The sequence below is a fragment of the Nipponia nippon genome, unplaced genomic scaffold, assembly GCF_047370975.1.
Source record: "Nipponia nippon isolate SJK-2023a ecotype South Korea unplaced genomic scaffold, ASM4737097v1 scaffold_69, whole genome shotgun sequence".
NCBI lineage: Eukaryota > Metazoa > Chordata > Aves > Pelecaniformes > Threskiornithidae > Nipponia > Nipponia nippon.
The window spans coordinates 97,267-167,831 of NW_028262390.1; the positions used below are offsets into that span (position 1 = coordinate 97,267).

At 51.0% G+C, this 70,565-nt stretch overlaps 3 protein-coding genes across 3 annotated transcripts; 1 reads left to right on the forward strand and 2 right to left on the reverse strand.

Annotated features, from left to right (window-relative positions):
* Positions 1-13,219: 13,219 nt before the first annotated feature.
* Positions 13,220-51,183, reverse strand: LOC148051097 (olfactory receptor 14A16-like). The gene is made up of 2 exons (XM_087738382.1): positions 50,354-51,183; positions 13,220-13,322 (listed from the first exon to the last, which is right to left on the reverse strand). Exons 1-2 carry the CDS (start codon positions 51,181-51,183, stop codon positions 13,220-13,222), a joined length of 933 nt encoding a protein of 310 aa, XP_087594508.1.
* LOC148051098 (olfactory receptor 14A16-like) lies at positions 29,909-30,868 on the forward strand. Its single transcript, XM_087738386.1, has one exon. The coding sequence runs from the start codon at positions 29,909-29,911 to the stop codon at positions 30,866-30,868; it is 960 nt and encodes a 319-aa protein (XP_087594512.1).
* A 9,985-nt stretch (positions 51,184-61,168) lies between the features above and the next one.
* Positions 61,169-62,104, reverse strand: LOC148051099 (olfactory receptor 14C36-like). The gene has a single exon (XM_087738393.1). It carries the CDS (start codon positions 62,102-62,104, stop codon positions 61,169-61,171), a length of 936 nt encoding a protein of 311 aa, XP_087594519.1.
* Positions 62,105-70,565: the final 8,461 nt, after the last annotated feature.

Here is a 70,565-nt window from a genome sequence, read left to right on the forward strand (position 1 = left end):
CGGCACCAGGTGGGAGCTTCCTGCAGACTTCTCATTACAATCAAGTTTATCCTGCAACCCAGCAATATGCTCAGCACAACACGGCCTGAAGGCCAAGCTGTACGCGGAGCACAGCACAGGCCTGGGTCTCCTCAGATTTACCATTACATGGATGACTAACTCCTTGAGTACAGTGGTCTTCTGGTCAGGATTCCTGAACTGCCTGAGGAAGGTCAGGAAGAGGATGAGGTGTCCTCTAGGCAGCTGGAGGAAGGGACACTATTTTAGGCCCTGGTAGTCACTGGGGATTTTGAAGACCATGGACCTCTGCTAGAAGGCCTTGTTTAGAGGGAAAGTGGAATGTTATCCCTGACCCAACATGGGGGGATGCTCTCCTGGACTTGTTTTTCACAAGAAGACAAGGCAGGACTGGTGGAAGATGTGGAGGGCATCTTTGGCTGCAGTGCAAGTGAGGTGGTAATATAGAAAACCCTGAAAGAAGTCAGCAAGACACATTGTAGCAGTGCTGAGCAGAGAGGAAGGATCACCTCCACCAGCCCTTTGGCAGCGCTCTTCCCAACACAGCCCAGGATGCCTGTGTCCTACAAAGGTGTAAAGCCAGGAGAAGAGAAGAGAAAGCTTTGGGGAGACCTAATAACAGCCTTCCCACATCTTCTTGGGTATCAGCAAGAAAATGGAGCCAGGCTCTTCACTGTTGTGCATGATGGGAGGATGAGGGCCACTGGGCGTCAGCTGAAACAAGGGAGGAAAATCCTTCTCCCCATCAAGACACTCAAGCACTGAAGCAGATTGCCCAGAGAGCTTGTGCCATCTCCATCCTTGGAGCTTTTCAAGCCCAAAATGAATAAGCTCCTGAGCAACCTGCTCTGAGCCCATCGCTGACCCTGCTGAGAGCAGGAGGTTGGCCTAGAGATCTCTTGAGGTCCCTTCCAGCATGAATGATTCTGTGCTTCCATCCACAACAGGTCTTTCCTTTATGATGGGAGGGAAAGCACTCAGGTTCCCAGTGACCACTGAAGTCAGCCAGAAAGAGGCTTGGTCAGATGATCTGTGGCTTTCTTGTCCCACTCCAGGCATTGTTGCCCAGATGCAGGGCTGCTTGGCAGGTACCCCTCCAAGACCCTCATTATTTCCTTTGCTTCAACTTTCCTTTTTCCCTCTTTTCCCACTCACAATTTCTTCCCCTTCACCATCCCAGTACCCTCCCATGTAAACAGCACATCTCTGTTTTCCCTTTCTGCCCTGGCCCTGCTTTGGCTTCCTGTGTACCCTCGTTTGGTGATTCTGAGCTTGTCATCATGGGAATTCCTGCCTTGGTCAGCAATTCCATTAAACCAGTACCTCCTTCTATTAGCTGCAGTGTCCTGCAGTTCCTCATGCTGTTTTCTTGTCAGAGGCACCACTAAGCTGGTGGGCCATCTGTACGTACACAGCAACAGCTGTGCCAACAGAGCTTCACTCCAGAGGCACCTTGAGAAACTCTGGGATCTGGCAACAGAAACCTCAGGAAGTTTTACAAGGAGAAGTTGCACGTGCTTTTTTGGGGGTAGAATAAGCCCAAACATGAGGGCAGGCTGGGACCTGAACAGCTCCGGAGTGACCCTGAGAAGAAGGGCGTGGGCACTAAGAGGAACGCCATAGGAGCCAGTGGTACCTGCTCACCATGAAGAAAGCCAGCTGCATAGAGGGCTGCCTTGGTTGGAGCATGGGCACCCAGAGAAGGGAGTTATCATCGCCCTTGTCTCAGCACTGGTGTGGCCACATCTGGACTAGTGTGTCTGGGTGTGGAGGAATGGGGAGGAACTGGAGGGGTTCTAGAGGAGATGTGGCAGGGTGGGGTTTGGGGCCTGTGTGGAGAGGCTGAGGGACCTGGGCTTCTTTAGCGTGGTGAAGTGGAGGCTCAGGGCACTATAGTAGTAGCGTGCAACTGCTTGAAGGGTGTTTTCAGAGATGATGGAGCTTTTGCTTGGTAGTGGGAAGAGAAGGAAACCTCCACAAAGAGCAGCTTGGAAGGTTCAGAGTGGATGTGAGAAAAAAGAAATGTCACTGAAAGTGTAGCCTTGTGGTACAAGAGGTCACCCAGAGGGAGTCTGGATCAGCCCATGGCTTTGTGTTTCAAGAAAAAGCCAGGGATAGGTGGAGAGGTATCAGCAAAGGTCTAGAAATGCTGGGGTGAGAGGTAGGTGGGAAAGCAAGAAGGATGTCAGCAGCCTGAAGGGAAAGAGGTGCAGGCATGGGACAGTGTAGGGCAGCCTGCAGTAGAGATGGCCAAGGGCTCTAGCAAGGCTGAAAGGCCTAACAGGACTGAGGTCTTTGTCCCCCTGGCTATAGCGGTTGCCTCTGCTACCAAGGCTGGTGAGATGGAACTTTATTTCGAGGGTCTCGGGATTTGTCTTCCCAGGGTCTGGGGGTCAGGGTTTGGCCTTTCTGCTTCATGAAACAAAGCAAAGGGTTTGCTCAGCGTTACAGGCACCTGCACAAAGCCTTTGCCTACCTGCAATCATGGCCTCCAATTATCTGCTCTAACAAGTCCCTGGGGAGGCTTTGTCAGTAATGGTCCTCAGTGGGACCCATTAATACTTCAGGGTAATTTGGGTTTTGCTTCTGACTTTGACTTTCTGAGCAGTTTGTTCAGTCTTCTCGCCGTATCTGAGGTTCATGGAATGAGCTCCAAATGCCCTAACCTAATGAGCTCTTTATCTTTCTGTAATTTTCTTCAAGTCTTCAAGACTTGTATCGCTAATTGGAGCTGTTTCGTAGTGTAGTTAAAGAGGAAGATTTCAAAGTGCACCTAAAAAAAATTATTTTCTATTTTAAAAGGAATGCTTTATTACCTTTTAGTTTAGAGAAGAGGTTGGAGCAGCATTCTCCAAGTGATAACGATCCAGAGTGTCTCCTCAGGAGGTCTGGACAGGTAGGAGAATCAGTTCCTTAAGTTCTGACACTGTATGGACAACCTTGCTCCTTCCCTCCCAAAGCTCACCATTTCTGACATTGGCCCCCTGGGACTTGCATCGCTGTTCCTTACATCAGACTTCTGCCCTGAAGTCAGCAGCTGGATGTTACAGGTCCTCTGCACCATCTCCCACCTGCTCTCCTTCGAGAACTGGCTGCACACAGGCACAGAAGAATTTTTCCTAATTGCAAGCAAAGAAATGTAAAGCAGGATAATGTTTCATAAACAGTAAAACACACTCCTCCACCATATGCTAAGTACAAAGTGCCTTTAATGAGGCTGCCTTTCTACAAGGGATAATCTTATGAGCAATATTTTCTCTAGGTAGATACAAAAAGATAGACATAAACACAGTTAACGTGTTGGCTGAGGAGACAATTAGACTGTTGAAAGAGAAGTAAGCTTTTACTCCCTGAAGCTCAAAGCAGCTGCAGAGGTGAGAGGTATCTGAATGAACAAAGAACAAGGGGAGGAGAAAACGGGAGAAAAATGGGAAGGGCCTTTGCCCAGGCAGTCTGCATCTGCAAAGGTGACTTTAGTCATTGTATCCTGGACAGGTGCAAATATATGAAAGATTAGAGAAATTAAGTATGTGATATAGCAGGCAGAAGAGTGGTAATGGAGTTACAGGGGAAGACTGGTATTTCTTTGGATTATCTCTTTTGAAAGGTCATGGGATTGGCAGAGGGCTCATGTAAGAAAAAGCAAGCCAATGTTGCACCCATCTTTGCAAAAGGCCAAAAGTGCAACCCAGGGAACCCCAGCCTGCACCAGCTCACATTGGTGAGGAGTGTGCCAGCAGTTGGAGTCCTCTTGGGTGACATTTCTGGGCACCCCGAAGAGAGTAACTGTCAACACAGACTTCCCAAGGGTAAATCATGCTTCGCCAAACTGATAGCCTGCAGTTGAGCATGAGGAGATAAAAAGTGGATATCATTTGCCTCAGCTTCAGCAGAACTCTTGGCATGGTCTCCCTCAATATTCTTCTACCCAAGTTAGGCCATAACAGTCTGGATGGACAGACAAAGAGATGGGCAAAACACCAGTTGGATGCGGAGGCTGAGAGCGCAGTGGTGAAGGGGTCACACCCTACCTGGAGGCCAGTGGGACGTACTGGGGCATTGTGGAGCAGCACAGGGGACTCTCCTGAGCCCTGTGCAATTTAACACTGGACCCATGACCCAGAGGAGGCACCTCCCACCACATTTGTCGATGACACTAAATTGGGAAGCCATTCCTGTGCCTTGGGATTCCATTCAGGGGAAACCTGTGTCGCCAATGACTGGAATGCACTTCCTTCAAAAGAGAGAAGCAGCAATATGTTTTATTGAGGCAAAATAATAATTTGGCAGAGTTCAGTGAATACAATGGAATTTAGCAAAGTTTAACAGGGGTTTGCCAAGGTTCAATAAGTTTGATGGCAAGGTTCACTCTATTCATTTCTACATGGAAGAATCATACAAAGGAAAAGTGAGTTGCAGGGAGAGCTCAAAGAAGGCTCACTTGGGCTGTCATATCTATGGGATAATGTAGTCAGATTACATGCCCTAGAGAAGGAATGCAGGAGACTCCTTGTACCCACAACTTTCTCTGTTCCTCGATAAATGAGTCTTGGAAAAGCCACCCATTGTTATCCATGTGTTAATTGCACGACTGGTGTTCCAAGCTCATGTGCATCAATGCTCGCTGTCACTCTGCTCCTTTGTGGGTTTTCAGAGAGCAGATTGAAGCTAGAGGAGTTCAAGGCCTGGCTACGGCTCAGGCCTTTTCCTCCTCCGGAGCCTGCACCAGACCACCGCCAGTCTGGTCAAGGGGTCAAGTGCATCCGTCGCACTCCACCCCGTGACTACACTCAATCCACTTTATCGACTCATAGAGTGGCAGTATAGTTACCTCCTGCCTCTATGTTATAAATACGTGGCGTGTTATAGATCAGCGCTAAGAGTCCAATTATCTGAATTTAAAGTGTTCTAATTAATGTTGGTTATATACAGGTTACAGACAGAATGAGTTGATCGTATATATTTTACCTGCTGGATTGATGTAATTTGTTTCATTTTTTGCCAAACTGTGATCTACAGAATGATTATAAGCAATAAACACAATAAGGTTAAACCCAACAAAACTACAATTGGATGCAGCATCCAATTCAAAATTCCCGTTGCTGTTGGGGATCGTCCAAAAAGAGTTTCCCACCAGTGATGTTTTCCATCTTTCTTCACTCTTTCCAGGACATGGTGTATCTCCTCTGCATCGTGATGGACCGTAATTAGGGGATTTTTGCCTGTTGCTCCGAATGTGTTTTAGCAATTGACTCAGGTCATCATGTTGCAAGAGTGTTCTCACCAATGTGAGTCATTCCAATGGGGGTAGGCAGTAAAACTTGATATGAGGTATAGTTAGATAGTCGCAATTGGTGGGTCGTGACAGGAGCTGAATAGTTAAAGTCACATCCTATGATTTTGGCAAAATTACAAACACAGATATTTGAGTGATTGCATATATCTACAGTGGTATTGTCTATAAATACAGAATCACAAAGGGTTCTCATACAAACACATCCATTTCTGATGTATGCAAGTACAGGTCCAGGGGTTTCATCAGGAGGTATTGCAAAATGACAAAGATTTTGTTGAGTGTCAAGGCAAATGTCTTGGGCCTTAATGGTATTACTTTCACAAATAAATCCCTGTTGTTCCCATACAACACAAGCATCAACATCGACAGATTGCCCTTGGTTCCCATTTTGGTGGGCCCATACTCTATGTTCTAACAGAGGACAGAGGAGGTTCAATTGTGATTTAATCCTAGCGCAATGATTGGGTATATGGTGTGGACCAAAGCACTGCGTATTGCTAGAATAAAAGCTGTGGCTTTACTGTTGGTAGGTTTCTAGGTAAAATTGACTGGATGCCACCAGGATTGGAATTCCCTTTCAAATTGAGTCACATGATCCCAAATTACCTTTGGAATTTCAGTGGGCATGGTGCCCTCTTCACCTTCTCTTGTAATTGCTGCTACAGTAGATTGCACCCACAACAGAGAAATGTGTATGGTGCAGAATGTACTATAGTTACCATATTGATTAGCATCAATAAAAGAAGTGAGGGTCTCCACCCCGTTCATTGGGCTTGTTGGCGTATCAGCCAAATTCGGTCCATGCTGACGATGATTGCTCCAGAGAGAGCAATAAGCAATCCTTTGATGGTTCCCCTATCTCCAAGGGGAGGTGTGCTGATGTCATGCCTGGTATCGTTTCTGGAGAGGGAAAACAGCATAAGTCTCGGCAGGGTTTTTCCGGATGGGTTACCCCTTAGTGGCTCAATTTGTTTAACTGCTCAGACTAAAGACAAAAGTCCCTTTTCCCACTCAGAATATCTCTGTTCTGGCTCTTTACATGTAGTTGAGTTAAACATTGAAGGTCTTTTTGGCCTGCTTGGCCTGGTATGTGATAGATTGCAATAAGGACCATATGCTGCAAAACCCCGTTGTGCTATAATAAGGTCGTGGGGGTGTACTGGTCCCAGTGCCTGATCTGTCTTTAATTCCTCTGTTAGAGTTTTGACTGCCTCTTCGTGTTCTGGGTTCCATTTCCACGGTTTTCCCTTTCGTAAAAGTGAGTACAGTGGGTGAGCAATGCTAGAAAATGCAGGTACAGGTTTCCTCCAGTCCTCTAAAGTACCCACAGGCTGTTGTAATTCTTTCCTGGAATGGGGCATCAGCAATTGTTCTAGTTTACTTAAGGCATCTGGTGGAATTGCACCCGTCACAAGCTGACAGGCAGAAGGCCGGTCCTGTCAGGAACTTCATGAAATAGAAGAAGGACAAAGGCCAAGCCTTGCATCTGGGATAGACTAACACCTTGCAGTGGCAGGGGAAGAGGATTGCCTGGCTGGAGAGCAGCTCTGTGGAAACAGCCCTGGTGGTGTTGGGGAACTGAAGGCAAAACATGATCTGGCAGTGATCTACATGAGCCAGTGTGACCTAGTAGCAAAGAAGGCCAGCAGTGTCCTGGAGTGTTTAAAGAGGAGCCTCGCCAAAAGAGCGAGGGAAGTGACTGTCTCCACCTGCTCGTCACTTGTCAGACGAGCTGTGCACTCCTGTGTCCCTTTCTGGGCCCCCAGTTCAAGTGTACTGGGTCTGGCTGGGATGGAGTTGACTTCACTCGTAGCAGCCCCTATGGCGCTGTTTTGCATTTGCGCCTAAAACAGTGTTGATGACACACCAGTGTTTTGGCTATTGCTAAGCAGTGCTTGCACAGCGTCAAGGCCTTCTCTCTTTCCCACTCTGCTCCCTGCAAGTGAGTAGGCTGGGGGTGGACAAGAGGTTGGCAGGGGGGGGACAACCGACACAGCTGACCCCAACTGACCAGAGGGATATTCCATACAATATGATGTCATGCTCAGAAATACAAGCTGGGGCAGAGGAAGAAGGAGGTGGAGGTTTCAGTCATTCAAAGTGATGGTTGCTGGGAGACTGGCTGAGCATCAGTCTGCTTGTGGGAGGTGGTAAGTGATTGCCTTTGCCTTGCCTGTTGGGTTTAGTTTATGTTTGTTCTCATCTTTTTTCTTTCACCTTTACCCTATTTGTAGCTCAGCCCACAAGCTGCACACTGCCACCACGCAGCAGCATGGGTAGTCACCATACCAGCTGAGGAGTGCCCTGAGGAGAAGGGCCTGGGAACCATGCCGAAGCCATACGAGCCAGCAGGCTTCACATTTCGAAAGGCAAGTGGAGAAACTGGAGAGGGTCCAGAGAAGGTCTGCTGTGTTGGAGTGAGGGGCCTAAGCACAAGCTGTGAGGAGAGTCTGAGGGAACTGGGCCTCTCTAGCCTGCTGAAGGAGGCATGGGGCAACCTAGTAAGAGCCTAAACCTACCTGGAGAGATGATGGAGCCAAGCTCTCTTCTGCGATGGCTGATGGTATGAGAGAGGCAACAGCCACAAACTGCCTCTTGGCAGCTTTAGGCTGAGCCTTAGGAAAGATAACATGGACTAGGAGGAGTGTTGCTGTGATCTCCACCTTTGGAGCTCTCCTTTGCTCCACAAAGTCACAGCCAGCCTGGAGACTGGACTAGACACCCCCAGCAGTCTTTTTCTCACCAGCCCTTCCAGGAGCCTGTGCCTATCCACACATCATACAAGAAGAGATAAAGCTGGAGGCGAGGGTCTCTACATCATGTGCTCCTAGGACAGGTCAGGGGGGAAGGGAGCTCAGGTGGTCTGTAGTCCAATGCCCAGCTCCAAGCAGGGCCAGCTCTGAGGTCAGCCCAGGTTGCTCAGTAAATGTCCGCATCCAGAGAGAGAGTTTACACATGAAGCTGGCATCTAGGCCACCATTACAGAAATGGAGACGAGATCTTTGGCCAGCTCCCTGAACAGCTCCCATCAGTATGCCATGCCTCCTGAGATTCCTGGGAACATCCACCTTCTTGTCCAGAGGAGTGGCTTCCTTAGGCAAGTGTCCTGGCATATCCCCAGACCTTGGGGTGCTTTAGGCTGGAAACAGAATTGAAAGCCTCTGACTTGGGTACTATCAACTTCATTGCTAAAGGAGAGGGAGATGGAGGGATCTCAGAGCTTCCAGGTTCCTGCTGAAGATTGAAAGCCTCCAAGAAAAGAGGTGAAGATAACACTTTGGAACTAGCATAGCCTTTAGATCATTTCCTATAGGAAGGCTCTGCTTCCCCATTTCAAACATTGGAACCCAGAAATCTCACCTGCTTTTCATTTCTCTTCTCCCAAAATCTGACCAAATGACAGGAGGAAAGGCAGCAGAAAGGCCCTTAGGCCTCTGTGAATCAGCTGGGGTCTGGCGCTTGGAGGGCTACGGTGCCATTCCATTGTACATGTCATAGAGAATCAAGCTGGGAAGTGAGTCTGCAAGTCTGAATCAGTAAGGTTCATGGCCAGGCAAGGCTCTGTCTATGGCTGTGTCTATGGCTGTGTCTGGAGACCCGTACACCTCCAGCATAGATCAAGCTGGGGCTGAAACTCAGGCCTGGATTCAACGGTGTCCTGGGTCCATGGACAAAGATGCAGGTGGAGGCTCCAGGTGAGGCTGGACATGGCCATGAAGGCCTATGGCTGCTCTCAGGGCCCTCACATGGGATCCCACCTGCCACTGCTCTGAACAGACCACATTATCACTCCCTGATGTATGGTGTTTGTGCTCTCTCCTTCCCCATTTCCCTGGGGATCCGGGAGACAACCATTTCTTGGTCACTACAGCCAAGGATGACACTGGTCTTCACATCCCTGATGAGCCCTTCCTCTTTTGGGAGTATCGGGTCCAGGAGAGCATCACACTGGGTGGTTCAGTTAGAAGCTGTCCAACACAAAAGCTGCCGTCTAACCTGTAACATGTCCCAGAGAGACCCTCCATATATCTGAGCTGCCCTCACATCACACAAGGCATCCCCCACTTCTCATCTCCCCTGTCAGTCTCTCCTCAAGATGCTGCATCTCCAGCAACCACAAAAGCCATGGGAGCTGTCCTTCCCCACCTCAGCTCTTATTCCACTGATGTCACAGCTCTGTGATGGCACACGAGGTTCCTGCTCTCTGTGCCCCAGGCTCTGGGCTTGGTGCCTATTTGGGCTGCAGCACCTCAGATGTGGCACCAGGGCCAAGGGCAGACTTGTCACATGGAAACCTGGTGCCCAGAGATGGGACCCCGTGTGTGGAAAGGCTTGGCTTCCCAGCAGAGGCACGCTGGAGTGGGTGGCAGGTGGTGCCATAATGATGGATGAGGTTCCCACACCGAGAGCAAAAGCTGCAGTCCCCAAGGGCAGAGAGAAAGAGGCCTGGGCTGTGCAGCCCTGGCAGGAGAGGGCTTTGCTGTCCCAGGTGACTCTGCAGCACCGTGGGGCCTGTGCCAGAGGTGGAGCTGATCTGCAAGAAGGACAAGGTGCTGCTGAGAAAGTCTGTGGGGGAGGGCAGCCTGTGATCCAGCCACACTGTGGATATCATGGTGGGGACCGACTGGACAGATAGCAGCTCTGCAGAGAAGGACCTTGGCATCCCAGAGGAGAAGCAGCTGAGCAGGATCTGAATTGCACCCTCGCAGCAAAGGCCAACAGCCTCCTGGGCTGCATTAGGAAAAGCATTGCTGGCAGATGGAGGGAGGTGACCCTTGCCCTCCACTCAGCACTGGGGACGCCCCATCTGGAGTGCTCTGTCCAGTGCTGGGCTGCCCAGTGTAGGAAACGTGTTGACTTGCTAAAGCAAAGCAAAGGGCCATAAAGCTGTTTTAAGGGACTGCAGCATCTTTCATAGGAGGAAATGCTGAAAGATGTGGGACTGTTCTGTCTGGAGAAGAAAAGGCTCGGAGGGTTCTTATTCATGCATATACATACCTGATGGGAGGGCATGAAGACCAGGGAGCCAAACTCTTCTCAGTAGTTCCCAGTGACAAGACAAGGGGTGATGGACACATGAAATGCCATCTGAACCCAAGGAAGCACTTTTTGGCTGTGAGGGTGGTCAAAACTGTAATAGGTTTCCCAGAGAGGTTGTGGAGTCTCCATCCATGGAGATATTCTCAACCCAGCTAGACAAGGTGCTCAGCAACCTGCTCTAGCTGACCCTGCCTCAGTTGGAGGGTTGAACTACAGGATCTCCAGAGGTCCTTTCCAATCTCAACATTTCCATGATTCTGTGAGTATGAAGGAGAAAAGTAAGAGAGAAAGAAAGGAACACCACCTAGCCTTGACAACAAATATGGTGGAATCCCATGGAGAGGACCGAAGCTGGAGCAGGGGAGAAGTGTGAGGAAGAAGGAGTGACAGAGGTGTTCTTTACTGACTCCTAACCCCCTCTTCACCATCCCCCCTACTCGTCGTGGTCTTGGGGTAGGTAGATGAACTGGGAACAATGGAGTAATTTGAGCCTGGGGGAAAGTGTGAGGGGAATGGTCTTTAATATTTTTGTCATTGTTTCTCACAATCCAAATCTTTTTTTAATTGGCAACAAATGAATTTGATCTTTCCTAAGTCAACGGGTCTTTGTCCATGATGGCAATTGGTAACTGATCTCCTTTACTTTATCTTGACCCATGAGTTATTCCATCTTATTTTCTCCCTTTGTCCTGCTGAGGCAGGGGATTGAGTGAGCAGCTGGGTGGGTGTCTGGATACTGGCCAAGGCTAACCCACTACAGAAGCACCACATCAGGACTGCTGCATGCAGCATGGGTCTTCCCAGCACAAGAAAGACCCTGACAGACTGGAGCAAGTCCTGCAGAGGCCAGAAGGGTGGCTGGGACCTGGAGCACGTTATGGACAAGGAGAGGCTGAGAGAGAGGGGTTCCTTAGAAATCATTCAGAACAAAGCACAGGAGCAAGAACCCACCCCAGTTGGTGGGATCTCAATCAATGGAGATTTTCAGTATTTGTTGAGACAAGGCCATGAGCACCTGTTCAAGCTGGATCTGTCTGAGAACTGGCTTGGCTGAGAGACCAGCTGTGCAAGAGCTCTGGGACTTGTGTGCAATAAGTGTCAGTAGGAAACTGCTTCCCTTTTTCTTAATACTGGTGGTGGAGTTAGGCATCACAGAGCCCCGGGGGGGGATGGGGCTGACCCTGCAGGAAACGTCCCTTCTCAGGGCTGGCGTGTACGAACAGAGATGGAAATGGCCAGTTTGTGGCACTGTTCTGGGACAGTTTTCCCAGGGCAGCTTCCGCAGGGTGTCCAGGGAACATAGCACAGACCTGGCCCCTCTCTTCTGCACCTTCGGTGCCTTGCTTCCTTCACCATGATGTCTGACTGCACTGTGAGCACCCTGCTGGCTGCCCCCACCCTGCACGCTCACACAGCTTAGCTCTCCACTGGTGCTTTCCTCTCCTGGGCACTTCCCAGCCCAGCCCAGCCCCTCCTGACCTCTCCTCCCCTCCCCTGCCCTCTCCCCAGCCCAGCCCAGCAAAGCAGCCCAGCCTGGGCTGGCCCCACGGCAGTGCCCACCACAGGGTGCTGCAGAGCTCTGGGCACTCACCCCACAGCCCCAGTCCCTCTGAAGCGGACAGCAGCTGCTGGGGGGCAGAGGGGGGCGTTCAGGCTCCCAGTCAACCCCAAGGCTGGTGCTGGCCCCAAGGCCATGAGGAAACAGGTTAGGCGCTCTCTGGCTCTCCTGAATTCATATTGTACGTGACGCCCAACGTTGACTGAATTTTCCCCCTCCTCTGCTCCCACCAGCCCCACTGCCCAGGACGGCATGAGAGTCCTGGCGCTTCTCAGGCAGCTCCTGCATCTCTCCACTCTCCCTGCCCTCTGCCTGATGGGCTCCTACTGACTCCCATGGCAGAGTCCTTGTTTTGCATACCTCAGTTTAATCATAGAATCATAGGATCATTAAGGTGGGAAAGGACCCCAGAGATCATCGAGTCCAACCTCTTAACCTCACTGCCTGGTCCACCTCTAAGCCATGTCCCTAAGCACCACATCCACATGTTTTTTGAATACTTCCAGGGACTGTGATTGTACCACTTCCCTGGGCAGTCTTTTCCAATGCCTACCCACTCTCTCTGGGAAGATATTTTCTCCTAATATCTAATCTAAATCTCCCCTGGCACAACTTGAGCCCATTTCCTCTTATCCTATGACTTGTTACTTGGGAGAAGAGACCGAGCCCCATCTCAGTACAACCTCCTTTCAGGCAGTTGTAGAGAGCAATAAGGTCTCCCCTCAGCCTCCTCTTCTCCAAACTAAACAACCCCTACTCCCTCAGCTGCTCCTCGTAAGACTTGTGCTCTAGACACTTCAACAGCTTCACCAGCTTCATGTTTTGCTTTTGGGGGGGGTGTCAAATCTGAGGGCCTTTCACCTTCTGAGCCTCCATTCATTTCAACTCCAGGGCACGTGGTGGGTCCCCATCCTCTCCTCTCCTCACCCCTCCAAATTCATTTCCAGGGAGTCTGGTATATGCCATCAGTCCTGTCATACATGAAGAAACCTGAGGAGAGAATGGGAGCTCATGGACCATCTCCCCTGCGACTGGACACCAAGAAGAGAGCTTTTATATCCAGAACATTTGGTGCAGTGGAACGCAATAGTACCATGAGCTTAACTCCCAAAACGCTGAAAAGACAAGGAGATCTGACTCTTCAAAAAACCACTTCCCTGGACATTTTCTTGGCAGCAGCTTTGGAGGAAGACTCCAGCCTTCAGACACTGGACCTGGGAGATTCCGTTTTATTGAAGAGCTGCTATTGGGCATGCCACATCTGACACAGAAAGACTCTGGGAAATGTGATGAGAAGGGAAGGCAGGTTATTGCGAGTGAAACAGCATCCATTGGGCCAGATTCCATAGGACATCCCTGAGCTCCTGGTTCCTCATGCTGTAGATGAGCGGGTTCACTGCTGGAGGCACCACAGTGTACAGAACTGCCACCACCACAGCCAGGAATGGGGAGGAGGTGGCAGGGGGCTTCAGGTAGGCAAAAAATGAGGTGCTGATAAACAGGGAGACCATGGCCAGGTGAGGGAGGCACGTGGAAAAGGCTTTGTGCTGACCCTGCTCAGAGGGGATCCTCAGCACGGCCCTGAAGATCTGCACAAGGAAAACAAAACACCCAAATGCTAAACAGACACTGACCACAAGGACCCCAACCTCCCTGAGGTCGGCATCTGAGCAGGAGAGCTTGAGGATCTGGGGGATTTCACAGAAGAACTGGTCCACAGAATTGCCTTGGCAGAGGGATTCCCCTTGCTTCAGTCATGGTGTCTGTTACAAATAGGCACCTGCACTCCTTTCCTACAGTCCCGTGGTCATCCCCCTGTCACTCCAGAAATCCAGATGGGTTCTGCCCCTTTATAGCTTGATTAGGGTACACTGTGTACCGATGTCCACTAGAACCTTATACTCCTGCGGGTCACTGTCTCCCGCAGCATTCTGGAGAAGCTGGGTGCACACGGCTTGGATGGGTGCACTCTACGCTGGGATAAACACTGGCTGGACGGCCGAGCCCAGAGTGGTGGTAAATGGAGTTAATCCACTTGGTGGCCAGTCACGAGTGGTGTTCCCCAGGGCTCAGTACTGGGGCCGGTCCTGTTCAATATCTTCATTGATGATCTGGATGAGGGGATCGAGTGCACCCTCAGTACGTTTGCAGATGACACCAAGTTGGGTGGAAGTGTCGATCTGCTGGAGGGTAGGAAGGCCCTACAGAGGGACCTGGACAGGCTGGACCGATGGGCCGGGGCCAACTGTATGAGGTTCAACATGGCTAAGTACCAAGTCCTGCACTTCGGTCACAACAACCCCATGCAACGCTACAGGCTGGGGGAGGAGTGGCTGGAGAGCTGTGTGGCAGAAAAGGACCTGGGGGTGTTGGTTGACAGCTGCCTGAACATGAGCCAGCAGTGTGTCCAGGTGGCCAAGAGGGCCAATGGCATCCTGGCTTGTATCAGGAATAGTGTGACCAGCAGGACCAGGGAGGTGATAGTGCCCCTGTACTCGGCATTGGTGAGGCCGCACCTCGAGTACGGTGTTCACTTTTGGGCCCCTCGCTACAAGAAGGACATTGAGGTGCTGGAGCGTGTCCAGAGGAGGGCAACGAAGTTGGTGAAGGGTCTAGAGCACAAGTCTTACGAGGAGCGGCTGAGGGAGCCGGGGCTGTTTAGTCTGGAGAAGAGGAGGCTGAGGGGAGACCTTATTGCTCTCTACAACTACCTGAAAGGAGGTTGTAGCGAGGTGGGGGTCGGCCTCTTCTCCCTAGTAACGAGTGATAGGACGAGAGGAAACGGCCTCAAGCTGCGCCAGGGGAGGTTTAGGTTAGATATTAGGAAAAACTTCTTCACCGAGAGGGTGGTCAAGCATTGGAACAGGCTACCCAGGGAAGTGGTTGAGTCTCCATCCCTAGAGGTATTTAAAGACTAGATAGATGTGATGCTCGAGGACATGGTATAGATGGACTTGGCAGTGTTAGGTTAACGGTTGGACTCAGTGATCTTAAGGGTCTTTTCCAACCTTGACGATTCTATGATTCTATGATTCTATGTTTCTGCTGTGCAAGGCCATCGAATCCACACAGTCAAGTAAATCCGGTTGTCCCTTTCCTCCACCTGGCTCGAGGCAGGGCCCCCTCTAGTCTTGGTCATAGTATTCATAGAATCACAGAATGGTTTGGGTGGTGAGGGACCTTTAGTGGTCATCTAGCCCAACCCCTCTGCAATGAGCAGGGACATCTTCAACTAGATCAAGTTGCTCACAGCCCCATCCTGCCTGTCCTTGAATGTTACCAAGGATGGAGTATCTACCAGCACTCTGGGCAACCCATTTCAGTGTTTCACCACCCTCATTGTGAATTTTTTTTTCCTTTGTTCAGTCTAAATCTACCCTCCTTTACTTTAAAACCATTACCCCTTATCCTGTCTCCCTTCCCTCTGCCTCCTGGGTTCCCACTGACTCCCATGGCAGAGTCCTTGTTTGTGCCTACCTCAATTTAGTGTTTTGCTTTTGGGGGACTTCACCACTGAGGGTGTTTCACCTTCTGAGCCTCCATTCATTCCAACCCCAGGGCATGTGGTGAGTCCGCATCCTCTCCTCTCCTCACCCCTCCAAATTCATTTCCAGAGAGTCTGGTATATGCCATCACTCCTGTCATACATGAAGAAACCTGAGGACAGAATGGGGAGCTCACAGACCATCTGCCCTGACAGTGGACACCAAGAAGAGAGTTTTTAAACCCAGAGCATTTGGTCCAGTGGAACCCAATAGTGCCATGAACCTAACCCCAAAACACTGAGAACACAAGAAGAACAGACTCTTTAAAAGACTAATTCCTTGGACATTTTCTTGGCAGCAGCTTTGGAGAAAGAGCCCAGCCTTCAGTCTCTGGAACTGCGAGATTCTGTTTTATTGAAGAGCTGCAATTGGACAGGTCACATTTGACACTATGTTGCACAAGGGTGAGACACAACAGGATCAAGCCTCAAGAGAACCACTATTAAAAAAAAAAAAAAAAAAACCAAACAGAAAAATATCTAGATGTATGATTATCATGAGGGAAAACAGTAGTCTCCTGCTGTAAGAGAAACTCTGGGAAATGGGCAGAGAAGGGGAGGCAGGTTATGTTGGTAAAACAACGTCTGCTGGGCCAGTTTCCAGAGGGCATCCTTGAGCTCCTGGTTCCTCATGCTGTAGATGAGGGGGTTCACTGCTGGAGGCACCACTGAATACCGAAATGATACCACCAGATTTAGAACAGGGGAGGAGATGGAGGGGGGCTTCAGGTAGGCAGACACACCGGTGCTGACGAACAGGGAGACCACGACCAGGTGAGGGAGGTACGCGGAAAAGGCTCTGTGCCGTCCCTGCTCACAGGGGATCCTCAGCATGGCCCTGAAGACCTGCACATAGGACAGTGTGCAGGCACACAAGTGGAGACCGCAGTGCTCTGTGCCTTGTGTTCCTGGACTGCCCTACATCTGCTGGATTGACAGGGGACAGACCTTGCCACACTGCAGTGGTGGCAATCAGTTGCTTCTGTTAGGAAAATTTCCAACTGCCACGTGCACACTGAGGAGAGAGGCTAGGATGCAAAGTACAGAATTACAAGGGTCAATATTTTTTCCTGCACATGAGGTGTCCCAGCTAAACTGGGGCACTGTCGCAAAAGCAAGTTGGAACATTCGTCAGCTCAGGAGGAAAGGGACACAAGAGTAGAATTGCAAAAGGTTTATTGCATGATCGTGAGACCAGTTCTCCATAGGGAAGGAAGGTACCATTTTGGATTTTTCAAGAGTTCATATACGGCTTGAAAGGTGTATATACAGCTAAGCTTAATCATCCAATAGCACACACACACACTCTTTAGTCCTCTCCAATCACGTTCAGTTCCTTGCAAGTATTCTCAGTCATCCAGTGTTGTTCTGCATGTGCAGTCTGGTTGTTCAAACATGACCTTCTGAGGTCCAGATGTTCCCCTGCGTTTGCCAAACACAGGTTCCTTTTTATTCTCCTTCTCCTGAGGGCATCCTGCTCATGGCTCTTCTCAGGATTTTTACCTGGCTATCTGCGCTCAGCAGTTTACCCTTGCCTCACAGCTAAGATCCTTAAACTGCGCTGTGCCCAAGCTCCGAGATGTGGTACCTAAGAGCAGAGCCATGCGCAGTCAGCTGACAGACCCCTGAGCAGAGATTGTTCTTGAGCTATTTGGTGTAAGGTATGGGCATGTTCTTGAATGATATTTACACCGTACTCAATTGGTTTAGATTTGTTTGCTTAAGAACAAGCAGTACTTATTAAGTACAGAAGCTCTCAAGGCTTTCCATCTCATCCTCAGGGGATGGCCATGTTTCACCATTCACTATCCATGGATCCAAAAAACACTGGTTGAGGAAGCACATCGAGATGTGTGAGGGGAGGACCTCCCTGAGGCACCGCTTTGCTCTTTGCCTGCTTGTGCAAGGCTCGGGAGGAGTTCATTTGGTGACCCCATTTGTATTGCAGGCGGTTGGTCTACGCTGGGCAGGGAGTGAGACGGAACTGCTACCAGGAATGCCATGGGAGGGGAGCTTCGGTGTACTGGCTGTGGCTGGGATAGGGTTAATTTTCTTCATAGCAGCCCGTATGGTGTGTGCTTTGGATGGGGTGTCCAGCGCACATGGGCACAGACCAGAGCCTGCTCTGCTGGTCCTTCACGTCTCTCCCAGGAGGCCTGGCTGTGCAAGGAGACATTCTTGGGTGCCAAGGACTGAAGTCTCCCATGAGCGTCCATGACACTGCTGTGTGCCCCAAAGCTGCACACTCACACACTTGAGCTGTTCACAAGGGTTTTCCTCTCCTGGGCACTTCTCTGGGCATGTTCTCTAGAGCCACTTTGAAAGAAGACCTAAGCCTTCAGGCACTGCCCTCAGAAGATCCTTTTTCATAGAATCATAGAAGCGTTCAGGTTGGAAAGGACCTCTGAGATCGTCGAGTCCAACCTCTTAACCTAACTGCCTGGTCCACCTCTAAACCATGTCCTTAAGCACCATATCCATATCCACAGGTTTTCTGAATACTTCCAAGGACTGTGATTGTACCACTTCCCTGGGCAGTCTGTTCCAATGCCTAACCATTCTCTCCATGAAGAAATTTTTCCTAATAGCTAATCTGAAATGCTATTTTGGAGGCCAGCTCTGTCACAGAGGTGCCCATTGCCTGTCCCTGCCTGCGGTCACAGGACTGCCGCACCACAGGACTGTGACCAAGCTGCCAGAGCACTCCGACCGTGCAGCAACACAAGGGCTGAGAAGGAGAGTGTGGAAGTGGAAAGAGAGCAGCTTGGGAAAGACCAAGAACTGGTGCTCCCTGGCAGTGCTGCTGTGCCAGGGCTGTTTTTCCTCTCCACCTCTGCACCAAGGTACTCCACCTGCAGCTTTACAAAGGTCTGAGGGGAAGGATCTCAGATAAACAAGCTGCTGAAGGGTCCTTTATTTTGTTTAAACACACAGAGAGCACGGCTCCTCATTTACACAGTCTGGATCACAAAAAACAGGTGGATATTGAAACAGATGAAGACAAGCACTTTGTTTGTGGACAGCATTATTACAAGTAAGAAAAGCCAAAAACAAACTACCCAACAAAGTCTCAGCCTAGAATGAGTTACATTACAAGCGCAATGAGATTTGCAAAAGAAGATGGGCAGTTTCTTGCCGATTAACAGCATCCAGTCAAAAGTTTCTTCACAGAACCCTTCAGCTCCTTGTTCCTCATGCTGTAGATGAGGGGGTTCACTGCTGGAGGCACCACAGAGTACAGAACTGCCACCACCAGATTTAGAACTGGAGAGGAGATGGAGGAGGGCTTGAGGTAGGCAGACATGGCAGTGCTGACATACAGGGAGACCACGGCCAGGTGAGGGAGGCATGTGGAAAAGGCTTTGTGCCGTCCCTGCTCAGAGGGGATCCTCATCACGGCCCTGAAGATCTGCACATAGGAAACCACAAGGAAAACAAAACACCCAAATGCGAAACAGACACTCACCAGAATAAGCCCAACTTCCCTGAGGTAGGCATCTGAGCAGGAGAGCTTGAGGATCTGGGGAATTTCACAGAAGAACTGGTCCAGGGCATTGCCTTGGCAGAGGGGTAGGGAAAATGTATTAGATGTCTGCAGCACAGCATGGAGAAAGCCACTGCCCCAGGCAGCTGCTGCCATGTGGACACAAGCTCTGCTGCCCAGCAGGGTCCCGTAGTGCAGGGGTTTGCAGATGGCCACGTAGCGGTCATAGGCCATGACAGTGAGAAGAAAATACTCCCCTACAACCAAGAAGAGAAAGAAAAAGAGCTGTGCAGCACATCCCAGGCAGGAGATGGCCCTGGTGTCCCACAGGGCATTGGCCATGGTCTTTGGGACAGTGGTGGAGATTAAGCCCTGGTCAAGGAGGGAGAGGTTGAGGAGGAAGAAGTACATGGGGGTGTGGAGGCGGTGGTCGCAGGCTATGGCGGTGATGATGAGGCCGTTGCCCAGGAGGGCAGCCAGGTAGATGGCCAGGAAGAGCCAGAAGTGCAAGAGCTGCAGCCCCTGTGTGTCTGCCAATGCCAGTAGGAGGAACTGGGTGATGGAGCTGCTGTTGGACGTTTGTTCTCTGTGGGCATGGGGACCTGTCGAAGAAGGAAAACACAATGACAAGTTAGGGGAGACTTCTTAGAGGTAAAGCCCACGCCATTTCTCATCGCAATCCCCCTCCATGTGCTGAATGAGGAATGTGTCAGGAAATTTTTCAACGCTACCAACTGAATGACATGGTGCCTCACAGCTTAGGCACCAAGTTCCCATGAAGACACCTCCAGGGCAGGACCCTGAGCGCTGGTGTCAGAACAGAAGCTGACCTGCAGCCTCACCTCAACAGAGAGAGCAAAAGCACAATAGAAATGTGGGGAAACAGGGAAAAAAACTGCAATGCTCCAAAAAAAACCAAAGCAAGAAGAGAAAGGCAGATGGGAATGCTGTGGAGCCTTCTCCTTACCCTGTTTTGCTCTCCACCTCACTGACAGTGACACTGGAGGGCAGTTACTTTTGTCTGTGTTGTTCTGTGTTAACTGTAGGACACATGCACTTCTCCTCGACTGGAGGTCCAGCTGCCAAGGATGTGACTCATGCCCTGGATCCCATGGCCTTGGGGGAACAGGCTTTGCTGGGTGGGAGAGGAGACCAGGGGGGTTGCTCCAGAGAGGGTGTCTGCACTGCAGGGGGTGGCAGGGAGGTGCCCAAATCCCCCCTCCCATGGCATTTCTGGGAGCAGCTCCTGCTCACTCCCTGCCCAAGCCTCTGTTTCTGGTGCCAGAAGCTGTCCCTGCCAGGAGCTGGTTCTCTATCCCCAGGTCTCTTTCATGTAATAGCTCACAGACCCCATCCCACCCGCTGTGTGCTCAACTCTGACCCGCAGAGCCCTCCTGGCATCTCTGTGTCTGCAGCAGCTAAGGAGCAGCTCAGACAAGTGCTAATGAGAACTGGAGTCTGTGTGCCTTTTCCACAAGGGAGACAAATTCCCATCTCCCACTGCCCACCCAGGCGACCATGAGGAGAAAACTCAAAGCACAGACTCCTTCCCTTTCAGGTTTTCTCAGTGTTCTTCTTCAAAAGGACCCTCTGCAAATGTCCTGGGGGTGATCTGGAGCTGTGAGCAGCCCTCAGCCACACAGCAACCCTGTTGACAGCAGGAAGATCCTGACCTACCTTGCCAATGGCTGCTCCTTCCACCCACAGCTTCTCCCCACAGCACCATGGGCAGCTCCTTGGGCAGGCTGAGTGCTGACCCTGCCAGGCAGCAGAGTCCCTGCCCCAGCACACAGACCCTGGGGTGCAGGGACCCTGCTCTGAAGGACGGCCCTGGGCACCCCTGGCTGCACACCCACCTTCACACTCTGCAGTTGTCCCTGGCAGAAGGCAGCCATCATGCCCTGTCCCTCTGATGGTGCAGCAAGGAAGCCCTGCTCTGGAGCACAACCTTCTCCTCCATTCCTGCCATGCTGATGTGCCACTTCTAGGAGATCCCTCCAGGCTGTGCCCTGCAGCCAAAGACTTACTGTGTCAAGGGCTGTGAAGATTTCTCCTCCATCACTCTATGCAATTTCCCACTCCTGGCTGTCTTTACCCTCTCTCTGCCTCGCTCCTCTCCCCATCGGTGCTTGCAGGCAGTGCCCTCAGCCCTGCTGTGCTTTGCAGAGGAGCTGGTCCTGGGCAGAGCTGTCTCTCTGCAGGGCTGCCCACTTGCCAGGAGCTCCCTCCACCCCAGGAGCCCAGCCCAGCTCAGCAGCAGAGGCCCAGCCCAAGGCAGCACTTTCTCTGCCCCTCTGGGCTCCCTCCAGGTGTCCCTGGGCCTCCAGGGCTGACAGCTCCTGAAAGGCAGCAGGGTCCTGCATGGGGAACACAATTCAAAGCAGATGGAAGTAATCACCTCTCCAAACATGGGCAGACCAATTCCTGCAGTGGGAATTGCTCTACCGGAGTGCACGGGTCTATGGGAGGTGTCAATGTTCCCCTCTGGACACTTATATCCCTGTCCCATTGTCAGGCAGGAGAGGCTGGCAGTGACAGGCAGGGGATCATTTCCACCTGTGTGGGGCAGGGATTCAGGTCAGTGTGCTGGTTTTGGCTGGGGCTGAGTTAATTTTCTTCACAGTAGCTGGGATGGGGCAATGTTTTGGGTTTGTGCTGGCAACAGTGTTGATAATACAGGGATGTTTTTGTTACTGCTGAGCAGTGCTTCCACAGAGTCAAGGCCTTTTGTGCTTCTCACACCACCCCACCAGTCAGCGGGCTGGGGTTGCACAAGAATCTGGGAGGGGACACAGCCGGGACAGCTGACCCCAACTGGCCAAAGGGCTATGCCACACCATATGACGTCATGCTCAGTGTACAAAGCTGGGGGAAGAAGAATAATTGGGGGGATGTTTTGAGTTACAGCATATGTCTTCCCAAATAATGGTTACATGTGATGGAGCCCTGCTTTCCTGGAGATGGCTGAACACCTGCCTGCCAATGGGAAGTAGTGAATGAATTCCTTGCTTTGCTTTGCTTGCGTGCACAGCTCTTGCTTTCCCTATTCAACTGTCTTTATCTCAACCCAAGAGTTTTCTCAGTTTTGCTCTTCCGATTCTCTCCCCCATCCTGCTGGGGGGCAGTGAGCGAGCGGCTGTGTGGTGCTTAGTTGCTGCCTGGGGCTAAAGCATGACACTGAGTCAGTGCAGGCATCTCAGCTCTCAGCAGTAGCCCTGAAGCTGGAGGGGCATTCAGCTTGTCCCATGCACCCCACAGACCCACATGAGCTGGGATTCCTCTTGGCTCAGCTCAGAATGCACAAAATAGGTGTGAGCTCTTTGTTTAAGCTGCCACGCTGGTTAATGGAGATGGAGGCCAGGAGTGGATCGCTCAGGTGGAAACACCTGGTGCCATTTGAGGTGCCACAGATGGTCCAAGGCCTGTGCAGGTGACTGCAAGCTGTAATGGAACAATTGTGAGGGACAGGGTGGTGTCTGGGGGCATCATCTTGGAGGCCGTTGGGGAATTCCTTTGGCCAACTGAAATGACAGCAGATGCTGTCAAAGAATCCTGTCCGTGGTCAGTATGTTCAGGGCAGCCCACAGAGATATTCCTCTGACCAAACTGAGGCATCTGCCATAGCAAAGGCTAAGCCTCTCTCTTTCTCTTCTCCCTCAGCTGTATTTCCTAGATCTACACTGACTGTAATGTCTTGTGGTCTCCTTTCAGAGCTGCACAGCCCTGCTCTGCTTATCTCTGGCACTGGTGAGAGCAGGCTTTGCTCACTCTGCAGGCACCTCCTGTCAGCTACCTCAGCATCTCCATCTGCATCTCATATCATTATTTCCCATATGATCCATCTACCATACACTCCAAGCACATCTCTGCTATGCAGAAAAGCCATCGCGTATATGGGCTGTTGGGACCTCAGAGGGGCAGACTGTGGCCTGTGCTGGGGACCTTCAGGAGGGATCTCATGAGCAGGAGGACCGATAGGCAGCAGAGCTCAGCACAGCTGGTCTTTAAGGACAGCCTCCTGCAAGCACAGCCGTGGTCCATGCGGATATTCAGTGGACTCTCATAAGGGAGTTCAGTGGCACCAAGATGAGCTGTTACTGCTGAAGTTACAGTTAAAGAGGGAAAAAAACAGACTCTGTGGGGCCACTGCAGAATTTAGCAAGAGCAGGTGTAGACAGGTCTGAGATACAATATGTGGCCTTTGGCTCAGTCTTCGTCAGCAAGGTCTCCCAGGCCTTTTTGCCTTGAGGCAGAACCCATGGAGAACAACGAGCAGCGGGTGGGGATCAAGTCAGGGGTCACTTGAGCAAACTCAACTCTTTACCTGTCCATGGGACTGGAGGGACTCCATCCAAGGGTGCTGAGAGAGCAGGCAGAAAGTCACAGTGACACTGCTCTGTGTCACTTTGGGCAGGTCATCAGGGGAACTCCCCGAGGACTTGCAAAAAGCAAACATTGCATGCATCTTTCAAAAAGGCCCCAAGGATGAGCTGGGGAACTACAGGCTGTTCACCCTCCTTTGGTTGAGGCGTGTGTCCCAGAGCGTGTCCTCTTGGTTCCCATTTCTGGGTTTCTGAAAGAGAAGGTGACTGGATTTACTCAGGGAGATCATGCCTGACCATCTGTGCTGCTTTCTGAGATGAAAGGGTTGTATTTCTGGGTGAGGGGAGAGCAGTGGATGCCATTTACCTGGACTTAAGCAAGGTTTTTAACACTATGCCCCAGGATATGCTTTCATCTGTGTTATGATATTATGGTCTGTCTGGGTGGGTAAGTAGATGGATCAAAAACTGATTGCATGTTTGGGCTCGGAGGGCCACGGTAAATGGGTGATACTCTGCCTGAAGGCCTCTCACTGCAGAGTCCGGCAGGGGTCTGTCCTGCAACCTGCCCTCTTTCACATGGTTTTCCTGATCTGGAGGAGATGAAAGAATGCTTTCTCATAGAGTTTGCAGGTGACACCAAAGCGAGGGGAGTAGCTGAGACACTGGAGGGCATGGCTGCCATCCCAAAGGATACAGACAGGCAGGAGGAATGGACCAACAGGAGCCTCATGGTGTCCAGCAAGGACAGATCCAAAGGCCTGTCCTGGAGTGGACTAAGCCCCTGCAGTGGCATAGGCTCGGGGCTGCTGGCTGGGTTGCAGCTCTGTGTTAAATGCTCTGGTGGTCCCTGGGTTACATTAGGCCAAAGAAGAGCTATCGGCAAGGAAGGCCAAGAGCCTCCTGGGCTGTATGAGCAGGAGCACAGGCAGGGGAAGTGATTCTCCGCCTCTGCTCAGCACTTGTTAGGCCACATGCAGAATACTTTCTCAGGGTTTGACCCCACACAATGCAAGAGAGGCATTGCCTATGGTGATACAGGGATGTTTCAAGAAGACAGTCAGGCTCATCACTGGGGTGCAAGACAGGAGGACAAGAGGCAAGGGGCTGAGACAAGAGAGAGTCAGGTTAGCTATGGGGAGCAACTTTTGCAACAGGAGGACAGCCAAGCACTGGAAGTTGTTTCCCAGGCTGTGCTCTGGCTCCATCCCTGCAACTCTTCAACACCCAAATGGACCAAACCCCTTGGTAACCTGGTGTGACCCTGCTTGGAGCAGCAAGTTAGTCTAGACACCACCCAAATTCCCTTCCAGCCTGAACAATGCTGTTGTTCCTTCTCCTTCATGTTGTCAATGTTAAGGAATGCACTCAGGGTCTCCCTGACTGTGGAAGTCATTCCCATCCGGGACAGGGCTGCCTCACAGGTACCCCCAGACAGCCCTGATCCCATCCTTTGCTTCACCTTTCATGTCCTGGTTGCCTCTTGCCCTCCTCTCAAGGTCATCTTTTTTACCATCCTCATACTCCCTGTAAAGAACCGCCTACCCTGTTAGCCCTTTCTGCACTGGCTAGCCTCTTCTGGGTTTGTGTCCTCCTTTGTTGTTTCTGATGTGGGTTTTGTGATGCTTTCTGCCTTGGGCAGCCATTCCAGTAAACAAGTCCTGCTTTTTCTTTACCTGTAGTGTCCTGCAATGCCTCGTGCTGTTACCCTGGTAGAAGCACAAATGAGGATGAGCCATCTGCAAACATACCATAAATGCTGGCACAAGAGAGCTCCAGTCCAGAGGGACCCAGGCACACTTGGGGATGTGGCCAAAAAACCCCCAAAACCCTCCCGAAGATCAAGGAGAAGGGACAAGCTGTGCACCAGGGACAGAATAACCCTGCAGCAGTGTGGGCTGCAACCTGACTGGGTGAGGAGTGGCCCTGAGCAAAAGGGCCGGGGCATGACCATGGATGCCATACAAGCCAGTGGTCTCCCAGTTCTGGAGGAATGGGCAGAAGCTGGAGAGGATCGAGACAAGGGCAGCAGGGATGGTGTTAGGGGCCTAATTACATGAGCTGTGTGGAGACAGTGAGGGAACGGAGCCTCTTGAGCCTGCTGCTGAAGGGCGTCCTGAGGAAAACCCAACAGCATCCTACGTCTGCATGGAGAGATGATGGAAAAAACCTCTCTTGTGCTGTCAGAAATGGTATGGCATGGGCAACAGCCCCAAACTGCCTCTTGGGAGATTCACACAGGGCAACAGGAAAAGTAATAAAAAACCTAGGAGTGTGGTGCTGCACTGCAGCAGGACACCCAGAGTGCCTCTGTGATCCCCACCCTGGGAGGTTTTCAGGTCTCAGCTCCCAAAAGTGCCACCAGCCTGACCACGGGGTTGGTGGTAGTTACCCTTTGGGCAGGAGGCCAGGCTGGAGACCTCCAGCACTCCCTTTCCTACCCACACTTCCACCAGCAGCCTGTGCCTTGCAGTATGCCCTAGATGAAGGGATTCAGTTGAAGGTGAGGGTGTCTCTATCAGGCTCAGAGGAAGATTCAGAGAAGAAAGCAGCTCAAGCGATCTCTAGTCCACTGTGCAGCTCCCAGCAAGGCCAGCTCTGAGGTCAGACCAGGTTGCTCCCTAAATGTTGGTATTCATGAAAAGGCTCTAAAGAGGAGCCAGGCATCTAAGCCACGGTTAGAGAATCAGAGACAAGGCATTTGACCAGCTCCCTGAAGACAGGTATTGGGAGCACCTCCCCTTTTGGTCCTCCACTGGTTTTGGTTGGGATAGAGTTAATTTTAATCATAGCAGCTCGTATGGTTTTATGGTTTGGATTTGTGATGAAAACAGATTGATAACACAACGATGGTTTAGCGATTGCTGAACTGTGCTGACACTGGGTCAAGGCCTTGTCTGTTTCCCAGGCTGCCCTGCCAGTGAGTAGGCTGGGAGTGGGCAAGAAGTTGGGAGGGGACACAGCCAAGACAGCTGGGGGAATCTCAACTTAATTGCGGAAAGGAAGGTTCTCTGCTGCGGATTTCAGGCTTCAGAGATAGGATCTGAAGAGAAGAGCTTTGAACTAGCAAAACTTTTCCATCATTGTGCATGTGTTGCCTCACTTCCCCGCTTTCACTCATTGGCACCCAGAAGCATCACCTTCTTCAATTTGCTCTCCTCTTAAATATAGCCAAGTGATGAGAAGAAAAGAAGAAGAAGGAGAGAGGAGGTCTTTTTCAGTCCGTATACGGCTGAATTTCACAGGTGTAATTCAGGTTAATTTTGCTACAAACCTTGATTGTTTGAAAGCGTTCAAGGGACTCCCCTCCAGCTGCCCACCTTTGGCCCTGGCCTGGTGAGCACCTCCAGGGCCTGGTTCTACAAGCACTGCGGTGCCATGGCTGTGCTGGGCCTTTGTGTATCGGCCGGAGCCTGGCACTTGGAGGGACAGGGTGTTGTGCCATTGTGCATCCATAATGGCTCAAGCTGGGAAGTGCGTCTGCGAGTCAGACCCAATGAGGTCCATGGCCAGGCACGGCTGTGCCCATGGCTGTGGCTGGAGACCAGTATGCCCACAGCGTAGCTCAGGTCAGACTGACACTGGATTTCACATCCCTGATCCACTTTTCCCTGTTTGCAAGTACCAGATCCAGGTGAGCATCACCTCTGTTGGCCCATCTGGCAGCTGGGCTAAGAAGCTGGCCCCAGGAACCAGAAGAAACCTCTGGGACTGTTTGCACGCTGCAGTTTCGCCTTCTCGTGAGCGTCAGGGTGATTAGAGTCCCCAGGGGTGATGTGGGGTCAATGGACTTCCTCCCATTGCTTAAGTAAGACTTTGTCCTATTCCTCACCTGCTTCCAGCTATTTAGCTTCTACCACAATGTCTCCCTAACTGGTCTCTCCTGTGACCCCCACCCACAAGAGCTCACCCAATCTGCTGCCCATCCCATAGGGGACCTCCATCCATCCAGGCAGCTCCCTCCCACTGAGGGCATCCCCCTCCTGATCTTCCCCACCTCTCTCCTCTGAACAGCCTCTATCCATGCATCACAGAACCTTAAGGTTTCTGACCTGCCCCACCACACCTCAGCAGGTATTTACATCAATGTCACAGCTCTGTGACAGCACACAGGGCTCCAGCTCCTCCTGTCTGTGCCCCAGGCTGAGGCCATTGGTGCGCATTTGGGCTGCAGCCCCTCAGCTTGGTGCCACCAGGGCCAACCTCAGACTTGTCACAGATCTTGCGCCCAAGATCCTGTGCAAGCAAAGACTTTGCTTCAGAGCAGAGGCATGCAGATGGCAATGTGAGGATGAAATGAGGGGCCCACAAGGTGAGCAAACCCTGTGCTCCCCAATGCCAGAGAGAAACAGGTTTGGACTGTGCGGCCCTGACAGGAGAGGGCTTTGCTGTCTGCAATGTCACCGCAGCCCAGAGAGGCTGTGGTGGAGGTGAAGCTGATCGCCAAGAAGGGCAGATTGCTGCTGAAAATATCCTTGACTGTGGACATCCTGTTATCCAGGCACGGTGTGAAAATCATTCACCTGTTCCTTGATTGTACCATCAAGGAGGTGAACAAAGGATGGGGGTAAGAAGCATCAGCAGCATTTGAAAGTGTTGGCACATGAGTGGAGACCCTGCTGTGGTGTGCCTCGTACTCATGCACTGCCCCATGCATCTAACGGCTAGACGTGGGACAGGCACTGCTTCCCTGCAGTGGTGGCATTCAGTAGCTTGCTCCTAAGCCCCAAATCTGTCTGAGATGCCATTAGAGGTGTCTGTTAGTGACCAGCTCTGAACGGGGATTGCTGTCCGATAGGTCCTAAGATGCCCTCGTCAGATGCCCTTGTGCTGGGCAGCTTTGGCATCTGAGCTAGCACCACAGGCCGGTATTTGGCCATTAAAGTGAGCAGCTGCCCTGTCCCTGTCTGGGTGACTGGTCTCATACCCGAACAAAAGAAGGCGATTCTTAGACCTAACTCTGACAGAAATGACACAGCTGGAAAGGAGTGTCTCTCCCCAGCTGAGAGGGGGAACATGAGTGATTCCTTCAGCCTGTTTCACAGCAGGTTCCCCTGGAGCCCCAGGGACACCTGGAGGGAGCCCAGAGGGGCAGGGAAAGTGCTGCCTTGGGCTGGGCCTCTGCTGCTGAGCTGGGCTGGGCTCCTGGGCTGGAGGGAGCTCCTGGCAAGTGGGCAGCCCTACAGAGAGACAGCTCTGCCCAGGAGCAGCTCCTCTGCAAAGCACAGCAGGGCTGAAGGCACTGCCTGGGGGCACCGAGGGGTGAGGAGCCAGGCAGAGAGAGGGTAAAGGCAGACGTGAGTGGGAAGGTGCACAGAGCTCACTGGAGCAGAAATCTCCACAGCCCTTGACACGGTAAGGCTCTGGTTGCAGGGCAATGCACTTGAGTATCCTGGAGGGATCTCCTAGAGCTGGCACATCCCATGGTTGGTGCAGTGGAGAGGGGTGTCCTCCAGAGCAGTGATTCTGTGCTGGGGCAGGGACCCTGCCGCCTGCCAGGGTCAGCTCTCAGCCTGCCCAGGGAGCTCCCCACAGCAATCTAGGGAGAAGCTGTGGGTGGAAGCAGCAACCCTCGGCAGGTTCTGCTGTTGAGAGGGTGCTGCATGGGCCAGGGCTGCTCACAGCTCCAGATCATCCCCAGGATATTTGCAGAGGGTCCTTTTGAAGAAGAACATTGAGGCAGCATTTACCTGAAGGAGAAGGTGGCTGGGTGGGCAGTGGGAGATGGGAATTTCCTTCTGCCTTGTGGAAAAGGCATGGAGACCCCAGTTCTCATTAGCACTTGTCTGAGCTGCTCCTCAGCCCCTGCAGGCACAGAAATATCTTCAGGCAGTGCCCTGCTGCCAGGAGCGGTCTGCAGGGCAGAGCTGAGCACACAGTGGGGGGGACTGGCTGTTTGAGCAGGGACAGGGAGGAGATGTGGGGACAGAGAACCAGCCCCTGGCAGGGACAGCTCCAGGCACCAGAGACGTGGGCAGGGAGTGAAAGGGATCTGCTCCCAAAACTGCCATGGGAAGGTGGGGATTCAGGCACCTCTCTGCCATCCCCTGCACTGCAGATGCCTTCCCTGGAGCAACTCCCTGGTCTCCTCTCCCACCCAGAAGAGCCTCTGTCCCTATGGCCCCAGGGTCCAGGGCAGGAGTTACCTCCTCCACAGCTGGACCTCCCGAAAAGAAGCACATGGGTCCTACAATTAATATTGATGTGTGCTTGTGTCTGTGAGGTGGAGAGCACAGCTGGGTATGGAGAAGGCTTCCCTGCATGCCTCTCTGCCTTCCTCTCCTTGCTTCATTCTTTGGGTTTTTTTTTGAGCGTAGCAGTATCCTTCCTTGATTCCCTCCCTGTCAGTGATGCTCTTGTTCTCTGGGGTTGAGGTGGAGCTGCAGGTCAGCTTCTCTTCTAACTATGACTGGGGGGTCCTTCAATGGAGGTGTCTTCATGGGAACTAGGTGTCCAAGCTGTATTTACAACTGTGAGGCGCCATATCATTCAATTGACAGGGTTGGGGACTGAGCTGACTCAGTACTCATTCAGCTCAGGGAGGGGGATTTCAATGAGAAATGGCATGGGATTTTCGAGAGAAGATTCTCCTAACCTGTCGCTGTCTATTCCTTTTTGGACAGTGCCCAGTGCCCAGAGGAAGCAAATGTCCAATGGCAGCTCCATCACCCAGTTCCTCCTCCTGGCGTTTGCAGACACGCGGGAGCTGCAGCTCTTGCACTTCTGGCTCTTCCTGGCCATCTACCTGGCTGCCCTCCTGGGCAACGGCCTCATCATCACCGCCATAGCCTGGGACCACTGCCTCCACACCCCCATGTACTTCTTCCTCCTCAACCTCTCCCTCCTTGACCTGGGATCTATCTCCACTACTCTCCCCAAAGCCATGGCCAATTCCCTGTGGGACACCAGGGCCATCTCCTTCTTGGGATGTGCTGCACAGGTCTTTTTCTTTCTCTTCTTCATTGGAGGAGAGTATTTTCTTCTCACTGTCATGGCCTATGACCGCTACGTGGCCATCTGCAAACCCCTGCACTACGGGACCCTGCTGGGCAGCAGAGCTTGTGTCCACATGGCAGCAGCTGCCTGGGGCACTGGGTTTCTCTATGCTCTGTTGCACACTGCCAATACATTCTCACTGCCCCTCTGCCAAGGCAATGTCCTGGACCAGTTCTTCTGTGAAATTCCCCAGATCCTCAAGCTCTCCTGCTCAGATGCCTACCTCAGGGAAGTTGGGCTTATTCTGGTGAGTGTCTGTTTCGCATTTGGGTGTTTTGTTTTCCTTGTGGTGTCCTATGTGCAGATCTTCAGGGCCGTGATGAGGATCCCCTCTGAGCAGGGACGGCACAAAGCCTTTCTAACGTGCCTCCCTCACCTGGCTGTGGTCTCCCTGTTTCTCAGCACTGGGATATTTGCCCACCTGAAGCCCCCCTCCATCTCCTCCCCATCCCTGGATCTGGTGGTGACAGTGCTGTACTCGGTGGTGCCTCCAGCAGTGAACCCCCTCATCTACAGCATGAGGAACCAGGAGCTCAAAGATGTCTTGAGAAAAGTGATTTCAAGGGCTTTTTTCTGGAGGCATAAACTTCCCTTCTGTCTCCACAAATAACTCCCATGGTAAACCATTCCAGGCCTTTCCTTTGTGAGGTTTTCTATTATCATTAGCATCACTATATTTGTCATTATCATTATCTTTTTCATTGTCATTATCATCATTATCGTTATCACTATCATTATTGCTTCTTTGAGCTTTCTCTGTCTTGCCTGTAGCATGTATTTATGTATGGCTACCACTGGGTCAGTGCTGAATCTCTCATAGCAGCTCTTTAATAAATGGCTTCTCCCCAGTGCAGTGCCTGAAGCCTCGACTTCTCTTCCAAAGCTGTTGCCAAGAGTGGTCATGAGCAACTGCACCCCAAAAGCGCCTGTTGCTCCCTGGACTCAGGAGCAAAGAGCTCAATGTCATGTTGCGACCTGTTAGAGAGCAAGGTTTGGATTCAAGTTTCTAGTTACAGTGGAGATGGTGAATGGTCACCGAGGTACATATGCAGGGCTGTCCCACGTGGGGGACACATCCCAGGGCTTCCAGATATGGCAGGCGATGTCCTTAAGGGTGGGAGTCTGGAGTTGCGTGGGGAGCCTGGGGCATCTCCATGGACAGCGTGTGCTTGGGGTGGGCAGTGACATGAGCCCCACAAAGTGAGAGGTCCCCCACAATGGAGTCGCCCAAAGGGCAAGTGCTAAACCCAGGGATCTGTAGGGGAACGAGGACTCTGCAGTCCCAGGGGAGGCAGTGGGCACCAAGCAGGTACAAAAAAGGAAGACTGGAGAGTGATTCTTGTCACCCTCGGGCCCTAATGAACACACCTACTGTCCTTGGAAAAGCACCACAGTCCCTTCAAGCACCTGCCACATCCAGAGACCCCCAGGGAGGCAGATTAGCGGTAGCAATCCCCATCCAGGTCAAGGCCCTGCAGGGAGCATGGGGAGGGGGCCAGGAAACGTCCAGCTGCATCAGAGGAGAGGTGGGGAAAATTCGGGTGGCAGCTGATGTGGGCTGGAAATTGCCTGGGGGAGACAAATTCTGGCATTGCGCTCATCAGCAGGAGTGCCCAGACTGTGGTTACCCTAAAGCATGCTCACGGTGCAGAGCCAGAAGTCCTTTCTGTCCTGGTGCTCCATGAGGTCTGGGAAGTGGATGAAGCAGGATTGGAATCCCTCACTCCCCACCCCTTAGTGCCATGGTTCCTCCTGAAGCATGGCATTGAAAGGGAGGCTGGGAACCTTTATCGGGGCTTGCACTGAAGGAAGCATGACCCTGTGAGTCTGCTGTTGTCCCTCAGTCCCTGTGCCCAGCACATGCCCTTGAGACAGTCTCCCCCAGCGCATATGCTGGCCCCAAAGTCACCCCCAGTCCTGACCCTTTGTGTTTTCCAGCCCTGGCCGTTCACCATGGTCCAGGTGTGGGCTGATCATTTAAATGTGACCGGCTCCGCCTACACTGGGACAACATCCAGCCCTTCCCCAGCTCACACATGCCCAGACCCCGGCAGACCCCTGTCTATGAACCCCTGCACAGGACACAGCCAAGTCTGGGCAGGGACGAGTGCTGGGGAGGGCTGCCAAAGCAGGAGGGCTGCAGAGGGATGTGGCACTGAGGTCTATTGGGCAGACCATACCAGGGGGATGTTTGCCCACCCCTGAATGCACCCTGCCCCATTGATGCCTGCACAGCTGGGCTGTGTGGCAGCAGAGCTGCTGCGCTGGTGCAGGGATGGGAATGAGAACAAGAGCCATGATGCTCCAGGAAGCTCCCACACTGCCAGGACCCCAAATGACCCTCACAATGACCCTCAAACAGGCAGGGCTGTCACCCCAGTCATAGTACTGGAGGGGGAGGGTGAGCTCTAACAGCTCCTGCTCTGCCAGCAGACTCTCCGAAGCCAGAGCAGCTCCCCACAGTCAGGAGAGCACTCACTGCTGCTCGCAGGCTTGGGGGTGCCTTGGGGGTGCAGCCCCTGGCACCGCTTCCAGGAGGCCCAAGACACGGAGGCAAGCATCAGTTCCCTGCACCACAGCCCCTGGTGCCTCTTTCCCTGTGTCACCATCCTCTCTCAGGAGCACCACTGGGTGCATTACTCCCTGCCTTGGTTGAAGAGGAGCTGCTGGAGGTCGTCTCTGATGTCCTCCATGGCCCCTTGCTCTGCCCCAGCACCAGCTCCCATTCACTACCACAGTCCTTCTGTAGGGCATGTCTCTGCTTGGATCTGGCCAACCCAGCCTGCCTGCATGGTTCCAGAGGGTCCTAGTGAGGCTGTGCTTGGAGAGGAGGTTGTGATTCTCCTTGGTCTGAGTACGTGTGATGATCTGGCTGGAGATCATGAAGGGAAGGAAGGGACAAGAGACCATAAAGACAAGCAGCAGTAAGGGGAATTTCTTATCAGGTTACATGAAGAAAAAAAAAATACATCTATATACTCATACACACACATATAGAGAGAGTTTTTTAAACATCTATACACACATATATCACCACGATAGTTGATAAAGAGTGGATCAGGGGCACAGAGGTTTTCAAAACTCAGCTGGAGAAAGCACTGACCTCCCTGATCTAACCATAAACTTCTCCCTGCTCAGAGCAGACCTTCAGTTGTCCCTTCCGACTCAAATCCTGAAGGAAGAAGGCGCTGGACATGGACTCAGGGGTAGGGGACACTGCTGCATGTTGAGGCATTGCTGCCATTTATAATCACTGTTTCACTCTGTCCTCAGGGTTACAAGGTGAGGGAGATCATCCTCAGGAGGAGGCTCTGCTCCAAGGGACACCAGGAGTCCCGTTGGTGTGAGGATACTACAGAAAAGTTCTCAGAAACCCTGCCAGGCATTACAGACCCAGAGAATCACAGAATAGTTGGGGTTGGAAAGGATCTCTGGAGGTCACCTAGTCCAACAGCCTTGCTCAAAGCAGGGTCAGCTAGGGCAGGTTGCCAAAAGCCATTGGGTCCAGCTGGGTTGTGAATATTTCCAAGGATGGAGACTCTCTGGGAAACCTGATCCAGTGTTTGACCTCCCTCACATTTAACAAGTGTTGTCTTGTGTTCAGATGGAATTTCATGGGGTTTCATCTTTTTTTCTGTCACTGGGTACCACTGAGAAGAGTCTGGATCCCTCTTCTTCACTCCCTTCCATCAGGTTTTTTTACACTTTAATGAGACCCCCCCCCCCCCGAGCCTTCTCTTCTCTAGGCTGAACAGTCCCAGCTCTCTCAGCCTCTCTTCATGTGAAAGATGCTCTGGTCCTCAGTCATCTTCACGGCCCAAAGCCAGACTTGTTTCTGCAAGTTCTCAATTTCATTGCACTGAGGAGCCCAGGACTGGACCCAGCACTCCAGGTATTGCCTCACCAGTGCTGAGGAGAGGGGGAGGGATCACCTGCCTCTGCCTGCTGCCCTTCCTAATGCAGCCAAGGATGCTGATTGCCTTCTATACACATTGCTGGCACATTGCTGGCTGATGTCGCACTTCTTGTCCACCAGGACCTGCAGGTCCTATTCTGTAAAGGACCTTGCTCTTCCCTTTGTGGAACTTCATGAGGACCTCCTCTGAACCACTTCTCCAGCCTGTTGAGGTCCCTCGGAATCCCAGTGCAACCCTCTGGTTTATCAGCCACTCCTCCCAGTATCCTGTCATCTGTTAACTCCCTGAGGGTGCCCTCGGTCTCATCCTCCAGACCAGTAAGAGATGAAACAGTATTGGCCCTAATATTGGACCCTGGGGAACACCATGAGGGACTTGCCTCCCGCTGGAGTTTGTGTTGCTGGTCACAAGAGCCGTGAGCCCAGCAAGTCAGGCAGTTTGCCATTCCCCTCACTTTCCACTTCTCTAGTCCATTCTTGGTCTAGGAGGGTGTTATGGGAGCCTGGCTGAGCAGCTCCACAGCTCGTCCTGCTCGTCCTCCTTGAAGACAGGAGTGACATACGCTTTCTTCCAGTCCTCACAAGTCTCACCCAAAAGCCATGGGACCTTTCAAAGGTGACCAAGAGTGGCTTCACAATGACATTGGCCAGGTCCCTCAGCCCTCACGAGCACATCTTGTCAGCTCCCATTGCCTTGTTTATATCTGGTTTGTCTAAAGGTTCCCTAACCTGATCCTCCTCCACCAGACTTGCCCTCTGGTCTCAGGAGCCTGGGATTCCTGAAGGCCGGTCTCACCAAGAAGGCACTGGGTGCCTTGGCCCTTTCTGCATCCTCTGTCACTACAGCCCCAGCCCCATTTAGCAGCAGGCCCGTGTTTTTTCCCAGCCTTCCTTTTGCTGCTGATGTCACTGTAGAAGCTGCTCTTGTTCTTCAAATTCCTCCACAGGTGCAACTTCAGGTGGGCTTTGGCTTTCCAAGCCCATTCTCTGCATTCTTGGGAAGTTATCATTGATGGTCTCCAGAAACTGCCTGGATTGCATGCGTCCTGCCCTGTTGTCCTTCCAGCAAATATCAGGGTGGTTCATGTCCTCATGAGGACCAGGGCCTGTGAATGTGAGGTTTCTGCCTGTTGCCTGAAGAAGGCCTCCTCTGGTGCTTCCTGCTCAGGTGCTCTGTACCAGGCACAACATCAGCGATGCTGGTCTGCCTGCTAATCCTGACCCATCCCAAGGCAGAGCTCCATGCATTCCTGCTGACCTCTCAGGTAAAGGGCAGCTCCCTCTCCTTTCCTTCCCAAAAAGCTTGGATCCTGCCTGCATGTGCTTGAGGTCTTTGTCCCCTTGGCCATGGCAGCTGTCTGTGCTACTGGCATCTACGAGGAGACAGGTTGCTCTCATGACACTGGGGCCTTATTGTCTCCTTGCAGCCCCTGGGAAGGCCAGCCACTGCCATATTCTTGTCCTTCACTAAGCATTGCACATCCCACATCACCCTGCCCCAGGAAGAGCCCTGAGCTCTGTGAGGGACAGGATCTCCCTTCCCACAGGCTGGAGGTCAGCACTTGGCCTTTCTGCTGCATCAAGTCAACCAAGGCTTGACTCACATCAGAGCCACCTGCACAGTGCCTTTGCCTACCTGTAATCACAGCCTCCAGTTATCTGCTCTGACAAGTCCATGAGGAGGCTTTGTCAGTAATGGCCCTCAGTGGGGCCCATTAATGCTTCAAGACACCTTGGGTTTTGCTTCTGACTTTGGCTTCTTGAGAGATTACTTCTGTCTCCTCTCAGTATCAGAAGTTCGTGGACGCAGAGCACCAAATACACCATGGGGCTCATTAAAATGAAGAAAGGCCTAAGGAGTCATGTCTCTTCCATCATCTTCATCAAGTCTTGTCCAGCTAATTAGAGGGTTTTCAGGAGTGGAGCTAAAGAGAAAGATTTCAATGACAACTTTGAAGACGTGATAGCAGCATTCTCCAGTTGATTATGATCCAGGGTCTCCTAAGGAGGTCTCGACCAGGAGGAAAAGCAGTCCCTTGAGGTCCAGCTCTGTATGGGCATCTGTGCTCCTCATCTCCCCAACCCCACCATTTCTCTCCTTCACCGCCTGGGACTTAGGTCACTTTTCCTTACATCAGACTTCTCCAGAAGAGAACTGGCTGCAAAGAGGCACAGAAGGGTTTTTCCTAATTGTCAAAAAAACCCAAGCAACCAAAAGTACGACATGATAAACAATAAAACACACCTTCACTCTATGGTAAGTCCAAGCTGCCTCCAAAGAGGTTCGCTTTTCACAAGGGGTAACCAGACAAGAGATGTTTTAGAGAGACAGGAAATGATAAATAGAATTATAATTCAAGAGCTAGCCATAGAGACAGCTAGGCCGACTACTGAAAGAAAAGTTCAAAGTAGCAACTGGATGGGTGAGAGGTATCTGAATGGTCACAGAGGCAGAGGAAGGGGAATCTGGAGAACAATGGAAAGTGCATAAGTCCAGTTAGTCTGCTGGAAAGGTGACTTCAGACATGATCACTTTAGTCAGGACAGGTGGAAATACCTGAAACATTAGGGAGATGAAATGCACCATATAATACAGACAGTAGTAGCAAGGCAAGTTGTCCTGGTTTCAGCTGGGACAGAGTTAATTTTCTTCTTAGTAGCTGGTATAGTGCTGCGTTTTGGATTTAGGATGAGAATAATGTTGATAACACACTGATGTTTTAGTTGTTGCTAAGTAGTGCTTACACCAGTCAAGGACTTTTCAGCTTCCCATGCTCTGCGTGGCGTACAAGAAGCTGGGAGGGGGCACAGCCAGAGGGGCTGACCCAGATTGGCCCCAGGGCTATTCCACACCGTATGACGTCATGCTCAGTATATAACTGGGGCGAGTTGGCTGGGGGGGAAAGGATTGCTGCTCGGGAACAGGCTGGGCATCAGTCAGGGGGTGGTGAGCAATTGTGTCGTGTATCACTTGCTTTGTACATTATTATTGTATTATATTATTATTATTATTATTACTACTACTACTACTATCATTCTATTTTATTTTACTTCAATTATTAAACTGTTCTTATCTCAGCCCAGGAGCTGTCTGACTTTCACCCTTCCAATTCTCTCCCCCACCCCACTGGGGGGGAGTGAGGGAGCGGCTGTGTGGTTCATAGTTGCTGGCTGGGGTTAAACCACAACAGTCCTTTTTGGCGCCCAACGTGGGGCAAAGGGTTTGAGATAATAACAGATTAATCAGAGTGTATTAAGGAATTTGTATCTGTTAACAGTTGCTGGTCATAATATTGATTCATCTGCTCTCGGTATTAGTCTACCTGATCTGCACCATGCTCTTGTTTTTGCAGTACATGTTAAAGATTGGTGTTGGGTGTTGCAGTTTTCTGTGCTCTGCCGTGATTAGTGATGTTTTGCCTGGGAGATTTGTTATTAAAACACTGACCTTGAGCGCTATCTGGTATTTGGGTTCTGTACTGAAGCCATTACTGTACTTCGGGTACCACCTCATGGAGACAATTAGCAATTATACCTCTTCCTCTGAGAGGCTTTTTATGGAGGAAATACAGAATAGCACCTTCACTGCCGCCTTCTATAATGTTTCCTCCGTCATTACAACAACTTTTTTGTATCTTGAACATCCTTGGGTAGTTAAGATACATCTATTGGTATTTCTTGGGTATATTGTTTTGGTTTTGTCTAGAGTTAATATGCATTTTAAGAATATCATCCAGAGATCTGCCCCAAGGCTGGATAATTATGAGTGGCAGGGTGTGTGGGAGAGTATGGGCAAATGCCTAGGACGGTGGGCCCCTCCAGTGTTTTGGAGTTTCACCCCTGAACAAGTGCAGAATCCTGAAAAATTAGTAGAACATTTGGAAAAAGTATGCTGTCGTCCTGACAATTCTAGGGAGACACAAATCACTGCAATGTGCTGGGGCCTGGCCCATGCCTACCGAGCCGTATTAAACACTAGTCAGAACCCTCAAGGGGAAGAGAAGGTCTCTGGATCTGACAACAAAACGACTGGCGTTGCAGCTATGCCAGCCCCGGCAACAGACACTATGGCTACGCCAGCCCCTGTGACGAGCGCTGCCGATACGCCAGCCCCTGTACCAGGTGCTGTGGCTACACCAGAGAACCAACCCGTGCCAGTATCAGTTGCCCCTATACAGAAGAAAAAATACACAAGAAAATCAACTCGTTTAGTAAGGGCTGATGATGAACCAGGGCCATCACAAGAACAGGAGGAGGAAGAGGCAGAACCCACAAATGAGATGGTAACAACCCGATCTCTGTCCCTGAGTGAGCTGCGAGATATGCGAAAAGATTTTAGTCGTCATCCAGGCGAGCACATCATCACTTGGCTGCTCCGATGCTGGGATAACGGGGCTAGTAGCCTGGAATTAGAGAGTAAGGAAGCCAGGCAGCTGGGATCCATTTCTAGGGAAGGGGGCATTGACAAAGCGATTGGAAAAGGGGCAAAAGTCCTCAGCCTCTGGAGGCGACTTCTGGCAGCTGTGAAAGAAAGGTATCCTTTCAAGGAAGATTTTTTATGTCAGCCAGGCAAGTGGACCACCATGGAGAGATGTATCCAGTACCTGAGGGAATTAGCCGTGCTGGAGGTGATGCATAATGACTTGAACAATGAGCAGTTATCCAAAGATCCAGAAGAAGTCCAGTGCACACGACCCATGTGGCGGAAGTTCGTGCGAAGGGCACCGTCATCATATGCAAACTCTTTGGCAACAATGACCTGGAAAGATGAAGAGGGACCAACGGTGGATGAATTGGCTGGCCAACTCCGACAATGCGAAGAAAGTCTCTCTTCCTCCCTACGGGCCTGCGTCGCGGCTGTGGAGAAACTGCCTGATGTGCTAGCTGAGAAATTATCCCGGGAGTTCCAGCGATTCAAAGAGGACATGTCCTACTCCTCACCTGTACGGACCAGTATCTCAGCCATCAGGAGTAAGCATCCCTCTCTTCAAGAGAGAAGATATAGTGAATACACACCACGGGCCACCCTGTGGTTTTATCTGCGTGACCATGGAGAGGACATGAGGAAGTGGGATGGAAAATCTACCTCGACCCTAGAGGCACGAGTACGTGAGTTGCAAGGAAAAACAATTGCAAAAGGTGGTTCTTCCAGGAAAATTGCTGCTCCAGTTTCCAGTGAGCAGTTCCCTAGACAGGATAAAAGGGCTGATTTTGCTTCCGATCTCAATAAAGGGGGTTTTGATTCGCATTTACAAGAAGTGAGTAACGAATGCTATGACTGGGACTAGAGGGGCCCTGCCTCCAGCCAGGTGGAGGAAAGGGACAACCGGGTGTACTGGACTGTGTGGATTCGATGGCCTGGCACATCAGACCCACAGGAATATAAGGCTTTAGTAGACACTGGTGCACAGTGTACCCTAATGCCATCAAGCTATGAAGGGGCAGAACCCATCTGTATTTCTGGAGTGACAGGGGGATCCCAACAGCTGACTGTATTGGAGGCTGAAGTAAGCTTAACCGGGAAGGAGTGGCAGAAGCACCCCATTGTGACTGGCCCAGAGGCTCCATGCATCCTTGGCATAGATTACCTCAGGAGAGGGTATTTCAAGGACCCAAAAGGGTACCGGTGGGCTTTTGGTATAGCTGCCTTGGAGACGGAGGAAATTAAACAGCTGTCTACCCTGCCTGGTCTCTCGAAGGACCCCTCTGTTGTGGGGTTGCTGAGGGTCAAAGAACAACAGGTGCCAATCGCTACCACAACAGTGCACCGGCGGCAATATCGCACCAACAGAGACTCCCTGATTCCCATCCATAAGCTGATTCGTCAACTGGAGAGCCAAGGAGTGATCAGCAAGACTCGCTCACCCTTTAACAGTCCCATATGGCCAGTGCGAAAGTCTAATGGAGAGTGGAGACTAACAGTAGACTATCGGGGGCTGAATGAAGTCACGCCGCCACTGAGCGCTGCTGTGCCAGACATGCTAGAACTTCAATATGAACTGGAGTCAAAGGCAGCCAAGTGGTATGCCACAATCGACATCGCTAATGCGTTTTTCTCAATTCCTTTGGCGGCAGAGTGCAGGCCACAGTTTGCTTTCACTTGGAGGGGGGTCCAGTACACCTGGAATCGACTGCCCCAGGGGTGGAAACACAGCCTCACCATTTGCCATGGACTGATCCAGACTACATTGGAACAGGGTGGGGCTCCGGAACACCTGCAATACATTGATGACATCATCGTGTGGGACAACACAGCAGCAGAAGTTTTTGAGAAAGGGAAGCAAATAGTCCAAATCCTTCTGGAGGCTGGCTTTGCCAGAAAACAAAGTAAGGTCAAGGGACCTGCACAGGAGATCCAGTTTTTAGGAGTAAAACGGCAAGATGGACGTCGTCAGATCCCAATGGATGTGATCAACAAAATAACAGCCATGTCTCCACCAACCAGCAAAAAGGAAACACAGGCTTTCTTGGGCGTTGTGGGTTTTTGGAGAATGCATATTCCAAATTACAGTCTGATCGTAAGCCCTCTCTATCAAGTGACCCGGAAGAAGAATGATTTCAAATGGGGCCCTGAGCAACGACAGGCCTTTGAACAAATGAAACAGGAGATAGTCCATGCAGTAGCCCTTGGGCCAGTCCGGGCAGGACAAGATGTAAAAAATGTGCTCTACACTGCAGCCGGGGAGAATGGCCCTAGCTGGAGCCTCTGGCAGAAAGCACCAGGGGAGATTCGAGGTCGACCCCTAGGGTTTTGGAGTCGGGGATACAGAGGATCTGAGGCTAGCTATACTCCAACTGAAAAAGAGATATTAGCAGCATATGAAGGGGTTCGAGCCGCTTCGGAAGTGGTTGGTACTGAAGCACAGCTCCTCTTGGCACCCCGACTGCCGGTGTTGGGCTGGATGTTCAAAGGGAGGGTCCCCTGTACACATCATGCAACTGATGCTACATGGAGTAAGTGGGTCGCACTGATCACACAACGGGCTCGAATAGGAAACCCCAGTCGCCCAGGAATCTTGGAAGTGATCATGGACTGGCCAGAAAGCAAAGATTTCGGAATATCACCAGAGGAGGAGGTGACGTGTGCTGAGGAGGCCCCACCATATAGTAAACTATCAGAAAATGAGAAGCAATATGCCTTGTTCACTGATGGGTCCTGTCGTCTTGTGGGGAAACATCGGAGGTGGAAAGCTCCTGTATGGAGTCCTGTACGACAAGTTGCAGAAACTGCTGAAGGAGAAGGTGAATCGAGTCAGTTTGCAGAGGTGAAGGCCATCCAGCTGGCTTTAGATATGGCCGAACGAGAAAAGTGGCCAATGCTCTCTCTCTGTACCGACTCATGGATGGTGGCAAATGCCCTGTGGGGCTGGTTACAGCAATGGAAGCAGAGCAACTGGCAGTGCAGAGGCAAACCCATCTGGGCTGCCACATTGTGGCAAGATATTGCTGCCCGGATAGAGAACCTGGTTGTAAAAGTACGTCATGTAGATGCTCACGTACCCAAGAGTCGGGCCGCTGAAGAACATCAAAACAATCAGCAGGTGGATCAGGCTGCTAAGACTGAAGTGGCTCGGGTGGGTCTGGACTGGCAACATAAGGGTGAATTATTTCTAGCTCGGTGGGCCCATGACACCTCAGGCAACCAAGGAAGAGATGCAACATATAGATGGGCTCGTGATCGAGGGGTGGATCTGACCATGGATACTATTGCACAGCTTAGCCATGAATGCGAAACATGTGCTGCAATCAAGCGAGCCAAGCTTTCAAGCCTCTCTGGTATGGAGGACGATGGCTGAAATATAAATACGGGGAGGCCTGGCAGATTGATGATATCACACTTCCACAAACCCGCCAAGGCAAGCGCCATGTGCTTACAATGGTGGAAGCAACCACCGGATGGCTGGAAACATATCCCGTGACCCATGCCACCGCCCCGAACACTATCCTGGGTCTTGAAAAGCAAGTCCTATGGCGACATGGCACCCCAGAAAGAACTGAGTCAGATAAAAGAACTCATTTCCGATACAGCCTCATAGACCCCTGGGCCAAAGGCATGGCACTGAGTGGGTGTATCACATCCCCTATCATGCACCAGCCTCTGGGAAAATCGAATGATACAATGGACTGTTAAAGACTACACTAAAAGCAATGGGTGGTGGGACATTCAAACACTGGGATACACATTTAGCAAAGGCCACTTGGTTAGTCAACACTAGGGGATCTGCCAATCGAGTTGGCCCTGCCCAGTCAAGACTTTGACGTACTGCAGAGGGGGATAAAGTCCCTGTAGTGCACCTAAAAAATATGACGGGGAAGACAGTCTGGGTTACTCCTGCTTCAGGCAGAGGTAAACCCATTCGTGGGATTGCTTTTGCTCAAGGACCTGGATGCACTTGGTGGGTGATGCGGGAGGATGGGGAAGTCCGATGTGTACCTCAAAGAGATTTGATTTTGGGTGAAAATAGCCAATGAACTGAATTGTCTAATGTTAGTTGCTATATAATACTAGATGTCATCACTTCAATGATCACTATGTGCCATATCAACGGTATACAGTAAGAATCACCCAAATTAATGAAGAACAAACTTTGAGGAAACTGAACAAAGTGCAGTGGTGATGGAACCAGAACAGACTTCAGCATACAACAATCCAACACCACACACCATCTCTCCTGCCCTGAAAGACTGTTATGACAGATGAAGCCTAAAGTCATGAACTAAATGAACTCAACAAACATTTTAGAGGGATAGCCTATAGACTAGGGAAATTATATCTCTATGTGTGTGTGTATATATATATATATATAATATATCAAAAGACTGGAAAAGTGGTAGTGATTAATTGGAATGTATTTGAAAGACCTGGGCATGACGTATATGGTATGGAATAAGGGGTGGATACTGTCCTGGTTTCAGCTGGGACAGAGTTAATTTTCTTCTTAGTAGCTGGTATAGTGCTGCATTTTGGATTTAGGATGAGAATAATGTTGATAACACACTGATGTTTTAGTTGTTGCTAAGTAGTGCTTACACCAGTCAAGGACTTTTCAGCTTCCCATGCTCTGCGTGGCGTACAAGAAGCTGGGAGGGGGCACAGCCAGGGGGGCTGACCCAGATTGGCCACAGGGCTATTCCACACCGTATGACGTCATGCTCAGTATATAACTGGGGCGAGTTGGCCGGGGGGGAAAGGATTGCTGCTCGGGAACAGGCTGGGCATCAGTCAGGGGGTGGTGAGCAATTGTGTCGTGTATCACTTGCTTTGTACATTATTATTGTATTATATTATTATTATTATTATTACTACTACTACTACTATCATTCTATTTTATTTTACTTCAATTATTAAACTGTTCTTATCTCAACCCAGGAGCTGTCTGACTTTCACCCTTCCAATTCTCTCCCCCACCCCACTGGGGGGGAGTGAGGGAGCGGCTGTGTGGTTCACAGTTGCTGGCTGGGGTTAAACCACAACACAAGTACAGGGGGAAAGCTATGTATCTTCTCACACGATTAATACACATCCTGAAAATTCTGGCATTTTGGCATGAGAGTAATTACACTGACATTTTATTGAAACTATTGAACCATTTCAGCTGATTAAAAGATGCTCTTTTTTTTTTTTAATATTGAAAAATTTTCTTAGGTTTTCAGGCTGAGTTCCTCTGTCTGACCATAAGCACCCAGTGCCACCTCTAGAGGCCCCAGTGTATCTGAGGTGCTTGCCTGGGACTGGCAGTTATCAGAGACCAGAGCCCCTCGGGAGCTGCAGATGGAGCCTGGGCAGAGGATGCCAGGGCATCTACACTGGCACCAGGCATCTACACTGGCACCAGGCATCTGTGTCCCTGGAACTGCATCCTTCCCAGCACATGAAATCACCAAAGATGAGCAAATACAACTTTAATACAAACCAAACCAAATCCAGGAGGATAAGAACACAAAGAATCTGAGAGACTTAGCATTTTCTTCATTCTAGGTCATTTTCTTATTTTCTCTGTTGGTTTTATTTTTTGGTTTTGTGTCTGGGTTTTTGTTTTTTTTTTGTTTTTTGTTTTTTGGTTTTTTTACATTTTCTGATGCTAGTCAGGCCTACAGCATTCAGAGAGATCATTTTCTGTCTTGCAGAAAGCCCAGTGCCCCCCTCAAAAGAGTCCCTGCCCAGGACTGTGCATATCCCTCCTCACTCTTTGCACACAGCAAGTCACATTCGGGTGCCCAGCTTTCTCACCTGCTACAGGGGAGCAGAGTGACCAGTAGCATTGAAACACCTTGGGTTTGGATGACTACATTTGCACTCGTCTTACATATCTGTTGCAGTGGCTTCCTAAAGGAGTTCTTAGACAACAAATCACGTTTCCTTTTCATCCCCTACAAGGTATGTGATGCGTGACACTGGTTTAGGTGAAGAAATAGATGAGAGTGGTCTCACTCTGTATGAAACAATTCCGTGCAGATGTCTATGACCAATCAGGTTGTCTAGACTTCCCTCTGTAGTCAGTGGAGAGCAAGAAGTTATTTCAACTGATATGCCCAGAGGTGCTTTTCTGGTGGTTACCAGCTAATGCTCCAGAAGGGACCCCGGAGGTCCCGTGTCATGTTTCCAAGCTACCCCAGGGAATCTCAGGCAGAAACAGACTCTCTACGTGGCCAAATTACTCAAGACCCGAATGTGGATCTTGTCATGAGTTGAAACCTAGCTCAAAAATAAATCTAGGCAATAACTGAAGAAAAGTCATCTTTCTCTAAACTATAAATTTTTTTTTTTTTGCCAGGTCTAATGATTTTTTGGTATCAATTCCAATGATTTTCTTCTTTCATTTTACTGGCAGCACCAAGTGTGCACATCACAGGTGTTGCTCTCTCACTCTAGGAGCATATTTTTGTGTAGTCATTCATAAAACCACATTTCTCACCAACGCTGTTAGCGCAGAAACTTTGTTCTGAAGAGCCACTCAGTTTACGTAGGTCAGATCAATCCGCTCCTGAACCAGCTGGAATCTGCTTTTGGGCAATTCTGGGCAATGATTCTGCTCTTTCTCTTACTTCTCCACCAGCTCACGGTCATTGCAGCTGTGGCTATCCTCAGCACTGATATACCCATCCAGTTTTGCCTTTGTTATGAGTAACGGAGTGCAGCCCAAGTCAGCTCATTAATGTCTGTGACAACAGATTATCTTCAGCATCCTCTGGGATGCTCCTGGGCTGCTGGTGCCCAGCCCTACTGGCCATCCAGTGATTTGGGGCTTATTAAACTACACCATGAGAAGCAAGACTTGTGACCATGAGGCTTCCAGATGCCGGTGTACATATCAAAGGACAGGAGGGCAGCGGGTGTTGATAAGGATGTCTTGGATAGTACAGGTCCTGAGCATAACGCAAATAGTAGGAATAAGTGCTGGAGATTGTACTGAGGCTGGCTGGGATGGCATTAATTTCCTTCACAGCAGCCAGTGCAGTGCTGTGCGTTGGCCTTGTAACCAACCGACTGTTGATAACAATCCAGTATTTTGACTGTTGCTGAATATTGCTCACACACCAGCAAGGTTTTTTCCTTTACCTACTCTGTCCCCACAGCCAGTAGGCTGGGGATGAGCAAGAGGATGGGAGGGGACACAGCCAGGACAGCTGACCTGAACTGACCAAGGGGATATTTCATACCATATGATGTCATGTTCAGCAATAAAAAATGAGGAACCACAAGTTCTCCCACATTTGCTCTTCTGATTCTCTTTCTGCCATTCTGCTGGTGGAGTGTGAGCTTGCAATGGGTGGGTTCTTAGTTGCTGCCTGGGCTCAACCCACCACACCTGCGTACAGTCTAGCAGTGCTGGAGTCAAAATTCTCTTTTCCTTCATTGAGAACTTTCATACTGCCACTTGCTTGACAGACAGATAGAAAATGTTTTCTTCTTGTACGTTGGTCTAGATTGATGAGGGTTGGCCAGAGTGTTGGCTATATGTCTCAGACAATATTTACGCACCAGGAAAACTGGCCATTACTGTGCTAAGTCTGTGTTTTTGAGTATTTGTCTTAACCCTTCACCTTCGGGTGTCCTCAGGACCCATTCCAAACTGCATTGGCTGGCTTTTGGAAATCCCGGGCCAAGGGTCTGGGTCATGGGTTATTTTTTAGCTCCCAGATGGACTGCAGCAAATCAGCAATGTGGAATTCCCCTTTTAAGGTGCCCTACCCGTATAGCATAAAAAAACTGCACTGTTGGATGGAAGGCAGGCCTTACTCCTGCACACAGAATGCCCTCAACAAATAACTCGTTGTTCATTTAATATTTGGTTGGCTGACTTCAGGTATTGTCCCCAACACACCCTTGGCTGGACTCAAAGAGCATTTTGTCTGGGAAGCTATCCTAAGAAACAGCCTCATGCCAACTTCATTCTGTAAACTGAGGGACAAGCCCTGCAGTAAAAGTGGAAGGTTCATGGGTGAGGGTGGTAACTGAAATGACGAGCGATACATCTTTTGGCCTGGCTCTCTGGATGCTCAGAAGCAAAAGAACGCTGAAGAAAAGTAAATCTGGAATTGCTGCTTACAGAAAACACATTTAAAACTCCTTATTCGCCAGTTGGAGCAGCAAAATTCTTGTTAGTGTTTGCTTGTGTGAAGGCAGCATGGGAAGTGCACAGAATCAAATAGACGATGCAGCTTGAGCTAAAATATATGTTAAGGAGCAGAAGGGTGGTACAAAACTCCACCAGTGGGTGATTAAACAAGGGAAATGCCCTTGGAGGTTCCATTGTTTTAAGGTAGCAGATCCCACCTCTTCAGCCTGTGAAGCATACTTGAGTCACTGCAAACAGGAAAACTTAAAAGGCAGTAAAAAAGGAAGCTTGTGCTGTTGGAACCCGGTGGTGTACCTGATGTGATTGACAGGATCTCCTGAGGGAAACAGATGAGAAGGTGAAGAACGTGCAAAAAGACATTCAGAAATTGAAGGAAGAGGAATTGCCCAAATTAAGAGAACCGTCTTAATCAAAAGAGAGGAAGATCTTAGGGTCCACAGACATAGACTCTGGTTACAAATTAAATAGCTGGAGTTAGAATTTGAATGAGTACAAGATTTAGGAAGAGACCTAAAAGTTTTAGAAAATGAGCTAGAGAAAGCTGGAACAGCAGCTCTGTTTCTAGCAGAGCAACATATAGTCACTAACATAAGTCACAATCAACGCAATGCAATCGCTGCAGTCTGGGAACTCAAGAGTAAGTCTTGGACAAGATGCATAGGTTCTGCTGGGAAGGCCCAGGTTCCTGTGGGCTGGCACCATGGATCCTGGTACCCTTGCCAGCAGATTCTTGGGGATGACCCACAGTTGAAGTGGCCATTGGGAGCCTGAGAAACTTGGCCCTAGTATTAATAGACACATGAGCATCCCTGAATGCTCCTGGGTCATCAATGGTAAACTCCGGCTGAATAACTCAAGAGCAAGTCACTTCAAGTGGCTGTGACAGAGCCCATCATCTTGACCCAATCTGGGAAAACGTCACCTTCCAACGAGGGACATTAAAGGGAGTAACATGAAAAGACCCATCAGGTCAATCCGCATAGTAAGGCAAAGTAATATTGATTATGCTGTAGATGCAGAAGGCAATAAGCTTTGGATTGTGCCTCAGAACACTCAAGGAGATCTAATCAAGCTCATCCATGAGCTAAGGCAAATGCTCTGAGCAGAGTGAAGGACAGTGAGTGGTGGCCTAACATGAAGAAGGGTGTAGATTGCTGGTGTAGGAACCGTCTGTCTCGTGCCACGACCAATGCAGATTACACTGGAGTAAAAGTCCCAGTCCAGCAACAACATATTGAAGGCCCACAGGCACAAGTGCAGATTGACTTTGTGGGACCTCTGCCAGCGACAGCTTGAGCTTTGCCAGAGCCTTGCCTTCCTAAAAACAATGAAGTTACTCTATATATACATTTCTCCCTTGTAAACTGTCCTTGCTGTCACCTCCCGGCAGCTGCTTCATGGCCCCTGTCAGAGCCAGCCCTGTCCCTGCACTGACCCGGCCCTGCTGCCCCACCAATGCTGTATCGTCAAGGGAAGACCCATGGTGGAAGGAAATGCACAATCACTCATCCTGGAAGGGACCCTGGGAGGTCTGTCAGCCAAGCAAAACCATAGTCAGTGGAAAAAGGGAAACAAGGGTTGGGCTGTTTGTATGCTATACGATGTTAGTGTAAGATGTATACCTATATAGAAACGCAGACAGTACGGATCCCTCCAGGAAGCTGTCTTAGACACTCTGTCTATCCAGAACCTGGCCCTGGGATCCCCTCGTCCCCCTGTGCACAGACAAGGACACACACATGCAAAGAGGGCTCTCCAGCACAGAACCACAGAACTCTTGAGTCATCCAGCTTCCACCTTTTCTGTGTTTCCTCTTCATGCTTGGTTTCAGTGAGGAGCTCCTTTCTCATCCATGCCTTCCTCCTGCCACCTCTGCAGGACTTCCTGCCTGTCAGGGTGGACCATTTTGGAGCTGAAAGAAGAGACCCTTGACCATCAAACAGCTCCCTGCACCCCTCTTCTCTGCAGGGCTGTATCCCATGGGATTCTTCCAAGCAGGTCAGGCCAAAGCCTGCTCTCCTGAAGTCCTGCTCTTTGCCTTGTTCCCCTCTCTCAGGAGCCTCAACTCTACCTTCTCATCCCTGACCAGCTCTTCATTGTTTGCAAGTAGGAAGTCCTACAGGGTGCCTCACCTCACTGCCTCCTCAGTTACCCTTGTCAGGAAGATGATAGAATTGTAGAAGCATAGAAGCATTGAGGTTGGAAAAGACCTTTAAGATCATCAAGTCCAACCATAAACCTAACACTGCCAAGTCCACCACTAAACCATGTCCCTAAGCACCACATCTACCCGTCTTTTAAATACCTCCAGGATGGGGACTCAACCCCTTCCCTGGGCAGCCTGTTCCAATGCTTGATAACGCATTCAGTGAAGAAATTTTTCTTAATATCCAATCGAAAGCTCCCCTGGCCCAACTTGAGGCTGTTTCCTCTTGTCCTATCACTTGTTACTTGGGAAAAGAGACTGACCCCCACCTCGCTACAACCTCCTTTCAGGTAGTTGTAGAGAGTGAGAAGGTCTCCCCTCAGCCTCCTTTTCTCCATGCTAAACAACCCCAGCTCTCCCAGCCGCTCCTCATAAGACTTGTGCTCTAGACCCTTCACCAACTTCGTTGCCCTCCTCTGGACACGCTCCAGCACCTCGATGTCCTTCTTGTAGTGAGGGGCCCAAAACTGAACACAGTATTTGAGGTGCAGCCTCACCAGGGCCGAGTACAGGGGCACTGTCACCTCCCTGGTCCTGCTGGCCACACTATTCCAGATGCAAGGCAAGATGCTATTCTTGGCCACCAGAGCACACTGCCAGCTCATTCAGCTGGTTGTCGACGAGCATCCCCACGTTCTTTTCCACCAGGCAGCTTTCCAGTCACTCTTCCCTGAGGGCCTGTAGTGTTGTGTGGGGTTGACCCAAGTGCAGGACCCAGCACTTGGCCTTCTTGACCCTCATACAATTGGCCTCGGCCCATCAATCCAGCCTCTCCAGATCCCTCTGTAGAGCCTTCCTACCCTCCAGCAGATCAACACTCCTGTCCAACTTGGTGTTATCTGCAAATTTACTGAGGGTGCAGTGGATCCCCTCCTCCAAATCATTGATAAAGATATTAAACAGAACTGGCCCCAGTACTGAGCCCTGGGGAACACCACTTGTGACCGGCCGCCAAGTGAGCGGCACTGACTCAATGAACTCAGTTCATTTTTCTCAGTTCATTGAGTTCCTCAGTGAACTGGCTGCACACAGACACAGCATGCTTAACTTCCTTGCTAACAAAAAAATTTAAACATGATGTAATTCAGAACACCATAACCTACTCTCCTCAACCTTATGCTAAGTGCAAACTGCATCTGACGCAGTCCGCCTTTCTCAAGGACCATTCATACAAGAGCTCTTTGAGACGTAGAGATAAAAAAGAATAGACATAAACACAATTGAAGAGTTGGCTAAAGAGATATTGAGACATACTACTGGAAGATAGGAAAGGTTTTAACTCCCTGAACCTGGAAGCAGCAGCTACATAGTTTCTTCAGCTTCTTCAGTGGGTCTTTGAGCTCCTGGTTCCTCAGGCTGTAGATGACGGGGTTCACTGCTGCAGGCACCACAGAGTACAGCACTGCCACCACCACATCCAGGGATGGGGAGAGGATGGAGGGGGGCTTCAGGTAGGCAAAAAATGAGGTGCTGAGAAACAGGGAGACCACAGCCAGGTGAGGGAGGCACGTGGAAAAGGCTTTGTGCTGTCCCTGCTCAGAGGGGATCCTCAGCACAGCCCTGAAGATCTGCACATAGGACACCACAAGGAAAACAAAACACCCAAATCCAAAACAGGCAGTAAACACAAGAAGTCCAACCTCCCTGTGGTAGGAAAATGAGCAGGAGAGCTTGAGGATCTGGGGGATTTCACAGAAGAACTGGTCCAGGATATTGCCTTGGCAGAGGGGTAGGGAAAATGTATTAGCAGTGTGAAAGAGAGAGTTGAGAAACGCACTGCCCCAGGCAGCTGCTGCCATGTGGACACAAGCTCTGCTGCCCAGCAGGGTCCCGTAGTGCAGGGGTTTGCAGATGGCCACGTAGCGGTCATAGGCCATGACTGTGAGGAGATAAAACTCTGCTGTAGCACAGAAAAAGAAAAAAAAGACCTGTGCAGCACATCCCAAGTAGGAGATGGCCCTGGTGTCCCACAGGGCATTGGCCATGGCTTTGGGGAGAATGGTGGAGATGGAACCCAGGTCGAGGAGGGAGAGGTTGAGAAGGAAGAAGTACATGGGGGTGTGGAGGCGGTGGTCGCAGGCTACGGCGGTGATGATGAGGCCGTTGCCCAAGAGGGCAGCCAGGTAGATGGCCAGGAAGAGCCAGAAGGTCAGGAGCTGCAGCTCCCGCGTGTCTGCAAAAACCCGGAGGAGGAACTCGGTAATGAAACTGGCGTTGGACATCTGCTGCCTCTGGTCATGAGTGACTGTCCAAGGAGGAAAATGCAGTGAGAAGTTAGGGGAGACTTCTCTAAACAAAACAAAAGCCATTTCTCCTAGATGCTCCCCTTTCTACACCCACCCCGTTTTTACTTTTCTATGGGAACTTCCTTCAGCTCCATTTCTGAAACCCTGCTTGGTGCTGGCTGAATGTGCCATGAGAAATATGGGCTCTGCCTGCTGCCTGCCGCCTGCCGAGGAGTCAGCCCTACTCTGCAGGAGTGGGTTCATGGGAGAGGTGGGGGAAGGACCCAGTCCTGGTGTTTGACTTTGTCAGATGAAACTGCTCTTAACGCAGAAGGGCCTGTCAGCACCTGCACTCCCTGTGGGAAGGAAGCAGAATGGTAGAGGGCAATTTCAGAGTTTATTCTTAAAGTTTCCCTCCGTTTCCCCTGAGGAGTGTTCTTGGATGTCAGAAACCTCAGAATTTCTGCTGCCCTCAGGGAGAACAGAGGGAGTCCTGAGAGGCAGGAGGATTGCCTGTGGCTTAGAGCAGAGCGAAGGGAGCTGGTCTGTCCCTCTGCCTTGTTCCCAGCTGCCCTGGGCTTGCACCTTTCGAGATGGAGAATGACCACACTCCCATGGTGCCCTGAAGACCACCAGACACTGCTGAGAGCAGCGGGATTCACTGCAGACCACTAAATGCCTCACTTGTTCTCAAGGTCTCAGAACCCCCCTTCTAGCCAAGGACACACATGCCTCATTTCACCAACCCGACAGCATTTCCTCCGTCGTAGATTCTCTGTGTTCTCCATGGGGCTTTCAGAGAAAAGAGAGGTGCTATGGGACAGCTTTGCATCCTTGAGGGCAGTTCAAGGCTTGGAAGAACAACTCAAATAGACAGCCAAGTGCCCTAAAGATGGCATCCCTTCTGTTTGCAGGGACTGGCTGGGCACATGTTCCTGTTGGGAGTGTCAAAAGTTCAGAACAACCCTGATGGGTCCAGCAGACGTGATGCTGGAGCTGTCCATAGGCAGAAGAGCAGCTGAAGGCACTTTAGGAGGCTATTAGCAGACCTACTGACCATTCCAAGTTGCAGCTCAGGAGTCTCAATGGCTTGTTCAAACTTGACAGGTCCTTTTCTCTTTCACTCCCCCACTGCCCCTCTTCTCTCCCCTGCCCTCACAGTACGAAACTGAAAACACAGACTCGGGAAATCTCCTTATCTTTATTGTAAACCCTGCCTTGAACTTCCCCTTTAAACATCCCTTTGTAGTTTCCTAGTGGTGATCTGGAGCTGTGAGCGGCCCCGACCCACATAGCACCCTCTCAACAGCAGAAGGATCCTGTCCTGCCAGGGGTCACTCCTTCCACCCACAGCTTGTCCCTGCAGCATCGTGGGCAGCTCCCTGGGCAGGCTGAGCGCTGACCCTGGCAGGCAGCAGAGTCCCTGCCCCAGCACACAGCCCCCTGGGGTGCAGGGAACCTTCTCTGAAAGACAGCCCTGGGAACCCATGGCTGTACACCCAGCTTCACACCCTGCAGTTGTCCCCATGAAAAGGCAGCAATCGTGTCCTGTCCCTCTGACAGTGCAGCAGGGAAGCCCTGCTCTGGAGCATGTTCTTCTCCTCTACAACAGGGATACTGTAAGTCAACCTGACAGATCCTGTCAACTGTGGGAGGTACCAGCTTTAGGAGATTCCTACAGCCAGAGACTTACCGTGTCAAGGGCTGTGAAGATTTCACTCCTAGTGAGCTCTCACAGTGCTGACTGCCTTTAACACCTCTCTCTGCCTGGCTCCTCTCCCCTCGGTGCCGGCAGGCAGTGCCCTCAGCCCTGCTGCGCTTTGCAGAGGAGCTGCTCCTGGGCAGAGTGTCTCTCTGCAGGGCTGCCCACTTGCCAGGAGCTCCCTCCATCCCAGGAGCCCAGCCCAGCTCAGCAGCAGAGGCCCAGCCCAAGGCAGCACTTTCTCTGCCCCTCTGGGCTCCCTCCAGGTGTCCCTGGGGCTCCAGGGGAACCTGCTGTGAAACAGGCTGAAGGAATCACTCATGTTCCCCCTCTCAGCTGGGGAGAGACACTTCTTTCCAGCACTGTCATTTCATGTATCAGAAGAACAATGAGGCTTCAGAATCCTATTTTCTTGTCCCAGCATTAGGCAGGACACACAGACAAGGACAGGGTGTAATCTCTTTTATCCCTCCTGCTGATGGAAGCGATTCAGCTCAGTCAGTTGAGGCATCTCATTCTGGGTCTGTAGTCCTGGGGCTAGAAGGGGACACAGCTCCCTCCCATGCCTGCCACAAACGCACAGGTGATGGGGTTCCCCTTGCCTTAGTTCAGATGGGCACAAAACAGGCACCTGCTGCTTGGGAGCCACTTGTCTCAGCTCCCGTGATAATTACTGGAGATGGAGGCCAGGAGTGAGGTGTTCAGATGCAAACACCTGGTGACATTTGAGGTGCCAGAGCTGGTCCAAGAGACATGGAGGTAACTACATGTTCTAATGTATCTGCTCTGAGAGACAGGGTGGTATCTGAGGCATCATTCCTGAGCAGGAGGATGATTTCCTTTGAACAACTGAGATGGCAGCAGATGCACACGTTTAGGACAAGAGAATCTTTCTCTATTTGTTATTTTCTGGACAGCCTGCACAGGGATTCAGCTGATCAAATGGACTCATGGACCACAGGGAGAGCTAAGTCTCTCTCTCTCTGATCTCCGTCAGCTGTACTTCCTAGATCTCTCCTGACTATCATGAGAGTTGTCTCGTTTCATCCCCACATTGCCTAACAGATTTCAGGACGGTTACTCAACTTAATGGCCAAAGAAAGGCCTGTAGTGTTATGTGAGGTGCCAAGGCTTTCACAGACAGCTACATGCAGCTGGCAGGGACAGCACTGGTCCTGCACAGGAAAGCTGCCCCCCTTCAAAGCGTGTGTGTGACACACAGCCCAGACAGCACTGCCTTTGCGCAAGCCACCGATTGCCACCACTGCCCTGCAGCAAGGTCTGTCCCTGCTCTAGCCAGTAGATGTAGGACAGTGCAGGAATAGGAAGCACATCGCACTGGGGTCTCCACTCGTCTGCCTACACTCTCAAGCTGCTGGTTTTCCTCTCCGCCACCCTTTACTCACCCCCTTGATGGTACAGGCAAGGAACAGAGCAGCAATGTTCACAGTGTGCCTGTCAGCAGCACCTTGTTCTTGCTGGAGATCAGCTTCATCTCTGCCGAACACCCTCAGGAGCAGCGTAGACACCACTGACAGCAGTCAGTGGTCCTCAGAGAGGGTCTCCTGGTCATAGAAACTAAACCCCTGCTGCTGGTACTAGCTGTGCAACCAATTGCTGACCCACAGGATCTGTCCAGTCCTCAAGCCTCTCCCCCTCCCCAGCAGGACTGAGGAGAACACTGCCCGTGCCACCATGCCCATCACCCCCAGAGCCATGCAGTCACACTCAATCCTTTGCAGGTTTGGCTGTGTCATTGGTGCCTACAGGGAAGAGCAGCACGGGGCAATAGTCCAAGGTTTGGAAAAACTTTAGCAGCCTCTCAAGACTGCACCTTTTGATCAAGGACAGTGGCCAGTGCTCGTTAGAAGATGCTCGAGGTTAGTAGCAGCTTGTTGGAGTCAAGGAATCCTGTAGCCATCCTTACCTGGCAGCAAAAGGCACCCTCAGCTTCCTCAGAGGGTCCCTAGGAGTCCACCAAAGATCTTAGTCATTTTCAGGACACTCTTGGACAGAAGCCCTTAGGAAGTTAATGGGAATTCATTGTTCATCCCAAGGTGAGCAGGAGGTTAGTCTAAAGACCTCCCAAGGTCCCATCCAACCTGAATGGTTCGGTGTCCTCACTGTTCTTCAAACACAAAGGTGTAGTTTTCTGAGGATTTGCCAATGTCTCTGAGTTCCCCACAACCCATCTGGCTTCTTTCAAAGCCCTGTTCACCTTCCTCTAGCACCCAAGATGTCCTAGCCCCAGACTCGCTTGAATCCTCACATGCTCTGCTCTCTCCCTGCACTACCATGTGTCTCACAAACCCTTCCCTCTTCCCCTGCAGTGACAGGACCTCAGCCCAGGAGGTCTGTGCATCCTCCACGCTCATCCATGTTTCCTGAGCTCCATCCAAGTGTGGGAAGTGAAGGAGGTAAAGGGAGCATGGTCAGCTCACGGTGCATGACTGAGCACAGCCATCCTCAGCAGCGGGCATTCCCTTTCTCCTAGGGGATGCACACCACATGGAAATGTCTGTCATCCCTGATTTGCAGAAGAGGGGTCTTCCCTCCTGACATCTTCCCAGGACAAACCTCCTCCTCTTCCCCATCCACACACATCAACCGCTTTCCATTTCTGGGCTTAGATATGCTTAAGGATTTGCTAAAGCCATCAGCCACCTCCTTGTTTCTCACTGACATCCCTCCACCCTCTCTCTGAGACCTACGCACAGCCGGTCAGTGTTGCTTACAGCCACTCACTCTTCAGAAGTGGCCTTAAGCTTCCTGGATCTTCCTGGCGCTTGTTAACTATCTTCCTGGCTCCCTCCAGAGCCCATGGCAAACTTTGTTGTCTATAACAGGGCTTTTACGACCATCCGTTATGAAATCTTTGTCTTTTTAGGATCTTCTGTGCAGAAAGAGTAGCCACAGAAAAGTACCAGATACGCCAACAGAGATGCCAGTAAGAACCAGCTGAGCAACACCCAAGGCTGGGACTTCCTGGCACGGAGTCTCTCCTGCTTGTCACCTTTTCTCATGGAAGAAACAGGAAAACTGTCCATGCCATGGAGCTCTGCAGAAGGAAAATGGAGCTGTACCTAGCACCAGGTGACACAAGTGGGATCAGCAGGGAGAGACGACTTCTGTAGGGAAGGCTTACCAAGGCAGTACCCTGGCTTCACCCAGATAAAAAATAGAGACCAGGCAGCGTGCTGACGTGATGGGGAAAAGTGTCCTGGGGTAAAAGAGTGTGGATGAGAGAAGGCTGGAGAGACTGGGTTTGCAGAGATTTGAGGGAGTACTTCCCAGGTCTGAGCAGCCTGAGCTTTGGAGACGAGGAAAAACAAAGAAGCTCTCAAGGATGTTTTGGAATTAGTGGTACTGTCCCTAATAGCAGTAACAGGACAGTGCTGTAAGGGAACTCCTTCATATTCTTGATGATGAACTGAAGCTCTTCCATTTCATCTTTACTTGACAAAATAGCTACAAGTTCTCCATGATTAGCCTCTGGCATGCAAGTCTTAGAACAGTGCTTTTTCTCTCACTGCTAACTCTCTGTCATTATTTAATGCTTACAGCTCTTAGGCAGAATTGCCCTTAAATCATCTCTGCTCCATCTGTTTCTCACAGTTTCCATCAGGACGGGGAGGTGGAATGGGGGAGTTGTTTTGGTTTTAGCCAAAGGCATCCAAGGGACAGATCCCAGGTTAGTGAAAAGGCACAAAGGAAGGCACAACCTTGATGTGGAGCACACCGCCACGACACCGTTACCTGCCTTTCCAGTCTCTGAAGTCCTAACTGTGCAGCAGGGAGCCTGGAAGCTCTGAGCTCCCTGCGTCTGCCCTGCGTTTCAGCATGTAAAATGAAACTAACCTAGTCATCAAGTTGGTTTTGGTTCTCTTCAGAGCCTAAGGCACCGCATGGGTCAGGAGATTGGCCAGGACACATGAAGAGGAATCACGCTTCTGTGGACAAAAGCGTAGCTGTTCCCAGGAATCCCAGGTGGCATGGCATACCGATTCCTGGGTTCAAGGAGCTGGCCAGGTGCCTTGTCTCCATGTCTGCAATGGTGGCTTCCCACCAAAGGGTGGGGTATCACCAACCCCAGGGTCAAGCTGGCTGTGGCTTTGTGGAGCTGAAACCTGAAAAACCTCCAAACATGGAAATAAAGATGCTCTCTGGGTGTCCTGCTGCAGGGCAGCACCACCTGCCTTGTCAGTGTTTCCTAAGGTCCAGGGTGAAGCTCCCGGGAAGAACTTGGTGGCTGTTGCCTCTGTCGTACCATCTGACACCGCAGAAGAGCTTGGCTCCACCACCTTTCCAGGTAGGTGTCACCTGCTTTTAGACTGCCCTGTGCCTCTCCTTCAGCAGACTAAAGAGGCCCAGGTGCCTCCACCTCTCCACACAGCTCATGTGCTTTAGGCCCCAAAGCCCATCATGACAGACCTCCTCTGGACCTTCTCTGGTTTCTCCATCCTCCTTTCAAAATGGGAACCCCACGGGGTCCTATGGCATAAGTTTTATTTAGGTAGAATAATAATTTTGACAGAGTTCAATGAATTCGATGGAATTCAACAAAGTTTAAGAGTGGTTGCTCAAGGTTCAATAAGTTTGATGACAAGGTTTACTCTACTAATTACTGCATGGAAGAAACACACAAAGGAAAATTGAGTTACACTCGAGTTCAAATGATCCACAGAGAGACCAGGGATACAAAAGGGTAAGGAGGACCCTCCCGTTGAGTCACGAGGTTCAGAGTAGACCTCCTTGCTTTCTAAACTGCTGATGGAGCTTAGGTGCGGCTAGGTCCAATCTTAGTCTCGGACTTGGACAACGATTTATGTCTAAGAGCTTATATAGGCAAAATTTGTCAATTCAGCATGCAATCAAAGTTGCCCAGACAAAATCAAAGTTACCATGCTACAAGGTTATGCAGGATATCAGTCTCTTACCAAAGATCTGTTGTTGGTAAAAGGTCTGTCTGCCTCGAGGAGCAACCTTGAGAGGTGTCCCAGCTCAAGGGGAGATCACCGCCAGGCAGCCACGCTGCCTAGCAGGGAGAGCTCAAAGGCGGCTCACTGAGGCTGTCGTATTTATAGGATAAAGTGGTTGGCTTGCACTCAAATTACATGCGATAGGAAAGGTATGCAGGAGGCTCCTTGTACCCCCCAGTTTCTTTGTTCCTTGATAACTGAGTCTTGGAATAGCCACCCACTATTCCCGTGTCAGTCGCATGATTGGTGTTCCAAGCTCATACACATCATGTACCACTCGGCTCCTTTGTGGGTTTTCAGAGAACAGATAGAAACTAGAGCTCATGGCCTGGCTACGGCTCACGCCTTTACCTCTTCTGAAGCCTGTACCAAACTACTGCTAGTTTGGTTAAGAGGTCGAGTGCATCCATCACAACTGGCTGCACGCAGGCCACATAAGGATTTTTCCTATGTGCAAGCAAAGCAAAGCATGATCAGTTTTCATAAACAATAAAACGCGCTGTGTAACCACAGGCTAAGTACAAGCTGTCTCTAAGGAGGTTGCCTTTCTACAAGGGATAATCTTATGAGAAAGATTTTAGATAGAGAGGTACAAAAAGATAGATATAAAAACAACTAAAGTGTCGGCTAAAGAGACAATGAGACTATTGAAAGACAGGCAAGCTTTTAACTCCCTGAAGCTCAAAGCAGCAGCTGGGTAGGTGAGAGGTATCTGAATGAACAAAGAATAATGGGAGGGGAAAATTAGAGACTAATGGAACTGGCCTTTGTCTAGAGAGTCTGCATCTGCAAAGATGGCATTAGAAATGGTCATTGTATGAGGACAGGTGAAACCGTTTGAAAGATTAGAGAAACTAAATACACCATATAACAGGCAGAGGAGTGATGCTGAAGTTACAGGTGAAGATCAATATTTCTTTCAAATATGCCTTTTGAAAGGTCATGGGATTGGTAGAGGTCTCTTGTGAGTGAGGACAAGCAAATGGTGCACCCGTCTTTGAAAGAGGCCAAAAGTGCAACCCAGGGAACCCCAGGCTGTAGAAGCTCACTTTGGTGAGGAGTAAACCATTGAATGAGTGCTTTTGGGTGACATTCCTGGGCGCCCAAAAGAGAAGAGCATCGTCGTGGACTTCCCAAGGGTAAATCATGCCTCGCCAACCTGGTTGCCTTCATGATGAAGTAGCTTCGTTTGTGCATGAGGGGACATCAGGTGATGTCATTTACCTCCACTTCAGCAAGCCTTTTGGCAAAGTCTCCCTCAATGTTCTTGTACCCAAGTTAGGCCATCACAGTCTGGACGGACAGACAAACAGATGGGCAAAACACTGCTTGGATGACGAGGCTGAGAGAGCAGTGGTGAAGGGGCCAGACTCTACCTGGAGGCCAGGGGACATAGTGGGGTTTGGTGAGGTGGCACAGGGGACTCCCCTGAGCCCTGTGCAGTTTAACACCCATATCCATGACCCAGAGGAGGGAACTCTCACCACATTTTTCAATGTTACTACCATGGGAGGACCATTCCTGTGCCTTAGGGATGCCTTTCAGGGGAAACCTGAGAGGTGGGAGGACTGTCCTGTGGGGACCTTCATGAAACAGAAGAAGGACAAAGGCCAGGTCCTGCACCTAGGACAGACTGGTTGGGGCCTGGAGCACATTATGGAGAAGGAGAGGCTGAGAGAGCTGGATTTTGCAAAATCCCTCAGAGTGAAACCCTGGAGCAAGGACGCAGGCCAGTTGGTGGGATGTCAATCAGTGGATTTTTCAACATTTGTTGAGACAAGGCCATGGGCACCTGATCTAGCTGGAGGCGTGTGAGAACTGGCTTGGCTGAGAGACCAGCTGTGGCAAGAGCTGTGGGACTTGGTGTGTGATAAGTGTCAGTAAGAAACAGGTTCAATTTTTATTAATACTGGTGATGGAGTTGGATCTATCACGGAGCCCCAGAGGAGGAGACAAGTGACCATTCAGCAAAGATCCCTTCTCAGGGTTGGGTGTACGGCCAAAGATGGAAATAGCCTGTGTGTGGGACTGATGTGGGACAGTTTTCCCAGGGCAGATTTCTGGACGTGTCCAGGGGACATGGCAAGGACTGGGCTTCTTGCTTATGCACCTTTGGTGCCTTGCTTCCTTCATGATGACGCCTGACTCTGCACTGTGAGCACCCTGCTTGGTGCCCCCACCCGGCACACTCACACGGCTTAGCTCTACACTCGTGCTTTCCTTTCCCAGGCATTTTCCCAGCTCAGCCCAGACCCTCTCCAACTGTCCCCACATCCCCTGCCTTCTCCCCAGCCCAGCAGAGCAGCCCAGTCTGGGCTGGCCCCATGGCAGTGCCCACCACAGGGTGCTGCAGAGCTCTGGGCCCTCACCCCACAGCCCCAGCCCCTCTGAAGGGCACAGCAGCTCCTGGGGGGCAGAGAGGCTCTGTTCAGAGAGGTTCAGTTCAGGCTTCCCATCACCCCAGGGGCTGATGCTGGCCCCAAAGGCACGAGGAAACAGAAGCTAGGCACTCTCTGGCTCTCCTGAATTCACATTGTAGGTGATGCCCAAACCTGACTGAATTTACCCCAATCTCTACCTCCATCAGCCCCACTGCCCAGGACAGCATGAGAGACCTGGGACTCCTCAGGTACCTCCCCTCTGCCTGTTGGGTTCCTACTGACTCCCATCGCACTGTCCTTGTTTTGCATACCTCAATTTAGTATTTTGCTTTTGAGGGAGTTCACATCTGAGGGTGTTTCACCTTCTGAGCCTCCATTCATTCCAGCCCCAGGGCACATGGTAAGTCCCCATCCTCTCCTCTCCTCACCCCTCCAAATTCATTTCCAGGGAGTCTGGTATATGCCATCAGTCCTGTCATACATGAAGAAACCTGAGGAGAGAATGGGAGCTCATGGACCATCTCCCCTGCTATTGGACACCCGAGAGAGCTTTTAAATCCAGAGCATTTGGCTCAGTGGAACGCAATGGTAACATGACCTTAACTCCCAAAACATTGAGAATGCAAGGAGAACAGACACCTTAAAAGACCAATTCCTAGGACATATTCTTTGCAGCACCTTTGGAGGAAGAGCCAAGCCTTGAGGCCCTGGACATGGGAGGTTCTGTTTTATTGAAGAGCTGCTATCTGACAGGCTACATTTGATACAGTGGGTACAAGGGCCAGACATAATAAGATCAAGCCTCAAGACAAGCAGTATAAACCCACAAAATTCTCTATAATCAGGATTATCACAAGAGAAAAAAGCAGACTGATGGACTAAGATAAAATCTGAGAAATGTGCAGGGAAAGGGAGGCAGGTTATTGTCTGTGAGACAGCGCCCATTGGGTAAGTTTAGATAGGGCATCATTGAGCTCCTGGTTCCTCAGGCTGTAGATGAGGGGGTTCACTGCTGGAGGAAACACTGCGTACAGAAATGATACCACCAGTTTGATAACTGGGAAGGAAATGGAGGGGGGCTTCACATAGGCAAACAAGGCAGTGCTGACATACAGGGAGACCACGGCCAGGTGAGGGAGGCAGGTGGAAAAGGCTTTGTGCCGTCCCTGCTCAGAGGGGATCCTCAGCACGGCCCTGAAGATCTGCACATAGGACACCACAAGGAAAACAAAACACCCAAAGGATAAACAGGCACTACCCACAAGAAGCCCAGCTTCTCTGAGGTAGGCATCTGAGCAGGAGAGCTTGAGGATCTGGGGGATTTCACAGAAGAATTGGTCCAGGACATTGCCTTGGCAGAGGGGTAGCGAAAATGTATTGGCCGTGTGCAGGAGAGAACTGAGAAACCCAGTGCCCCAGGCAGCTGCTGCCATGTGGACACAAGCTCTGCTGCCCAGCAGGGTCCCGTAGTGCAGGGGTTTGCAGATGGCCACGTAGCGGTCATAGGCCATGACAGTGAGAATACAAAATTCTCCTCCAATGAAGAAGAGAAAGAAAAAGACCTGTGCAGCACATCCCAAGTAGGAGATGGCCCTGGTGTCCCACAGGGAATTGGCCATGGCTTTGGGGAGAGTGGTGGAGATGGAGCCCAGGTCGAGAATGGAGAGGTTGAGGAGGAAGAAGTACATGGGGGTGTGGAGGCGGTGGTCGCAGGCTATGGCGGTGATGATGAGGCCGTTGCCCAGGAGGGCAGCCAGGTAGATGGCCAGGAAGAGCCAGAAGTGCAAGAGCTGCAGCTCCCACGTGTCTGCGAATGCCAGGAGGAGGAACTCGTTCATGGAGCTGCCATTGGACATCTGCTGCTTCTGGCCATGGAAACTGTCAAAGGAGAGAAAAGAAAAAAAATGCAGAGAAGCTTCTTTCAGCAAAATTTCATTCATTCATTGTGCAATACCTAAGGGTGTTTTTCTTTCCTGGGGGACTGTTACAGAGCTCTGAGGCTTCAGCTCTGGTTTGTGCTGGCTGAGTGTGCTGTGCAGAGGCATGCCCTCTCCCCAGGGGCTCCGGAAGGGTCAGCCCTGCTTTCCAGCAAGGACCCATGGAGGCAGCAACAGCCCCGGGTGTTTGGAGGGAGGCTTCCTGGGGAGGAGTTCCCTGTGCTGCACTAGAGTGGAGGGCAAAAAGCCCAGAAGGACGCTTTCTTCCCCAGAGGAAGGTGGGAGATGAGGCGCAGCAAATGTGTCTCAGTGTTCAGACACCCCCATCCCACTTGGGAAATGGTCTTGGAAAGGCTGGAATTCCCCCATTGCCCTGTTGCTCTCAGTGCAAACCTGCGTCAGTGCTCCCATCCAGGAGGGCTGCTCTGTCCATCAGCCTGGTGCCCAGCTGCTCTGGGCTTGCACCACTCTCAGCTGCAGGACGACTGCACCCAGACGTTGCTCTGGAAAAGACACTGGAGTGTCCTGGGAGCAGAGGGGTCCTGTTCCAGGTGCAGAGTTCAAAACACCTCTCCTTTCCAGCACAGCTCTGCGGAGTATGAGGAAGAGCACAGGGCAAGGATGCTGATTGGCATGGGCAGATTGGGTGCTCTCAGACATCTCCAAGGTCCTGCAGGAGAGCTGTGCCCTTCTGGAGGGATACTCACAGCCCCGCAGGACTCCCTGTCCAGCAAAATCAGGTGTCTTAAGGTGCTGTCTGCTAAGGGAAGCAGTGCCTCATTGCCCAAGCACTGAGTGCAGTGTCTGGAGCCTGGAAAATGAAGAGAGGGCTTGGGCACCTTGGTCCCATGGAAACACCTCCAGGGCAGCGCCCTCCAGGTCAGGGCCAGAGCAGGCACTCCCCACCCCCACCCCTTGCCCCACACCACCACCGTTACTGCCAGGGACCCCACGAGCAGGAAGAAGAGCAGCACAAGCAGGGGCAGGAACAAAGAAGAACTCTGTGACTCTCCTCCTAAGGGAAGCAAGGAGAGGAGAGGCGGCCGGGCACTCAGGAAAGCCTTCTCCTTACCCAGCAGAGCACAGCACCTCCCAGTTAGCAAAAGCGCAGGGCAGTCGCTCTCAGCCCCTTTGCCCTGCAGAGGGAAGCGGCCACGTGTCAGGAGAGATGCCCCTCTGCTGTGCCAGAGCTCTGGCTGCAGAGGAGGCAACTCCTGCCCTGGACCACACAGCCTTGAGGGCAGAGGCTGTGCTGGGTGGGAGACGAGAGCAGGGGTCTTGCTCAGAGGCAGGTGTCTGCATTGGAGGGCATGACAGGGAGCTTCCCATATTCTCCCTCCCATGCCATTTGGGGTTGGAGGTTCCTACAGCTCTCTGCCCATGTCTCTGCTGCCTGGAGGTGTTTCTCTGCCCTCCAGTTTTTCCCTGTCAGGGATCACTGACCCCATCACCCACTCCTGTCTGCTCAGCTCTGACCTGAAGAAACCTCCCAGTTCCAGGCACTCTCTAGAGGTACTCCCCGCTTGCAGGCAGTAAGGAGCAGGTCAGAGAAACCCTGCTGAGGCCAGCAAAGGTGATGCTGGTGCTCTCTGGAGGTAGAGGAGGGGATGGAAGCAGTTGCCTTGGCTCCTACCAGACCTACTGATCTTTCAGCGTGGCAGCTCAGGACTCTCAGGCTCCCTCGCCAAACACAGCAGCGCCTTTTCCCTTTGTCCTGAAACAGCAGGAAACTGAAAGCACAGCCTCAGGAAAGCTCTTTAGCTGTAAGGTATCCCCTGCCTTGCTCTTCCTCTGCAAGAGTGCCCTCTGAAATGCCCTGGGCAGCTCTGGCTGCACACCCTGCCTTCACCCCTTCCCCCTTGTCTAACATGAGCCCCTGGGCTGGGAGGCCTCCTGACAGACCCTGGAGGCTATGAACGCTTTCGGAGACCCTTCCCGCAACGGCTGCTGCATTGCCCTGCACCAAGAGACTTCGCGTGTCAAGGGCTGGAAAGGTTTCTTCCCTTGCAGCTCTCCTCTCTCCTCCCACTCCAGCCTGCCTTTAATCTCGCTCTGCCCTACTCCTTTGCCCAGAGCCCTGCTGCGCTTGGCAGAGGAGTTGCTCCTTGGCAGAGCTGTCTCTCTGCACTGCTGCCTGCTTCCCAGGAGCTCCCTCCACCCCAGGAGCCTGTCTCAGTCCCGGAGGAGGGCACCTGCCCAAGACGTCACTTTCTCTGCCCCCCACCCCACTCGGCGCTCCCTCCAGGTGTCCCTGGGGCTCTCCAGGAACCTGCTTGGGAAGAGACTGAAGGAATCACCGATGTTGCCTCTCTCACCTCTGCAGAGAGGTTTCTTTGCAGCAGTGCCCTTTCTCCTCTCCCAGATACAGTTAGGTCTGAGAATCCCCCTGCCTTGGCCCATCATGAGGCAGGACACCTGGACACTGCCAGGGAGGCATCTCCTTTAGCCATGCTGAGGGAAGGCAATCAGCTGAGTCAATGGGGGCCATCTCATGCTGGATTTGTAGTGCTGGGGCTGGAAGGGACCTCAGCTCCCTCCCCTGCCTGCCACAAACCCCCAGGAGGTGGGATTCCTCTTGCTTCTGTCATGGTGTCTGTTACAAATAGGCACCTGCACTCCCTTTCTATGGTCGAAAAGTCATTGATGGAGATGGAGACCAGGAGTTGACTCACAAGCCCCTGGTGACATTTGAGGTGCTAGATGTAGTCCACGATAATGGAGCAGTACTGAGAGACTGGGAAGCATCTGGGGGCATCATCCTGCAGCCTGGTGAGGATCTCTCGGTGTGGGAACCTCATCCATCATTATGGCACCACCTGCCACCCACTCCAGCATGCCTCTGCTGGGAAGCAAAGCCTTGCCACACACGGGGTCCCATCTCTGGGCACCAGGTTTCCATGTGACAAATCTGCCCTTGGCCCTGGTGCCACATCTGAGGTGCTGCAGCCCAAATGGGCACCAAAGCCCACAGCCTGGGGCACAGAGAGCAGGAGCCCCCTGTGCCATCACAGAACTGTGACATCAGTGGAATGAGAGTTGAGTTAGGGAAGGACAGCTCCCATGGCTTTTGTGGTTGCTGGAGATACAGTGTCCTGAGGAGAGACTGACAGGGGAGATGAGAAGTGGGGGATGCCTTGTGTGATGTCAGGGCAGCTCAGATATATGGAGGGTCTCTATGGGACATGTTACAGGTTAGGCAGCAGCTTTTTTGTTGGTCAGCTTCTAACTGAACCACCCAGTGTAATGCTCACCTGGACCTGATACTCCCAAAAGAGGAAGGGCTCGTCAGGGATGTGAAGACCAGTGTCATCCTTGGCTGTAGTGACCAAGAAATGGTTGTCTCCCGGATCCCCAGGGAAATGGGGAAGGAGAGAGCACAAACATCATACATCAGGGAGTGATAATGTGGTCTGTTGAGAGCAGTGGCAGATGGGATCCCATGTGAGGGCCCTGAGAGCAGCCATAGGCCTTCATGGCCCTGACCAGCCTCACAGGGAGCCTCCACCTGCATCTCTGTCCATGGGCCCAGGAGACCATTGAAGCTCAGGCCTGAGTTTCAGCCCCAGCTTGATCTATACGGTAGGTGTATGGGTCTCCAGACACAGCCATGGACACAGCCTTGCCTGTCCATGGACCTTACTGATACAGACTTGCAGACTCACTTCCCAGTTTGATTCTTTATGGGATGTGCAATGGAACGGCACCGTAGCCCTCCAAGTGCCAGACCCCAGCTGATTCATGGAGCCCTAAGGACCTTTCTGCTGCCTTACCTCCTTTTGCTTAGTCAGGTTTTGGGAGGAGAGAAAGGCAAAGCAGGTGAGATTTCTGGTGCCAATGACTGAAATGGGGGAGCAGAGTCTTCCTATATGAAATGATCCAAAGGCTACGCTAGTTCACAGCTGTTGTCTTCAGCTCCTTTCTCTGAGGCCTTAAATCATCGGCAGTAACCTGGAAATGCTGAGATTCCTCCATCTCCCTCTCCTTTAGCAATGAAGTTGATAGTACCCATGTCAGAGGCTTTCAGTTCTGTTTCCAGCCTAAAGCACCCCATGCTCTGGAGATATGCCAGGAAACTCGCATAAGGATCCCTCTCCTCTGGACAAGAAGGTGGATATTCCCAGGAATCTCAGGAGGCATGGCATACCCATAGCTGTGTTCAGGGAGCTGGTCAAACACCTCATCTCCATTTCTGTAATGGTGGCCTAGACAGTGGCCTGGTTCATGTGTAAACTCTCTCTCTGGATGCTGACATTTACTGAGGAACCTGGTCTGACCTCAGAGTTCACCCTGCTTAGAGCTGGGTACGGGACTACCAACCTCCTTAGCTCCCTTCCACCCTGAATTGTCCTGTGAGCATATGATGTAGAGACCCTCACCTCCACCTTAATCTTTTCTCATAGGGCACATGGTCAAGGCTCAGGCTCCTGGAAGAGTTGGTGGGAAAGAGACTTCAGAGGGACTCTAGTCCAGCCTCCAGGCTAGCTGTGACTGCGGAGCTGAAACCTGAAGAGCTCCAAAGGTGGAGGTCACAGCAATGCTTCTCCTAGTCCATTTTACCTTTCCTAAGGCTCAGCCTAAAGCTGCCAAGAGGCAGTTTGTGGCTGTTGCCTCTCTCACACCATCAGCCACTGTAGAAGAGAGCTTGGATCTGTCACCTCTCTAGGTAGGTCTAGGCTCTTATTAGGTTGCCCCATGCCTCCACTTCAGCAGGCTAGAGAGGCCCAGTTCCCTCAGACTCTCCTCACACCTCCTGCTTTACGCTCCTCACTCCATCTTGGCAGACCTCCTCTGGACCCTCTCCAGTCTCTCCACTTTCCTTTTGAAATGCAAAGCCCACGGGCTCCTATGGCAACCATCATGACTTGCAGGCCCTTCTCCTCAGGGCACTCCTTAGCTGGTATGGTCACTGCCCGTGCTGCTGCATGGAGTTGTTCTCCAGCTTTTCCTTCTAAACCTTCAGGTTTCTGTTGGCCAAATCCTCAGATGTGTCAAGGTCCCTCTGGACTGAACCTCCAGCAGTCAAGCACTGAAAGTACATGTGCTGATGTCCATCCTGAGTCATGGTGCCTTTAACAAGACCGTAACTTAAGCAGCTGCAGGACACTGCTGATAAGAAAAGAGTACTAGTGTAATGGAGTTGCTAATCAAGGTAGAAAGCACTGTGATAACCACCTCAGAAACAGCAAAGGTGGGTAAAAATGAGGAAAGGCAGCGCCAGTGTGGAAATGGTGAAAAGGGGTGGACTTTTTGCAGGGGAGGGGCTAAGGCTGGTTCAAGAGTAGCACTTGAGAGGTGGGAAATTAATGAAAAGGAAATGAAAGCAGGTGAAGCAAAGGAAATGATCAGGGCTGTTTGGGGATACCTGTCAAGTAGCCCTGCATCTGAGCAACACAGCCAGGAGCAGGACAAGAAAGCTGCAGCTGCTCTGACTGTACTGACATGTGACTTTCTTCCATGGTCACAGGAAACCTGAGAGCTTTCCTTACCGTCACCACTGCCTTACTGAAGTAGGATTTACCATTGGTAAGTCCATGCTGACTGCTTTTGGGTGCACTCTTCTCTTTTAGGTGCCCAGAGAAGTCACCCAAGAGAACTCTAATTGATGGCAGACTCCTCACCAAAGTGAGCTTGTACAGCCTGGGGTTCCCAGGGTCACACCTTGGGCCCCTTTCAAAGAAGGGTGCAACATTGCCTTGTCCTCACTCACAAGAGACCTCTGCCCATCCCAAGTCAAAAGGGAGATTCAAAAGAAACATCGATCTTCCCCTGTGACTTGGTTACCACCATTTTGCCTGTTACACGGTCTGTTCAGTTTCTCTAACCTTTAATATATTTGCACCTGTCCTGATACAATGGCCATTTCTGAAGTCACCTTTGCAGATGCAGACTGCCTGGGCAAGGGCCCTTGCCATTTTTCTCCAGCTTTCTCCACCCCTTAATCTTTGTTCATTCAGATACCTCTCACCTATGAAGCTGCTTGGAGCTTCAGGGAGTAAAAGCTTACTTCTCCTTCAACAGTCCAATTGTCTTCTTAGCCAGCTGTTTAATTGTGTTTTTGTCTATCTTTTTGTATTTATCTAGAGAAAATATTTCTCATAAGATTATTCCTTGTAGAAAGGCAACCTCATTAAAGGCAGTTTGTACTTAGCATATGGTTAGAGAATGTGTTTTATTGTTTATGAAATCCAATCATGCTTTTCTTTGCTTTGCTTGCAAATAGGAAAAGTTCTTCTGTGCCTGTGGGCAGCCAGTTCTTGAAGGAGAGCAGGTGGGACATGATGCAAAGGACCTGTAGCATCCAGCTGCTGACTTCAGGGAAGAAGTCTGATGTAAGGAACAGTGATCTAAGTCCCAGGGGCCAATGTCAGAAATGGTGAGCTTTGGGAGGGAAGGAGCAAGGTTGTCCATATGGTGTCAGACCTCACGGAACTCATTCTCCTACTGGTCTGTACCTCCTGAGGAGACACTCTGGATCATTATCACCTGCAGAATGCTGCTCCAACCTCTTCTCTAAACTAAAAGGTAATAAAGTATTCTTTTTAAAAGAAAAAATAATTCTTATTAGGTGCACTTTGAAATCTTCCTCCTTAACTACACTATGAAACAGCTCCAATTAGCGATACAAGTCTTGAAGACTTGAAGAAAATTACAAAAAGATAAATAGCTCGTTAGGGCATTTGGGGCTCATTCCATGAACCTCAGATACTGAGAGAAGACTGAACAAACTGCTCAAGAAGTCCAAGTCAGAAGCTGAACCCAAAGTATCTGGAAGCATTAATGGGCCCCATGAGGACCATTACTGACAAAGCCTCCCCAGGGACTTGTTAGAGCAGATAATTGGAGGCCATGATTGCAGGTAGGCAAAGGCTCTGTGCAGGCAGCTGTAATGCTGAGAAAACCCTTTGCTTTGTTTCATGAAGCAGAAAGGCCAAACCCTGACCCCCAGGCCCTGGGAAGGGAGATCCCGAGACCCTCAAATTAAAATTCCATCTCACCAGCCTTGGTGGCTGAGGCAACTGCTATAGCCAGGGGGACAATGACCTCAGTCCTGTTGGGTCTTTCATCCTTGCTAGAGCCCTTGGCCATCTCTGCTGCAGGCTGTCCTACACTGTCCCATGCCTGCACCTCTTTCCCTTCAGGCTGCTGACATCCTTCTTGCTTTCCCACCTACCTCTCAGCCCAGCATTTCTAGACCTTCGCTGATATCTCTCCACCAGCCCTGGCTTTTCCTTGAAACACAAAGCCATGGGCTGATCCGGACTCCCTGTGAGTGACCTCTTGCACCGCAAGGCTACACTTTGAGTGACATTTCTTTTTCCTCACATCCAGTCTGAACCTTCCAAGCTGCTCTTTGTGAAGGTTTCCTTCTCTTCCCATTACCAGGAAAAGCTCCATCATCTCTGAAAACACCCTTCAAGCAGTTACAGGCTACTATCACTTCACCAGGCTAAAGAAGCCCAGGTCCCTCAGCCTCTCCACACAGGCCCCAAACCCCATCCTGCCACATCTCCTCTAGAACCCTTCCAGTTCCTCCCCATTCCTCCAGACTGGGAAGCCCCACACCCAGACACACTAGTCCAGATGTGGCCACACCAGTGCTGAGACAAGGGCGATGATAACTCCCTTCTCTGGGTGCCCATGCTCCAACCAAGGCAGCCCTCTATGCAGCTGGCTTTCTTCATGGTGAGCAGGTACCACTGGCTCCTATGGCGTTCCTCTTAGTGCCCACGCCCTTCTTCTCAGGGTCACTCCGGAGCTGTTCAGGTCCCAGCCTGCCCTCATGTTTGGGCTTATTCTACCCCCAAAAAAGCACGTGCAACTTCTCCTTGTAAAACTTCCTGAGGTTTCTGTTGCCAGATCCCAGAGTTTCTCAAGGTGCCTCTGGAGTGAAGCTCTGTTGGCACAGCTGTTAATGTATACGTACAGATGGCCCACCAGCTTAGTGGTGCCTCTGACAAGAAAACAGCATGAGGAACTGCAGGACGCTACAGCTAATAGAAGGAGGTACTAGTTTAATGGAATTGCTGACCAACACAGGAATTCCCTTGATGACAAGCTCAGAATCACCAAACGAGGGTACACAGGAAGCCAAAGCAGGGCCAGGAAGGAAAGGGAAAACAGAGATGTGCTGTTTGCATGGGAGGGTACTGGGATGGTGAAGGGGAAGAAATTGTGAGTGGGAAAAGAGGGAAAAAGGAAAGAAAAGCTGAAGCAAAGGAAATAATCAGGGTCTTGGAGGGGTACCTGCCAAGCAGCCCTGCATCTGGGCAACAATGCCTGGATTGGGACAAGAAAGCCACAGATCATCTGACCAAGCCTCTTTCTGGCTGACTTCAGTGGTCACTGGGAACCTGAGTGCTTTCCCTCCCATCATAAAGGA

Excerpts from the sequence above, each read along its gene's own strand:
- LOC148051098 (XM_087738386.1), top strand. The coding sequence starts at position 29,909 with ATGTCCAATGGCAGCTCCATCACCCAGTTCCTCCTCCTGGCGTTTGCA.
- LOC148051097 (XM_087738382.1), bottom strand. The coding sequence starts at position 51,183 with ATGTCCAACGCCAGTTTCATTACCGAGTTCCTCCTCCGGGTTTTTGCA. Across the intron at positions 13,323-50,353 it reads GTGGTGGCAGTGCTGTACTC|GGTGCCTCCAGCAGTGAACC; the intron begins TGTGGTGCCTGC and ends TCTGTACACTGT.
- LOC148051099 (XM_087738393.1), bottom strand. The coding sequence starts at position 62,104 with ATGTCCAATGGCAGCTCCATGAACGAGTTCCTCCTCCTGGCATTCGCA.